The sequence below is a fragment of the Strongylocentrotus purpuratus genome, unplaced genomic scaffold (genome assembly GCF_000002235.5).
Source record: "Strongylocentrotus purpuratus isolate Spur 01 unplaced genomic scaffold, Spur_5.0 spur5_scaffold_1, whole genome shotgun sequence".
Classification (NCBI taxonomy): Eukaryota; Metazoa; Echinodermata; class Echinoidea; order Camarodonta; family Strongylocentrotidae; genus Strongylocentrotus; species Strongylocentrotus purpuratus.
The window spans coordinates 9,396,245-9,459,470 of record NW_022145594.1 but is presented as its reverse complement, the minus strand read 5'-3'; the positions used below and the strand labels follow the sequence as shown (position 1 = coordinate 9,459,470).

The 63,226-nt window shown below is 36.5% G+C and overlaps 1 protein-coding gene across 1 annotated transcript; it reads left to right on the top strand.

Moving 5' to 3' along the window:
• Positions 1–3,996: 3,996 nt before the first annotated feature.
• On the top strand, positions 3,997–31,061 carry LOC105441902 (transcription termination factor 4, mitochondrial-like). The gene is made up of 3 exons (XM_011673527.2): positions 3,997–4,353; positions 22,323–23,203; positions 30,667–31,061. Exons 2-3 carry the CDS (start codon positions 23,116–23,118, stop codon positions 30,906–30,908), a joined length of 330 nt encoding a protein of 109 aa, XP_011671829.1. The 5' UTR covers positions 3,997–4,353; positions 22,323–23,115; the 3' UTR covers positions 30,909–31,061.
• The last annotated feature ends 32,165 nt before the right edge of the window (positions 31,062–63,226 follow it).

The window sequence follows — 63,226 nt, the reverse complement described above, 5'->3', positions numbered from 1 at the left end:
ATTGGAGGGGTGACAATGCAATGGACATCAGTGAGACACAACCAGACGCGGATCAAGGGGGGGGGGGCGGCGAACAATCTTGACTTCATTCGCATATCTTGTTTGAGGTCAGGCGGGGGGGGGGGGTTGGGGGTTAAACCTCCCTTCATTTTTTGTAATGTGTGTATTTTAAAGAACCCCCCCCCCCTCCCCTCTTTTTTTTTTTTTTTTAAATTTAAAAAAATTATGCAAATGGCTGACCTAAAAATGTTGACCTTGCCCCCACCCCCCCCCCCCAAACGGAGCAAAATGTCAAATTTACAAATTTCGAGACCAAAAAAAGGAAAAAAGTGTCCTCTTACCTCCCCCCCCCCCCTCTCGCATGATAAGTGCCCCTATTTAAAAAAGAGCCCCTTTCTCTTCTCATAAATGCCCCTTTTCATCTTTGAAAATAGTTCCTTTTCGTTCTCATAAGTGCCAATTTTCATCTATTGTAAATGACCCTATTCAATTCTGAGAGATATTCGTTTAATTTTGACAAGTGCCCCTTTCCCTCCTGATAAATGTTTTTTTCCCATTTATAAGTGCTCCTTCCCCTTCCCATAATTACCCCTTTTTATCTTTAAAAAATGCCCCGTTCATTTTACCATGTGCCTCTTTTTCTTTTTAATAAGAGCCACTTCCCCCTTCTCATAAAAGCCCCCTTTCACCTCTGATCGATGTCCCTTTTCTTTCAACAAATGTACATTTTTCTATATCACTAGTGCCCCTTTTTCATTCTCATAAGTGTCTCTTTTCATGTATGGTCACTGCCCCTTTTCAGATGGGATAAGTGCCCCTTTTCATATCTGATAATTACCATTTTAACAATGATAGGTGCCCCTTTTCCATTCTAATAAGTAACCTGTCCCTATTTAATAAATGTCCCTTTTCATTTCTTATAAATGCCCCTATCAAAATATGATGGGTGCCTCTTTTTTCGTCGACAAATGCCGATTTCCCATTCTCATAAAATTCCTATTCAATCCGTCGACAAATGCACATTTCTTTTATCTCTGGTGCATGCCTCTTTTTTTAGGTGTAAGAAGTGCCTCATTTTTACCTCTGATAATTACCCTTTGTACTTTGACACGTGCTCCTTTTCTTTTCTAATAAGTGTCTTAAAGGCCCACTGCACTACTTGTAGCTACTTGCGCCCTCTATATAACAAACAATGCATAATCGGTGACCATTGGTCCCCCATGATCCTGTTTTTCTTATGTTAACTGAGAGCTGAGTTGATGAGATAACCACCTGTCCAGTGACCTTGCAGGGCGATATAAACCCTCCTGTAAACTAGTACAGATAAGCTTTAACCCTTTCGATCAGTGTCCCCTTTTCCTCTCATCATTAAACGTGCCCCTAATTTCAAGCGACTAAGAGCAATTTGCCACAAAGCTCGCTCGCTACGCTCGCTCGTAGTTATGATGTTATAATTATGTAACTTATCAAAGGTCTTTTCAGTCTTCCGTTATGAGAATGTGCTTATGACCCCATCAGGATTTGGTCTTTCCTCTGTATAAGATGTAATTTTTCGCACTGCGACCTCACAAATCTTTAACAAATTTCTCGCTCGCTTTGCTCGCTCGCAAATGAATTTTCAGATCATCACACCCAACTGCAAATTATGATGCTTAAGCGATATCTTATATGTGTATAAAGAGAAACAAAATTTAATGTTGAAATCATCCCTGATAATGTAATCACAATATCGGGGTATATACCAATGTTTAAAAAAATTGTATATTTCGCTTTGAGATTTCCCTTAGAAGGTGCTCTTTATTTTCCAGAAAGTGCCCTATTTTGTTGGTGCCCCCCCCCCCACCCACACTTTGCAAGTCGCTTCACCGACTCTGGAGAATTTATATATCATGAGACAAGAAGATAGTAGGCTGTTCAAAATAATATTATTCTATGGAGCTTATATCAGTATAGCGTATACGCAGGATTTTTTCAAGGGGGTTTAAAATTCGAAAATCGCGCCGAAAATTTCGCAACAACTCAGCCAGCCGCTGAATAAGCGGGTGGAGGGGGGGGGGGGGGGGGGGGGGGGGGGGGGGGGGGGGGGGGGAGCAATTTTTTTTTTAAACTGGAAAAAAGTGAGGGGGAGGGGGGGGTATATTCCGATAGTAAACAAAAACATCCCTGCGTACGCGCCTGGATACAATACATCATTTTCAACAATTAGGCACCAAATCAGGAGGAAAAATACAACTTTTGAAAGGATTTAAGACCAAAGAAGCTCATGCAAATGGCCTAGCTGACCCACATTCATTCTATAAGCCCATTCCACTGTGTTTTAATTCCTCTAAACTACGTCCTTCTCTACTGATACGCGGGGTTTTCTTCTACAATACTTATATTTCCAGGAATATACAAGCACTGCTTTTTAATAGGTTCCTCACATTTCACTTGATCTATTATATGAATTGAGAATCATTGAGACGTACGTGCCCATTTATACTACATGTATTGTATAATTCTTTGTATGTATGTCTATATTTTGTGTAAAATGTGGACCAATAAAAACTTGAACTTGAACTTGGTTCAAGGCGATTTTGACAACACTTTTTAAAGACCCTGCATGGTGCTGCAGTCACCCGTGACAGAAATATTATGAATATGGTATCATTTGACAGAAAATAAGTTACTCTTTATTATGAAATAGATTTACAGGTTATATTGGTTATACATTTTGATTAGTGACCAAAATTGGGACACGCTTTAAAAAAAAAAAACTTTTGGTATATATAGCTGCTCAAATAACATGCCCGTCAAATTAATGCTTGATGCTATCAAAGTATCAGTTCCGATTGGTCGATCTGCCATCTCCAATCAGTTCCTCATTGCAAGATGATGTTTGTAAAACCAGGGAGGTGAAAGAACTTGAGGAGGCGAAACTCTTGTAATTTATTCAAAAGCATTCATGAGTTCTAAAACGTAACAATGGAATGTGTAACAGAGTCCACTTGGCTTTGAAGTTCCATGCTCCGAACCGCGCTTCCACTGCGGGGACTTTCGGAAGCCAGGGACGTTTTACATTTATTACAAAATATTAAATTAACGGCAAAATTTCAGTGTACTTACTTACTTTCTACCCATTATGCCTCCTGGCACATAGGGCAGCAACAAAAGTCTTCCACTCTTTCCGATCCTGGGCCAGTCTTTGGATTGTATCCCATGTGTGGTTCAGGTCTTTAATCTCTCCTTCCACAGTTCTTCGCCAAGTGGTTTTAGGACGTCAAAATTTCAGTGTAAATAAAACAAATTATATGGGGATTGTGTTGGGAAACAGTTTTTCAAATTTAGTACTCCGTCCTTCCTATAATTTGTTTGCCACATTTGGTAAAAGAAAAATTACATCCTGACAAAAACTCAAAATTTTACGACAATGCGCTAATTTGTGCATGTTTTAATGTCCCGTAATTACACAAGTTTCATTGTGTCGCTTATTCTACTCTTTACACAATGGATGAGAAATCATTGAAAGGGACAGCGAACAGTTGCTGTGATACCATTCTCTAATGTAGGAATTCTATATCCTGAAATTACATGCTTTCTTTTAGCCTATCTCGCCACCTGGTCAACAGTAAAAACTGTTGCAGATTAGCGCATAACTTTTCGGCGGCTAAGCTAAGAGCACGGGGTCAAAGGAGAGCGGCTTGATTCCTGAGTCCTCTATCACATCCCTGGTAAAACTCTGCTTCCATTGCAGTTGCCCAAACCAATTGCTACCTTCTTTTCACAATTTTGATGAGGTGCAGAATTAATACCCAACCATGTACATGACGGGGGCTTTACTTGGTGAACTTTAAACTCGAGGAGAAGAAGAAGAAGCGATTGTATGTGTAAATACGATTTATAACACTCATCAAATTGGCAATTCCGTGCCATTCCTGCGTATAATTATGTGTTCAGTGAGTTCCACAGAACTATTTGAACTATTTGAGTTCTGTGGTTAGGTTCAACGCAAAAGCACTTTGCCCAATACTTCGAGTCTGCGCCTCCGCTTTTCTTGGAGTCATTGCTCTTTCTCCCTGCATGCTGGACACATGTACTTATGATAAGTAAACAGACGGACACGGTGATTGAGCAAGCACAGTCTGCACGTTATCTGAATGGCGACTGATTCTAGGTAGATTCTAGGTAGAAAGAGCGGACACTCAGAGAACGAGCCGCGGAGTCTTCCCGGGGGAAGTGGCGGGAATTTCAAACGACCATCTTTTGCCACGTGGACCTCAAGAGGCTGCCCTTCAACGTCAGGGACCGTCAGGGACCGTGAATTTTTCGAGTCGATCTGGATTCTGGTATCCTTTTAATTACTTGCACCTGGGGGTAAGACCTAGCCAAACCGGCGTTTTCCTTGCACTTTTCATTCCACATATTAACAGATAATAATTAACCAACAGAATTATATCATTGGCCTCTAGAGCTAAATGCTATTGCTAGGCTAGTTTACAATGGCGGAATCCTCGGGAGAGGAGGCATACGAAACTTTTGCCACGGCTATTTGTAGCCAAAGCACCCAGTCAGGATTGGGACCACTGTCTCCAATACTTAAGATAGATAACTCAAGGGGTAGGCATACTAAAAGTCCCGAGAAAAGAACGGGAAATGAAACAGTGATGGATATAGGAGGGGGAGGAGAAACAACGGATGATGAGGGCGGGAGTTGGCAGACTTTCATATCTCATAGAGGAAGAACGAGTAGGAATACTGAGAGAGATAGAAAGAGACCAAGAACAAGCGGCACCTTTGTGGAATCTCCTAAAGAAAAGGGGAAATACTGAGTACTAAAGAAATAGATCTAACTGTAATAGTTGAAGGAGTAAACAACAATATAGCACAAATTACTCCAACAAAAATGGCGAAATTTTTACATCAAGAAATAGGACAAGTCCAAGTAGAAAGAAAAAGGAAAAGTTCGAAAATTATATGTAAAGATGCCAAACACGTAGCCAAACTGAAAAACGTTATAGATTTTGCAGGAAAGACAGTAAAGTTACGCCATATAACCCAAACGAATACAAGAGAAAAGCAGTAATAAGAGTAGATCCTGAAGTTCAGGAAGAAGAGTTGTTGGAATGGTTAAAGAAGGATAAAGTAGTCCATGCAAAGAGATTCAAAAAGAGAATCAACGGTGAACTGAAAGACACTAGGTCAGTCTTACTGACATTTGAAAGAAAAGAAATACCAACAGAACTCATTTTTGCCTTTGAGAGGTACAAGGTTTACGAATACGTGCCACAAGTACCACGTTGTTTTAAATGCCAACGTTTCGGGCATGTTGCTGATGGCTGCCATTCTAAAGCACGATGTGTGCGGTGTGGAGGAGAACATGAATTCAAAGAATGTCAGAACAAAGAAACTCCTAAGTGTTGTCGATGCGAGCAAAACCACTCGGCGGCTTATCTAGGCTGCGTCAAGTACAAAGACGCTGTGAAGATACACGCTATTACGCAAAGCGAAAAAATCTCATATGCTACAGCAACCAAAAGATTTCACGAAACGAAGAATCCTGTTCAAACGCAGACTAAACAAGTAGTCTTTAGAGAGGCAGAAAGAATTAGCAAGCCTTCACAAAGAAACGAAAGAGCAAAACCTCAAAACAATGAGAAAGTCCCGTCAGGGCAGGCTGAACAAGCAGTCTCCAGCGAGACAGAACGAAATAGCAAGCCGGCGCAAAGAAATGAAAGAGTTAAATTCAATGAGGGAAACCAGAATACGGATCGAGGTCATCGAGAGAAGACAGAAGAGAAAGATTTTCAAATAACAGTTAACAGTGTCGACTTTTTAGCGTTCATTGTATTTGTGATTAATAATATGGAAAAGGAAACATCAAATTCGAACAGGATCCGATTAGTCGTAGAAGCAGCACATTGCTGCCTGGGTGTACAAACCATACATCCAGAAATGATTCATGAAAGGTTAAAATAATTACAGAGTATAGGCGTGGGCCTCCAACATCTTATGGCCAACGCCTTAGCCCTCTCTGGCACCTTTCTTTTCTTTCTTTCCCTTCTTTCCTTTCTTCTCTCTTTCCCTTCTTTCCTTTCTTCTCTCTTCTTTCTTTCTGTCTATCTCTCATCTATCTTTCTTTCATGCCTGATGACTATTGTACAAACCAATTACATTACAGAACAATTATTCAATTGTCACTTTCATGTGCATATATAATTTGCATTATGCTCCATCATGGGTAAAGTGTTTCAGTGGAATGCTCAATCTATGAACGCTCATGGCTTTGAATTTTACACCAAAATAATTAAAAGTGCTATAAGGCACTGGTTTTTTAAACTATGACCAAATACCTAAATGGCCCTTTGAGCGCCTGAAACTTTCCAAAGATAAAGAACTAGAAATCAGTAACAACTTTTTCTAGTAGCATGGACCTAGGTTAACGAAAAATTTTCATCGTTGCTTTATGCGCATGAGGTATCCCTGAACAGCAAATTGTTTACGGAATTTTGTAACAAAATTGACATACCATTTTGGTCGGAGCTGAAAAAAATATATAGCCACAAACAATATGTTTTTTTTCTATTGATGATTGATGAGCATGAGTGGATCTTAAAGAAACTTGACAGTAATCTGAATCAACTCCCCTATTTTAATGGAAAAGTGCAATTGAAAATGGCGTTTCGGACGTTACATTTTCCGTAAACAATGTAGACCCTCATTTAACCCACTAGAACACCAAATTAATGAGATTGTATATGGTTTGAGTAAGTTTATTAGTTGCTCCAACTGATTATTTTAAAAGAAAATACAATTTAATTATAGTAGCGCTTATGTTAGAAATATACTTAAAATTTGAAAAAGTCGTCTCATTTTCCGTAAACAGTTTTGTAACGTCCGAAACAATTTTCAAGTTGAAGTAGCAGAAAATATATGAACAGCAGGATATATTTATCATAACATTTTGTTAACTTCTCATGGCAGCTACCCATCAAAACAAAGAAATCTGCAATACATTACTACAATACTATTTTATAGTTAAAACCAATTTTCCGTTAACAGTTGTAACGTCCGAAACAAATGTAACGTCCGAAACAAAAAATACCAATAAAATGATAATAATCCATATTTTAAGGTATCTAGAGTGAATAAATCATTATGAAATAAGTTATTATAAGTCTTAACACAAGTCAAAACACAAATCAGGTCTTTCAAATCCAATAATTTTGTGTAAACTCAAGAAGGGTGTTTCGGACGTTACACTATATGATTGTTAACACATAGTTTGCAAATTTCAACTAATTTTCTATCATATGTGCAAGTTACGATTTCACAATGCACACTCCTGTTAAAAACACTATTTTGATAATTTCATTTAGATCTAAATATAAAAATATGAAGAAATATGATGCAAAAAAATCAAATTTTCCGTAAAATATCTAAATTTTCTGCAAAATTGACTTATAAAACATAAATATTGAAGCCACTCTTTGTGGTGCAAGGCATTCCTGGCTGCTTTAGTATATCCTTAATTGTAATTTATCAGAAACAATCTCAATAAAAGTGACTCATAAAAATTTTCCAGCCATTTTAACAGCACTTTCTGTTATGCTGTAGCACGTTTCGGATGTTACATTAAACTGTTAACAGACATTTTCATACTTTAACTAGTTCAAATGAGGGGCAAAGATAGATGTGAGAATAGCAAATTTTATTTGTTCAACCTCTCCTTTTGCTATTTACATTGCTGTGTCTTTGCAAATCATCACGTTTTCATTTTTACAGAGGTTGTTCCAAATTATGTCATATAACCAAAGATTGTATGGTCAATCTAAACTATCTGGTAGGTTACAAAAATCAAAATCACCCACTTACGCAATACCCAGTGTGCATGGTCATGACATGGATATGATACACGTATATGAAGTTGATAAAATCAAGCAAATTAAAATGTTTTTCTAAAAATGTATGGGAAATATGGATTTTCATTTAAAAATACCTTTTAAAAAGGGCACTCAGTACACGTAACTAATCTGTGTAAAAAGTACATACATGTATAAAAGAAAAGGGCATTACCAGTAATACCTTATTTAATGATCCTAAACATATACATGTAGTATCTTCCTCAAATGTATGCATACATACAAAATGTATAAGCTAGTGTAGGGATTTATTTTGAACTTCTGAAACTCCCCTTCTTATCCATGATTCATCCCTTTCATATTAATAGGTCATCCCTCATTCACATTCACCCTTTTCATCCACCATCCTTTCATCTGTCTATCTCTCTCTCTCATTGGTTTCAATGTTCACCTGATGCAGTCAAGCTTATGTAGTATAATTTACATATACTATGAATATTCAATATATACCCTTTGTTTATGTTTGAATATTCAGGAATACTTTGTGATGTTGATTTATATTTGTATGGGACTATATGAATATTTATTGATTTATTCTACTTTGCATGGAATGTATGTGGAATGCTACATAGAATGCTGTAATGCTTTTACACATTAAAACCTGGTCAGTTAGCTAGTAGTTATCAATCCTACAACATGTCTGCTTGGCTGCCTCTGTGTTAAGAGTGCTAGTAATTATCTGTTAGAACCGCAACCCTACACTAGTGTAAAATATAAATGGGCTGTCCGTTTTTTTTTTCCTCTACGAAATGTCAAAGTTGGGGGTGCGGCGCTGCGGCTTTATCACCGGCAAATACAGTACATGTTTAACGTACACTGTATATTGTTTGTCACCTGTAATATAGGCACAGCAAGAGTTAAGATCTATCAACCAACCATTCAACCAACCGACCAACCAATCAATCCATCCATTCATCAATCGGTCGTCAATTAAATAAATAAATGAATACTTATTTAAGAGCATTAAAACATATTGTCGTTTGAAACAGCCTCCTAATACAAATAGTGGTAAAGGATGATTGTTACTACAGTAGTATTATAACCTAAAACATACACAATTTTAAAATACATCAAAAATGTGTCATTCTCGAGATGTACATACATTAGGATTCACTTATTTCGTATTACCGTAAAAAATACCGTACATGACTGGGGGTACTTTTTTATAGTTTTATTTTTTTAAAGATTTGTCAATGTTTCAATGCTTACATACATGTATGTGTTAGTGATATTATTGAATGACACACTATATAGTTGAAGGCAAAGAACATTAGCAAGCTGATTAAACATCTATATTGTAGAGTTTGTAGAAATTGATGATCTCATTGAAATGTTAACATCGTGTAACATCCGAAACAAACCATAGTATACATTTCACACTGTTGTTCATAACATGCAATAAAGAGTACAGGTATGTTTCTAAGTGAATTTTTTAAGGAGTTTTGATGACTACAATTGCTATTAGCTTCATATTTCACTCTGTTAGATCACATAAGCATTTTTAACTACCGGTACACATTCTTGAAATGAATAATATACCTTACATAAATTGAGTGGTCGATGAAGACAAACTTGGTATACATGTATGTGCTAAACTAATTAAAACTGCACAATTTTTTTTCCATAAATGTTACAGAAGTATTTTTCTGCAAACAATTAATGTAACTGAGGTCAATAATACCTAAAGAAAAGCAATTAACTTGAATAAAGATATAATGTTAACAGTGTGTAACGTCCGAAACATCAGTGGTGTGCCATATGAAAATTATTAGGCAATGCACTGGTTCCCAATTTGTTTGCATGTATTTACCTTATATCATCAGTTGTTATATTAAAATAAGTTTGACCTAAGAAAAAAACATTTTACCTATTGAAATAAAAACTTGTTATTGTCAAAACCCTAATTTAGAGCTATTTTTCACTTTCAAGGGATACAAAATCTGTATTTTTCAAGATAGAAACTCAACAATTTGCATGAACAATCTCTGAAACATATTCTTAAAGACCCAACATATTTAAAGGTGTAATTAATAGCAAATGAGTTTTATATCACAGTTATTAGATATGCTATAGTTCACAATAAAATTGTAAAAACTCAAAGTATTCATATCTGGTGAATAAATAAGGAGATATATTAAGGTCCAGAATTTGCATTTCTCAAAAATATGATTAGTCCTGATCCTAGAAATACAAGTTTGAAGTGAGTAAACATAATTTCATTTTGGACCCATTTGTGGACACATTTGGTATAAGTTAAAAAAACCAGTGCCATAAGTGAAGAAGAAAAGCCAAGTATTATTTGCCTACAGGAAACCTGGTACGATGATTACAATATCATCAGTTTTCCAGATTATACGTTGATAACAAAGAATAGAAAAAACAGAAGAGGAGGCTTAGCATTTTATATACATAAGTCAGTTACTTTCCAAGTGATAAAAACACCAGATGATCAGGAATATCAAATTATAGATATATTTATGCATAATCACATCTTTTCACTTGTCAACTTTTATAACCCTTGCAAAAAAATTGCGGCACCAGCGCTCGACGAAATGATATTATATTGTAAGAATCAAGTGATAATATGTGGAGATTTTAATTCTCACAATCCAATATGGGGTAGTAAGGACATAGACGCGAACGGGAGGACAGTGGAAGAATGTATGCATAAACATGATATGGTGCTTTTAAACGAAGGTACCTCGACAAGGATAGACCCCCACACAGGTCGTTTCTCTTGCCTAGATTTAACATTTATGACCAAGGAATTAGCAAAACTCAGCGGTTGGTCTGTACAGAAACAAAATTTTGGAAGTGACCACTTTTTAATCAGCTTTGATCTTCCTTTTGTTTCAAAGAACCTCCCAAAAGAAGGAAAATTTGAAAAGAACGAAGATACAAGGTTATTTGCAAGAAGTTCTTTAAATAAAGTTGATTGGAAACTGTACAAAATGGAGATAAAGAACCAAATGAAGGACTGCAAAAAAGAATACCAGGAAGCAGACCTGCAAGGTAAGCTTGATATTCTTAACGGCATTATTCTCATCTCCATTGACAAATTAACCAAAAAGGTAAGTACCGAGTATAAAGCGAGGCAACCGGTACATTGGTGGACGAAGGAATGTACAGAATCGGTCAAAATTAGAAACGCTGCAAAAAATCGTTTCATGTATAAAACTCACCTATATGAGGATTTTCAGATATATATGGAGAAAAAAAGAATTACACAATCAGTTATCCGAAAAGCAAAAAGGGAATATTGGAGAGATTATTGTCGGAAGTTCAATCGGACAGCTGACATTGGTGCCGTGTGGAAGAAGATCAAAGACAAACAAAAAAGTACGAACCAATCAATACCGAATTTGATTATGGAAGCTGGAAAGGTAATTGGTAAAACAGCTACAGAAAAAGCAAATATGTTTTTGAACGTTTTTAACTCTCTAGATTTAGCTGTAGGGAAAGAAGAAATAGTCAAGAGAAAAGAAAGTGAAACAAAACTTTTAGAAATTATTAATAACATGCAAAACCACGAGGAAAATGTATTAAATGAAGATTTCCGCCTTAGTGAGCTTAATAGTGCTCTACTAGAATTAAAAAACACTGCTCCAGGGAAGGATGGCATTCATTCCAAGATGATAAGCAACCTTCCGGAAGAAATTATCAAGATGATCTTAGAACTATATAATGGAATATGGAATAGAGGTATATTGCCTAGACAATGGACTGAGGCTATTCAAATTCCGATATTAAAAAAAGGAAAAGATGCTTCAAACCCGTCGTCTTACCGCCCAATCTCTCTAACCCCAACACTGTGTAAACTAATGGAGAGACTTGTGAAAAACAGACTCTCATGGTATATCGAGAGAGAGGATGTTATTACTCCCATACAATCAGGTTTTATGAAGAATAGAAGTACAACTGACCATTTAATTAAGTTAGAAACAGATATTCAAAAAGGAATGGCAAATAAAGAACATACAGTTGTGATTTTTCTTGACCTAGAGAAGGCGTACGACAGAGTGTGGAGACAAGGCATAGTTTACGAATTATATAATCAAGGTTTCACAGGTAAGATTTTAAAATGGATTTATGCATTCATGTCTAACAGAGTGAATCGTGTTAGAGTGGGAAACTACATATCAGAACAAAAAAATTGTAATATAGGCATTCCCCAAGGGAGCGTGATAAGTCCCTTAATTTTTAATTTCATGATCAATGATCTTAGACGAATTCAGGATACTGTAGAAATAGCATTGTATGCTGATGACATTTGTATTTGGTTTTCGCACAGAAATATGACACATGTACAAAAAAAGTTACAGGCGGCTCTAGGCTTAATTGAAAAATGGTGTGATAGATGGGGTATGCATCTCTCATCCTCAAAATCGAGAGCCGTAGTATTCGGCAGAAAGGAAAAGAAAAATATTGATTTACAGATATATAGTCAAAGTATTCAATTAGAAAAAGAATACAAATTCCTTGGAGTATGGTTCGACTCGAGATTGACGTGGAGTAAACATATAAATGAAATTTCAATAAGATGCAAAAAAAGACTTAATCTTATGAGGTGTATTGCTGGTACAAAATGGGGCAATAACTCGGAAATACTTCACTATGATTATAAAGGCTTAATCCGCTCTGTGTTAGATTATGGAAGTGAAGCCTATGATGGCGCGAGTAATTCTCTTAAAAAGAAATTAGACACCATACAATTCCAGGCTCTTAAAATTATTACTGGAGGAATTCATCTAACTTCATTACAGGCTCTACAAGTTGAATGCGGGGAAATGCCATTGCAACTCAGGAGGAATATGTTTATTGATAAATATCATTATTATTTACATGCAGCTAAAATTAACCATCCTACCAAAAAAGTCTTATTACCGTGTTGGCAATACGAAAGTTACTCTTGGAAAATGGGCCAAGGTCCTTTCGTCAAAAGATTGAGGAACTTGGAAATAGGGAATATTGAAAAGCTCACTGAATGCATGACGGTTAAACCTTATTGGCACTATAAGATGCCAAGTATATCTACAGAAATAAAGGATTTTGTTTCTAAGAAGTTTTCTTCATCAATAGAATCAAAAAATTATGCTGTAGAGGTCATTAAGACAAAATGGAATTACTGTTTAAGAATCTATACAGACGCTTCAAAACATCAGGAAGGGTATACAGGAGCAGCTTACTATATCCCAAAACTAAGCCTAAGTAAATGCTTTAAAACATCCAATATATCCATCATGAGACCAGAACTGGTAGCTATATTAATGGCACTTGAATGGATAGATGAATATCATCCAATTGCAGTAGTGATTTTAACAGATTCAGCATCAGCTTTAGAAGCCATAAAGAATATGAAAGAATCCAGCATAATTGTTGAGATTTATGAAAAATTATTCGGGATAGATGTTAACCTTGAATGGGTACCAGCCCACTGCGGCCTACCAGGAAATGAAAGAGCTGATTTGTTGGCAAAACAAGCTTAAAAAAAACAACAACACTGATATAATAGTAAACAAAAACAAAAGTGAGTTCGTAAGTGAATCAGATATTTTTTATAAATCCATGTGGCAAAGCCTCTGGGATAAAGCAGAGAATGGAAGACACTTGTATAGCATCAATAAAAATGTAAATAATGTTTTTAAAATCAAAGGTTTGAACAGAAAGGACGAAAGATTAATCCATCAATTCAGGCTTGGTAAATGTAACCTGAATTACTATAAATATTTAATTAGAAAACACGACACTGGATTATGTGTAGAATGCCAAACGATAGAAACAATTGAGCACTTTTTATTATCATGTCCAAAATATGAAAGACAACGAAGGAGAATGTATAGAGCACTAAAAACTCAAAATCCAAATCTAGGTCAATTACTAGGAAATGAGGAATATATAGGAAAGGTGGTAGCTTTTTTAAAAGGCAGTGGAAGGTACAATGAACTGTGATGCTCAGCTATAAACATTAATTGCGTATTAATTAAGTATTAATCGAGTATTAGTTACGTTTTGCTATTATCTATTAGTATTAGTGACAGTGGTACTATCCTCGGTATAAATTGCTTTATTGTATAAATTGTACAAATTGCTTCATTATACGGAGAGAGGTCCTAACGTAATGAACTGATCGCAACTAATATTCAACCACTTCATCCTTTCTTTCCTAATGAATTCTTTAAAATAACAAGCCGAATAACAATACAAAAAATAACTACTAACAATTTACTGACATTGTTAATTGCACAACACAACGCCACTAGGCTATCGTCGATCCAACAGTAAAAGTATTAAGAGAGGACCAGTAACTACGCCCTCTCACATTGCCTGGCGGAAATCATCGAATGACGATGGAAACGCCATTATTCGCAACAACAACAACAACAACAACAACAGCAGTGACTACACAGCTGCATAGGCCTACACTTCATTTTATACGCAACCTTCACACTTAACGACCTAGAATCTATAGAAAGCCATTCATGTAACTTCGGCGGAATCAAAGTGCCCGAAGATCTCCGACCTGAGCGGAGGAAGCAGAACTACAAGAAAGAGAGAGAGACATGTTTGTTGAATAGAACTTAGAAGCGGCGAAATTGAAACGAGAAGAGAACAAATCAAACGTAGGCCTAGCAGAAACATGAAAAAAAGAATAAACACTTCTGCTGAACGTGAGTAAATTCTTACTTTAATAAAAAGTATTTCTACGGAATTATTACTTAAAATCAACAGAGTTGATTACAAATTACTATGCTTAAAGTAATAAAGAGAAGGTTGAGTTCTGGGAAGAGGTGAAAAATAATTTGTGAGCGTTATCATTCTCATTATGCAAGTGTGGAAGAACATCAGATAAGACATGTTCCCTGAAAAGCATGGCTCTTCAAATGCCTTTATATTCTAAATAGATCTATGTCATGTAACATCGTAAAACTTGGGGGGGGGGGTAGGATTTTTACGCCACATGTTCGTGTAGTCCCATACGCACATAGGAGCATCGCTATCCTGGCTGTGTAGTAAAAGCTGTGCTTTTGATTCTCAACATTTCAAACACCACTGTACAAAACTCGGCACTCAACCGATTTCACTAAAAATCGGTACTTTGGTGACAATTGATGACACCTAAATAGCAGTAAAATACATTTTTTCAACTAACTGATGTTAAAAAGAATAATTTAAAAATTAAAATTGTAGATTCTATTCTAAGTCATGAAGTCTAGTGTCAAACTTTGCTTTTTGCATCTACATGATTGTGTAGAGTCTATGCGATATTGTGTGGTGTGTATATTTGTGAATAGACTTCTAGGTCCCTGCCTTTACGCATTAGCATTAGCATTGACTCTCTATCCTTTGCTGGAGTGGTCCCATATATACTGTACATCTTTCTGTGTACAATGTTTGTAACTTTACCAAGACTTGGCCAAATTTCTTATCATTTTGATGATTCCAGAACCTTGCAATACATACAAATTCTTATATGCTAGATGATCAACCTTTTCTGGTCGACTACACACAGTTTCTTTCACAATGCAATCGCTTGACCAGAACTCAACTTCATCTTGACTTGGTAACATTGTTGAAGGTTGATGAAAAAAATTGCTTAATTTTTGTATAAAATATTACTGGCGCTAGTGTAGTTCCGTATCCATTTTTTAAGCAGTTTAATATCCATTTTTATCAAAGGAATTTTAGCCCAATTGTTTACTAATTTTTTTTTTAGCAGTTTAATATCCATTCTTAGCAAAGGAATTTTAGCCCAATTGTTTACTAATTTTAATCATAATCATATATTGCATTTTCCACCGGAATTTGGATCACATCCGACATCGGGAAACCTTCGTTTAGGGCTTCGATGTCGACGTAATTAAAAAGATCAAATTCTATAACACGAGATCATTTGGGCTTGAATCAGTCAAATGTATAGTTCAGTGACTTATTTTAAATTAACAAAGAAGAGTATCCATGTGCATTAGGTACAATCACCTATTTCATTAGAAAGTCCTTGATTGCTTAAAAAAACGTCTGTCCCATAATCTCACATATTATTTCGTCTGTCATCCCTCTTGACTCCCAATACACACAAATAACACAATAATACACTTCAATTATTGTGGAATAGCCTGACAACGACTGCCTGACAACGACTGCCTGACAACGACTACTGAGAGCCGGCCGTTTATTCAGTATGAATGTTTAACAAACATTTCTTGTCATTTCCTTCACTGGAAACCGGACCTATCATGATCCAGGATAAAAAACCAGAGATAAAACTCAACGAGCATAAAAACTCTGGAAAACCTTCACTATGAAGATGACAGACAAAGAAAGCGGACAAAATATACAGTTCCTCAGGTTGATAAAGGAACATCCCTTCACTGCTATTATGTAAAAAGGTGAATATGCATGTGACACCTGTTCTACACATTTTTACATACCTGAGGAACTGTATATTTTGTCCGCTCTCTTTGTCAGTCATGTTCATAGTGCTTATTCAAACACAGTCATGTAACACTACATGACACAACGCACTTTTATTGTAAATAAAAGTTGTCTCGTTGAAAGTTCAAGCTAGAATGATTCAATTACAAACTAATTCATGCCACGCCCTGGTCTCCGTGGCAGAATTAGCTCACACACCTGTACGAGCTGCCTATGCAAATTACATTCCATCGGGGCACAGCCCCGGAGCCAACATAAGTATGCATTCATTAACGATACAAACAACATTTGTCTGCTATACAATCGTACCGCAGACAAATAATAATCCTACCACATCGGCATCAAGGAGTTTGTAGTGACTTGACCTTAGGAGAAATTTGCATTTGTATATATTATTGTCTTGTCTTTATTGTGTGGCTTGAAGTCTAGCCTTTTATTCCATTGTCACTCATTTCTTTAGTGACACCTGTTACATTACTAGAGTTCCACACATACTTATTCTGGCAAGCACATTCCACACCCTATGGGTTGGGATGTGCAACCACCTAATGTACTGGTATAGCTTATATTTAACAGGCACATTACACTTGCTTGCCTTATTTGCCACACCTATTTTGATCACTTCTCCTGAGCTGTTCATATCTAGAGCACACATATTCTAGAGAGTCTTGAGTCGATCTACAGCAAAGCTAATTCAGCTTCATCTTAATTCTTGTCCTATTTCTTCGCTTGTTTCTCTACTCGGTTCTGAGGCCTTATTACTTTATAGAGATTATAAGTTTCTTCTTCCTTACTTAATTCGCAAAGAAGCGTCATTACTTAGTACATGGTCTTACATATTCTTTCTATGGGTGCTGTGCAATATTTGAACTACTACTTGTGATATAATATATGTTCCAAGTATCTGTACTCAACAGGTGTTTCTACGAGACAAGGTAGGAAAGAAATCTATTTGTATTTCTTTTATTTAGGTGATTAAATTCCCTAAACGTTAATATATCTTATCCTATACAAGATGACATTCAGCAGTAAGTTTGTATACCTTATCCTGAATTAAAATAACATTAAGGAGTAAGGCAATATATATCTACCTTATCCTGCTAGTACAACTACATGTACATTGACATGAAGGAGTAAGGTACTATACCTTTTCCTAGACCATATAACACAAAATGGAAATCCTCCATTTGACCAATAAGCCTTTACCGGTAGGTACAAAATCCACATTTTCTTCATGAATGAGAATTTTTTGGACATCAAATTTTGAGAAGAGAATGAAATTGTTAATGGTAGTTCTCATAATTTGAATTCATTTGTGTAAACAACTGCTGTTTGCTTTGTTCATGCATGCCTATTGTCACAAGATAAATGACAATTTTAAAATGCAAAATATTGTAAGTCCTTTAAGAATAGCATCTGAGATAAAACATGAATACATGTATTTATTTTGATCCAGGGTATGTGTATTGCGTAGTTAGCCTATTTGACCGGAGCGTGGTGTTTTTGTATTGAATCACATGCTTCATATTCGTAGCTTTTTATTGGTTCATCGGTTTGCCAGTGAACTACGCACATTTACGTGCATAATTTTAACCATGACCTGCACAGGGTATTCTGCACTGCACCTATGATTTTGATACTCAACACGGAGTCCATTCGCTATTCATAAGGACCGCTATTCATAAGGACCGCTATTCATAAGGACCGCTATTCATAAGGACCGCTATTCATAAGGACGGCTATTCATAAGGCCCGCTATTCATAAGGACCGCTAATCATAAGGTCCGCTATTCATAAGGACCGCTATTCATAATGTGGAACTTCCCATACCTGCAGGTCCGCTATTCATAATGGTTATAGATGGTCACTTTTTATAAAGGAATAAGGTTCGTTAATCAAAAGGACCGCTATTCATAATACGACAAGAGGGTCACTATTCATAATACGAAATGAGGTTCATTACTCATAAAAAGGAGTAGAGGGTCGCTATTCATATTAGGAAATGAGGGTCGCTCGCTATTCATAATATGACGAGAGGGTCGCTATTCATAATACGACAAGAGGGACGCTATTCATACGAAATGAGGGTTGCTATTCATAATAGGAGTAGAGGGTTGCTATTCATAAAACAAGAAGAGGGTGGCTATTCATAATAGGGGTAAAGGGTCGCTATTCATAATAGCAGTAGAGGGTCGCTATTCATAATACGAAATGAGGGTCGCTATTAATAATAGGAGAAGAGGGTCGCTATTCATAATACGAAATGAGGGTCGCTATTCATAATAGAAGAAGAGGGTCGCTATTCATAAAACGAAATGAGAGTCGCTATTCATATTTTGGAAAAAAGGGTCGCTATTCATAATAAGAAATGAGAGTTGCTATTCATATTTGGAGAAAAGGGTTGCTATTCATAATAGGAGTAGAGGGTCGCTATTCATAATACGAAATAAGGGTCGCTATTCATAAAACGAGCAGAGGGTCGCTATTCATAATAGGAGTAGAGGGTCGCTATTCATAATACGAATTGAGGGTCGCTATTCATAATAGGAGTAGAGGTTTGTTATTCATAATATGAAATGAGGGTCGCTAATCATAATATAGAGTTAGGGTCGCTATTCATAATACGGGATGAGGGTCGTTATTCATTAAATAAAATAGGCCTAAGCAATTTCCAAAATGCTCATAACAAAGGGAAATATTGGACGGAGGACACCCCCAAGGTGACACATGGCCCTGAATATTTGTCTTGTTTTTAAGTATATTTCACCTTTTATATATAGTATATAGAGACATCTCCCGCCCTTATGGTGATGAAAAAAAAAGGACACCATGAACACAAATAATCGTATTGTAATTTGACTTCCCATGTGTGACATTTTGCCCAACCACCCTCCCTCCGACTGATCTTATCCAGGCTATGCCAATGTGACATTAAAGATAAAGTTGACTTCTGATCATGTGATTGCATTGTGAAAAAACGATGTGGAATCTATCAGAAAAGGTTGCTCATCTAGCACTTTAGAATTGTGATTTGTTTGAGACTTTAGGGGATAGGGGGCTTGAACACGTTCGGACCTTGACGGTTTTCGCGTCATGTATAATACAAAGAGGTTATGCAATCCGAGTATGAATCAAACTTTTATTGTCTTTTTTTGTTGGGGTGAGGGTGTTGGTGATGGGTAAGGAGGTCTGATAAGGTCTTTTTAATGCAACACAATTAAAGTAAAAAATGCAGTGAGAAATTTGTCCTCGTTTTTATTTTGGGGTGGGATATCTACACATGTACTAGCGACCCTCATTTCATATTATGAATAGCGAACCTCTACTCCTATTATGAATAGCGAATCTCTTATCTACTCCTATGATGAATAGCGACCCTCATTTCGTATTATGAATAGCGAACCTTTACTCCTATTATGAACACTGAACAGCGACCCTCTATTCCTGTTATGAATAGCCACCTTCCTTTTGTATCATGAATAGCGACACTTATTTTGTATTATGAATAGCAAACCTCTACTACTTTTATGAATAGGAAATCTCTACTCCTATTATGAATAGCGACCCTCTACTCTTATTGTATCCCCCGGCAGTATGCCAGTGGGGTACTTTAGATTCAGCAGCGTTACGCCGCCGCGTCATATTATTTTATTCTTGTGTGCGCTCTAACTACATCATTCCCTCACGGATTTTTTTCAAATTTTGTATGGAGGTGTATCTTGGTATAATCTACACACCTATAACTTTTGGTGATGCTGCCCCCAGTGTTCCGAATTCTATAGGTTAAAAGGCCATATTTTTTTTGGATGGTTTGTGTGCGCTCTATAGGCCACATTTTTCAAGGGATTTTGTTCAAATTTTTAACAAAGATGTATCTTGGTATAATCTACAAGCATATAGATTTTGGTGATGCTGCCTCTAGTGTTCCATCTTTTACAGGGTCAAAGGTCATATTTTGATAGATGTCTTTGTGGCACTCTAGTTTGCGGTCTAACTACATCATTCCTTAACAAATTTCTTTCAAATTTTGTGTGAAGGTGTATCTTTGTATAATCTACTGACCTACAACTTTTGGTGATGCTGCCCCCAGTTTTCCGTCTTGTATAGGGTCAAGAGTTCATATTTTTAGGTGGGTGTCTAGTTTGCGGTCTGCAGATCATATTTCATAATGGATTTCTTTCAAATTTTGTATAGAGAATTAGAAATGTATCTTGTTACCAATCGACACTTTGGGTGAAGCTGCCCTCATTGTTCCATCTTTTATATGGTCAAAGGTCAAATATGTCTTTAATGCGCTCTAACTGCCACATTTCTTGATGGATTTCTTTGAAATGTTGTATGGAGGTGTGTCTTAGTACAATCATCTACACCTTTTTAGTGTTTGGTGATGCTGCCACCTGTGTTCCGTCTGTTATAGGGTCAAAGGTCATATTTTGGTGGCTGTCTTTTGTGCGCTCTAACTGCCACATTTCTTGACAGATTTCTTTCAAATTTTCTACAGAGATGCATTATACTCTAATCTACACACATATTGTTTTGGTGATGCTGCTCCTAGTCTTGACAATAGTCTGAGCCACTAGTAGCGATCTCTACGTCATCCTTTTGTTTCAGGGAGGGGAGAGAGGGGATCTTTATCCCTCCTTCGAACATAAGGATGACACAAAATCGCTGCGACTGCCGGGGGAGATACATTCGTATTGCGCGGCAATACAGATTGCGAATTTTCTAGTTATGAATAGCGACCCTCATTTTGTATCATGAATAGCGACCCTCATTTTGTATTATGAATAGCGAACCTCTTCTCGTATTATGAATAGCGACCCTATACTCCTGTTATGAAAAGCGAACCTATACTCTTATCATGAATAGTGACCCTTATGAATAATGAACCTTATGAATAGAGACCCTCATTCCTCATTATGAATAGTGACCCTCATTTCATGTTATGAATAGCGACCCTCATTTCATATCATGAACAGCGACCCTCTATTCCTATTATGAATAGCGACCCTCATTTTCGTATTATGAATAGCGACCCTCTACTCCTATTATGAATAGCAACCCTCATTCCGTTTTATGAATAGCGAACCTCTACTTCTATTAGGCCTAAAATAAAAACTTGTTGTATTGCCCTTTGGGTGCCAAAACATGGTTCGGTCGGTCGGAAAAGTTTTTTTTTTTTTAACTTTTTTTTTGTCGCTCTCTTTGGGCCGATATTTTCAGATTTGAATGTTTTTTTGTTTTTTTTCCCGCCCTCTTTTAGCTGATATTTCTCATTTTTTAATGCTTTAATATATGTACTTCAGCGTCATCATTCCATTGATATAAAAACACCTACCGTCAACTGAAATGATATCCATTTATTTTTTAAAGCATCTTAATTTAATTCAATGGATTATTTTATTGTTTTGAAAGCAGTAACTGTCTTTTCCGTCGCATTATTGAACAGCAACTTAGTCTAACTCCCGCCGTTGCATGCACACGATTTCTAGTGTCGGGGTGCAGTGGTGAAAATTTCGGGTACCCGGTCCCCGCCCGAAATTTTCAAGTCAAACCCGGGTTCGGCAAAACCCGTGATGACTCAGGCCTACTGGGCGCAGAAGGGATATTTTAGCATAGATTAGAGAAGTTTTTTCTTTAAATGTTTTAAGGGACCATTTAAGTAGATATCAGTCATGTGTAAATTTTAAGCAACACGTCATAATCCACACTGAGATTATTGATACTGTGTGCACTATGCAGCTATATTACATTGTTATAATATTATTATGTTAATACTTTAATTGTCATATAATGCAAATTTGTTTCACGTTGTTACTTTATATAAACATTCAAAACCCATTATACATTTGAATTTCACTATATATATATATCATAATACTTGACTATCCAGAATAATTTGTTTATTAGTCTCTCATCATGTGCAGAAGACTGGAGCCCAAATGAATTAGCCTAATGTCTATTTTTTGCATTTTTCTTTTATTAATTCAGGGAGAGCTAAAAGATTGTAAGACAACCATCATGGCCAGTAGCTATTTGACCTTGCGTGTCCTTTCAAGACAGATGCCTTTCTTTGGGAAGCTGCAGAGATGTGTCCTCTCTTCTTGGTCATCAAATTACCACACAGCTGTTTCTGCAAGTCACATTCATCATTCTACAGTAGGAAAAAGTAGGATGTTTGCCACATGTAGTACAAGTTATCCACTTTTTATGGACAGAAGAATTTTATCCATGTTCCACAAAGTTGGGAAACTAAAATGTATATATTGCACAACCAGCACCTTTTGCCTCACATTTCAGTAGCACCAGTGCAAGCTACAGTGACACTGAACCTGCAGTTATTACTTTGATAGAAACTGAAGATGACTTGGAAACATTTCTCAGCCAAGTTAGGTCTGTACTGAACTTAGCAGAACCTTCAAAAACATATGTAATATCCGTGCAGAATCTCAGACCCCTTGTTCAAAAGCTGGTCCATCTGGATTGTGATTGTAGAAGCATTCTTGCAATGCTAGTAGCTAATCCTGGTATCCTGTCTGTGAAGATGGACAAACTACTTAGTGACATCGACCACCTTCACTTGTTGGGATTGAACTGGAGACGGTTGATGAAGGCCCTTGATGGAAATGCATCTCTGTGGAAGGCATCACTTCAGCAGCTACAGAGCAGGGTCAAGAAGCTGAGGAAGCTAGGCTTTGTGGAAGGACAACTGCAGAAGTTGATTGCAGATTGGCCATAGATACTGACCATATGTAGTGCTCAGTTGAATGCAGTTAAGTTGCTGATGGAGAAGTGCAGATTTCCCATAGCAGAAGTCTTGACCATATTATCTGACAGTCCAGCAATCCTGAAAGAAGACCTGGAGAGTATCGGTATGTATATCAATATACAAATTCTCAGGTTTCATTGCAATGTAGTTGTATCCAAACCTATCTTATATGCATTACCAGCTTAGGCAAAGGCCCACTTATTTAATGAGACTACACATTGTCCTTCTCCTCCCCCTCTCTGTCAGCAAGAACATCTAACAAATGGCACAAACTGTCTGTTACTGAGCCCCAGACTTTTTAGCTGTTCTTCTATTTAAATACTCAAAGAATGATACTGGCAAGACTTGAGCATGCATGATTTGGTAATGGCATTTAAATGTCTTGGAGTGTACACAGTAGAGCAAGGTGTTTCATTGTTATGGAAATCCTCTTTACATGTACAGTATGTGATATTTGCTTTCTTTGCTTTCCTGTAAGCTCTTCTCTTTCTTTGCTTTCCTGTAAGCTCTTCTCTTTCTTCTGGACATTCTAACTATTTCCTTTGATAAATACATCTTTGATTGCTGCCTGCAACACAAGTGTGAAGTTCACATGTGTTATCAATGTGTTAGAAGCCCCCCCCCCCCCCCCCGGGCTATGCAGTTTCAAAATAGCCCGGGCTAAATAGGGTTAAACCATGTATGTATCTGGCAGAGCTAATGAACTGATTATATTTTGGGGTCAAAGATCACAGGGCTCATTATGTATGCAAAAATAGCTCGTGATCACGTTATCTCAAGAACCGATTGGTGGATTCCTGCCAAACTTACGTCATGTATATATATAGACAGAAATAACCGTCTGATATGGGTCATTTCTTTAATAAAACTGACATTTGTTGACATTCCCCATATACAGACGGTAGTACAGAGATCTCGTACCGTGGGGGTAATCTAGAGCCAGCGATAAACATCTTTTCGTTCACGACATTTTCTTCCCGATTTTCTTTATTTAGATCTAATTTTCTGATTTCTAAATCGGATGTAAATTAGGTTGGTGTCTATCTCCTAATTACAGTTATCAAAATTTGCTGACTAATTATTAAATGCGGAATTTAAGGACTTGCTTATACGAGTTGTCCCATTTTCGTCCAGAACTGTGAAACAGTACGTACGTTCATGCACTCGAACATAGAGCTATATGACCCGGCGGCCGATATATTTCCGGGTCAACCAAAACATAGCCAATGGCCAATCAAAGCACTCGTTTCATGGGTCAAGCCGGGCTGACTTGTACGTAGCTACGGTAGCTATTGGACGTTCAAAAAGAAAAAATGAATATTCATCAATTAAAACCAAGATGGCTGACAACGGAGTTAGTTGACTACGAGACTTTTTTGGATTAAGCATTAATTTAGGAGCAAGCTATCGAATCGGCTATATAGACTTATATGTTATTTCTATTTTTATGCCTCCGTTACGAAGTAGCCGGAGGCATTATGTTTTCGGGTTGTCTGTCCGTACGTACGTACGTCTGTACGTACGTACGTCCCGTTCTCGTGATCGCGTTATCTGAAGAACCGATTAATGGATTCCTGCCAAACTTTGGTCATGTATGTATCTTGCAGAGCCGATGAACTGATTAGATTTTGGGGTCACGAGGTCAAAGGTCACAGGGCTCATAATGTATGCAAAAACAGCTTGTGATCACGTTATCTCAAGAACCGATTGATGGATTCCTGCCAAACTTAGGTCATGTATGTTACTTGCAGAGCCGATGAACTGATAAGATTTTGGGGTCACGAGGTCAAAGGTCACAGCGCACATTATGCAAAAATAGCTTGTGATCGTATTATCATTAGAACAGATTGATGGATTCCTGCCAAACTTAGGTCATGTATGTTACTTGCAGAGCCAATGAACTGAGTAGATTCTTGGTTCATAAGATCAAAGGTCATGGGCTCATTATTTATGCAAAAATAGCTTGTGAATGCATTCTCATTAGAACTGACAGATGGATTACTATTTAACTCAGGACATCTTGCAGAACCAATGAACTGAGTAGATTTTAGGGTCATGAGGTCAAAGATGAGGTCAAAGGGTCATATATGTATATGAGAAATTGCTTGTAATCCCGATATTCTGAGAACCTGTTAATGGATTACAATTGAACTTGAATTTGAAAAATTTCTTCCGTTTCAGTTTGTAAAATTGCTCTATGACGGAGGCATCATTTTCGACTGCGCGCAGTCAAATTTCATCTAGTTTTAATATAGATCTAGACTCTAATTATTGCAATATTCCAGCATTTATGAGGATGAAAAGAGTGAAAATCGTGTTGCATATCTCATTCATCACGGTCCAACCGAACCGAACCATTTGTTCCGTACAGTCCCCATAGGACGAACTTCAGTCTCTATAATCGGAGGTCTAGTGGAGCCAGACGTAGTCTCAGTGGAACAATCAACGATTAGAGAGACCGAAGCTTTTGGTCTAGTATATATACATACCTGTAGTGCTGTAGCCGAACCGCCGAACCGAACGAAAGTTCGCCGAACATGGCACTTCCGAACCGAACCGAACCGAACGCAAAGGCCTGGTTCGGATGTTCGGCAGAAAAATGTAAACGTTTTTGCAAGGTAACAAACTTGTCATTTTGTACCTAAATTTCATGTCATGATTGCTCATTTTATATTTAATTTTTTCCCATTTTCTGCCTTTGTGATTTATGTTTATCGAGTGGTGGGCGCAACTTCACTGGCGCCATTTAAATCCCAAATCCTGACCACGCTATACGTCGCAATCGCAAGCCATAAACAAGAATAGATCTACATGTGCGTGATCAAAACATGTTCAGCTCAAGCCATTCAACAAACAAATAATATTTTAATTGTAACAATATCGGACAGATTTTGCAATATAAATAATGAAATAAATATATATTATAGCATGGTATTTATTTATTCAGGAAAAATAGGGATTTTATATTTTTCGTATTGAAAATAAAAACTTATTAAAAACAGTTATTGACGATGGCAGTTTTCATGACTCTAACATTAGACAACAACCGTCTCGAAAAATCTTTAAAAAATATCATTTAATATTAGATAGCTTAGACAGATACCGAGATGTGATTGGTCCAGAGCTCGTCACGTGATATCAATTGCGAGGATCCAAATTGTTATATTTTCCTGGCCGGTCACTTTTCGGTGTTATATTTTACCGGCTGGTGAAATGAATATATTTTTAATCAATGCATGTCGCCCTCTTGAGGACTGTATGTCACCGATTACACACATTACACCCTAACCGAGGGTTATTTTATTTTTTCAATATTTTTTCATGAATTTTTTTTTTCCCTTGAAATTATTTTGTCCACATTTTTGTTTTTTTCCCAAAAAATGCTTTTTTGGGTAATTTTTGTTTTCTTTCCCGAAAAATGCTTTTTAGGGTAAGAATTTTTTTTTTTTTGGATTTTTTTGGATTTTTTTTTTTTTTCCCCAAAATTGTTTTTGAATTTTTCTTTCTTTCTTGAACTACCTCGACGGATAATTTTTACGTAATTTTGAAAAAATAAAAAATAAAATTTCGGGCAAAAAAAAATATGGACCCCCCCCCCCCCCCCCCCCCCCAAAAAAAAGGCTCTCTAATATAACAGTTATTGACTGGCAGGGGGTATATAACATTCTTTGGACCTGAAGGGAGTATTTTCCCTCGTGAAAATATAACCACCTGGGAAATGTTACTCCCTTCAGTGGTCTAAATAATGTTATATTACACCCCCTGCCAGTCAATAACTGTATATTGACAAATTGAAAACATGATTCTTTTAAAATTGAAAATAAAACACGATTCAAGACGGAAATACGAATGTAAGTAGTACTTTTCTTCACAAATAATTACGTTTAGAGCAGTGTTTTAATGTGAAATTTGTGCTGGTCGGAAGCAGTGTGGAGAAGTTATAATTTATGAATTTCAATCTGGTTTTCGACATGATTATTCGACTGAAACATGTCTAATTCATTTGACTGATTATTTGAGGAGAGAAACTTCCCAAGGGCGCTTTGTTGGTATGGTGCTCCTTGATCTGCAAAAAGCTTTTGATACAGTTAATCATTGCGTCTTATTGAAGAAGTTACAACTAATGGGTTTTGCTAAGGCAAGTTTAGATTGGTTCAGATCCTACTTATCTAATCGGCACCAAGTAGTGGCCATTCATGATATTCGTTCCAAACTAATGCCTATAACATGCGGTGTTCCTCAGGGAAGCATTTTAGGCCCAATTCTATTTTCAAGTTATATAAATGATATGTGTATTTGTATAAAAGACTTCAAACTATTATTGTACGCAGATGACAGCGTACTACTCTATTCAAATCCTGATCCTAAATATATTGAGGAAAAGCTCAGTGAACAGCTGTCTACGTGTGTCGATTGGATGACTGATAATAAGCTTTCTTTACACTTGGGAAAAACAGAAAGCATTTTATTTTGTTCTAAAAGTAGTTCTAAAAAGTCATTTGAATTCAAAGTGACACACAATAATCAAGCAATCAAGAGAAAAGAGTCTGTGAAGTATTTAGGCATTGAGTTGGCTAGCGCAATTTCATTTTCATCTTTAGTAGAATCAGTTGTAAAAAAAGCAAATTCTCGTCTGAAATTTTTGTACAGATATCAAAGTTGTATGGATTTAAAAGCAAGACGTACACTCTGTTTTGCTCTTATTCAATGTTTATTTGACTATGCTAACCCTGCATGGTATAGTAACATAAACAAGTCAGATCAAAAGAAGTTGAAGATTATACAGAACAAAATGGTGAGATTTATCAACTGTTCTGGTCCAAGAACTCATGTTGGCTACAGCGAACTTTCTAAAGCTGGTTTTCTTGAAGTCGACCAAAGATCAAAACAACTCGCATTGCATCACGTGCATAAAATATATCATACTAGGTCGAATCATTATATTCGATCCAACTTCGATCTTGTTACTGACGTACATGATTATAATACAAGAAATAGACGATTCAACTTTAACTTACCAGAAAGAGTAGGTAGTATTGGAAATTCGTTTTATTACAATGCCATAAAACATTGGAATTCCCTTCCCAATGGTGTAAAAGAAATAGGAAACTATGATCATTTTAAGAGGAAATTAAAGGAATACCTAATACTTGACAGTCAGAGAAGAGAAGTGAATGACATGTTATATGATTGAAATTTTTATTCTTCTGTCGGTTCATACCTTTTCATGTTGTATATACTTATGTTTTCGTACGTTATAGAAATTCTACAAATTCATCATTATTTTCCTCTTCTTCCTTCTCCTCTTTTTCTTCTTCTCCTTCTTCTTTTTCTTCTTGTACTTAATATCATTTCTATCATCAGTTTAATGTTGTTATTATTATTATTATCTTTAATAAGTAGTTCTTTTAATTTTCTTATCTGTCTGTAAATATTACTATTTTAACTTATTAATTTTATACATGTCTGTAAGGGACCCCACTGGAAATAAGCTCTCGAGCTTTCGTGGGTTATCCTGTTCAAGCTGACTTATTTTTGATCTGTTATTATTGTATATTGTTGTATGTTGGAAGCTTGTCGAATAAAAATCAATCAATCAATTTGATGTATATGTTAAATTATTTTCAAGGTAAACCATACAACAGCTTTTTCATATGGCATGTTTTTAAATACGAGTTACTCTTGGATAACATCTCGGATGTTGTTTCGGGGGCTCTCGGGACATAGTATTTTTTTTGGAGAGTTTTTTGAGAGCTTTTGAAATAGCATCTGGGAACTAAGGAAAATCTTCGGGGATATTTTATATCACTGAAGATTTTCTCTTAATAGTTTAAGAAAATACTTAAAGTGAATGTAAAATTTTGTTATGATGTAATGATTTGTGTGTTGGTTATTTTTGTAAATGAATAAAGTACCTCTGACAAGAGGAAAAAAAAAAAAAAAAAAAATCAATCAATCAAGTTCTCCGTGCTGGTCGGGCCCGGCTGGCTGGCCGGCCCGCCCAGTGCCGACCGCCGTGGCTATAACGCTGCTTGCTATTATATTACCGAACCCCGAACCGAACCAAGTTCGGGTGAAAAATTGCCGAACTCTGCCGAATCGAACCGAACACGAACATAGCGTCTGACTTACAGCACTGCCGAATCGAACCGAACACGAACATAGCGTCTGACTTACAGACGCTATAGCGTCTGACTTACAGCACTACATACCTGCCAACCCTCCCGAATAATCCGGAATATACCGTTTTTCTGGATTTTTTGGACCCCAAAATGTGGAATATCCCGGATTTTTTTTTTTTTTTTTTTGTGTTGCTTAAGCCAAATTAAGCTTGCCGCGATGTGAGAGTTCACTTATTGCGTGTGTTGAAGGGCTGCATGATTGAGCAGCGAATTTGTATTCGCTTTTTTTGCACAGATTTACCGCGTATTGCCAGTTACACTGCCGCTTCATGTGCGAACGCCTGATTAAGGGTACAGAATTCTTCTTTTCGAAGACATACCGTGCTAAAAATTCTTAATTCCCATAATTTTCAAATGTTGGCAGGATAGCAGAGCTAATGAACTGATTAGATTTTGGGGTCATGAGTTCAAAGGTCACAGGGCTCATTATGTATGCAAAAATAGCTTGTGATCACGTTACCTCAAGAACCGATTGATGTATTCCAAACTTTAGTCATGTACTGTATGTATCTTGCAGAGCCAATGATCTGATTAGATTTTGCGGTCAAAGGTCACAGGGCTCATTATGTATGCAAAATAGCTTATGATCACATTATTATTAGAACCGATGGACAGATTACCATCATACTCAAAACATGTATTTATCTTGCAGAGCCAATGAACTGAGTAGATTTTGGGGTCATGAGGCCGAAGGTCAAAGGTCATGGGGCTCATTATGTATTCAAAAATAGCTTGTGAATGCCTTCCTATTAGAACTGAAGAATGGATTACTATCAAACTTGGGACATGTATGTATCTTGCAGAGTCATCGAACAGATTAGATTTTAGGGTCATAAGATCAAAGACCAAAGGGTTATACATGTATATAAAAAATAGCTTGTAATAATGATATTCTGTGAAGCTGTTAATGGCTTACAATCAAACTTGAATTTGAAAAATTGCTCTATGGCGGAGGCATCATTTTCGACTGCGCGCAGTCGAACAACCATCTAGTTTTTGTCTCGCCTGTGTAGCAAAAAAGTGAGACATAGGCACCGCTTTTCCGGTGACGGCGGCGTCAAAAAAAATTAATTAGGTAATTTTTTTGAATTTTTGATATAATTTTGAAAGCATAAGTCCTTAGTCAATCAATTTTTGTTATTTGTTCATGATTCTTAATCAATTATTCACTTCAAAGTGCTGATTTTATCAGAGGATTTTATCAGAGGATTTCATTTTTGGGGGCCAGCTAATGGACACCCTGCCTATAAATAATGTTCCAACTTCAATTTTTCATCATATCGAATTGCGTAATACAGTCGAGACCGCCAAGAGCGTTTCCCTTGTTTAATTGAACTACACATCAATCAATATTCATTTACAAATTACATTTATTTATCCCCAGAGCTTCGTTTCCAGTATAGCTACTTCAGGATGGGTATCCAGAACAACTCAGACATGACTCAAGCCAAGATCTTCAAATACTCCCTTGATCACCTACGATGCAGGCATCTTATCCTGGAGAGGCTTGGTCTGTATGCTGCACCCAACAACAGAGGGCACTTTGCTATGAAGAATCCTAGTTTGTCAAGGCTCATTGAAGGTTCACAGAGAAGGTGGCTAAGACCAGCGTGGAAGAGTATGTAACATTTACCAAGATGCTCCTAGAGGATATTAGGTCAGTAGCCTTGGATTATGTTTTAACAAATTAATATGAGAATAAATGAATCAATTTTTGTTATTTGTTCATGATTCTTACTCAATATTCACTTCAAAATGCTGATTATATTCAGAGGATTTCATTTTTGGGGCCTTCTGATAGGCCACCCTGCCTATAAATAATGTTCCAACTTCAATTTTTCATCATATCGAATTGCGTAATACAGGCGAGACCGCCGAGAGCGTTTCCCTTGTTTCAACCTACCGATGTTAGAAAGAATACTTGAAAATTCAAATTGTGCTGCCTCTCAGCAAGTTTTTACTCACTACATTACTAAACCGTCTCAAAAATACACAAAAATAATGGTTAAACGGAGTGAGAAATGCTCAAGAGCTTTAATATATTTTGATTTATCATATTCGAAAATTGCCATCAGGGGAGGATCAGGGGAGATCCATGCCAGCAGAAAACTACTAACATGGAACTGTGACAACAGGGCCAGATATACAGCATATACTTACCCCGCAAGTTTAACCCCATTTTCCCCCCAACTGATGATCTGGCCCTGCATGTGAACATGGTGTCACATCCAGTTCAAGTGCAGTCTCCTCCATATATACCTTACCTGTTGATAGAGAATTTTAGGACAGTTAGTACAACATATCCCCTCCTCACCAATATTTTTTGTGACTTATGCATAAACATGATGAGCTGATGAATAATCATTGCCTGAACAATTGATTTCCCACCATGCATCTTAATATATGCACAATCAGTGAAAGTTATAACAATCACTTTTCAATGTGTGAATAGATAAAAGACCTTTCAGCTGTTCTTCTATTTAAATACTCAAAGAATGATACTGGCAAGACTTTGGCATGCATGATTTGTTAATGGCATTTAAATGTCTTGGAGTGTACACAATAGAGCAAGGTGTTTCATTGTTATGGAAATCCTCTTTACATGTACAGTATGTGATTATTTGCTTTCTTTGCTTTCCTGTAAGCTCTTCTGTAAGCTCTTCTCTTTCTTTGCTTTCCTGTAAGCTCTTCTCTTTCTTCTGGACATTCTAACTATTTCCTTTGATAAATACATCTTTGATTGCTGCCTGCAACACAAGTGTGAAGTTCACATGTGTTATCAATGCTCTCTTCATCAATATATAGATTCCATGGAATACATTTAAAGGAATCTTTTAGTTTTTCATCACATTTGCAAATATCTTTCTTAAAAAGAAAGCCATGGACTTCTAAGAGGTATCATTATGTTGCGCTTGAGCTTCTCTATCTGTTCTTGACATCGGTTTATCTCTCTCATCATTATTTCTTGCGCAATCAAAAGAAAACGATTAAATCGCGTATATACTGTCATTTTGCGCTATAAAAGGAGCCATTTGAAGCATGTTTTACATTTGCAAATATCTTTCTTAAAAAGAAAGCCATGGACTTCTAAGAGGTATCATTATGTTGCGCTTGAGCTTCTCTATCTGTTCTTGACATCGGTTTATCTCTCTCATCATTATTTCTTGCGCAATCGAAAGAAAACGATTAAATCGCGTATATACTGTCATTTTGCGCTATAAAAGGAGCCATTTGAAGCATGTTTTACATTTGCAAATATCTTTCTTAAAAAGAAAGCCATGGACTTCTAAGAGGTATCATTATGTTGCGCTTGAGCTTCTCTATCTGTTCTTGACATCGGTTTATCTCTCTCATCATTATTTCTTGCGCAATCAAAAGAAAACGATTAAATCGCGTATATACTGTCATTTTGCGCTATAAAAGGAGCCATTTGAAGCATGTTTTACATTTGCAAATATCTTTCTTAAAAAGGATACCATGGACTTCTAAGAGGTATCATTATGTTGCGCTTGAGCTTCTCTATCTGTTCTTGACATCGGTTTATCTCTCTCATCATTATTTCTTGCGCAATCAAAAGAAAACGATTAAATCGCGTATATACTGTCATTTTGCGCTATAAAAGGAGCCATTTGAAGCATGTTTTACATTTGCAAATATCTTTCTTAAAAAGGATACCATGGACTTCTAAGAGGTATCATTATGTTGCGCTTGAGCTTCTCTATCTGTTCTTGACATCGGTTTATCTCTCTCATCATTATTTCTTGCGCAATCAAAAGAAAACGATTAAATCGCGTATATACTGTCATTTTGCGCTATAAAAGGAGCCATTTGAAGCATGTTTTACATTTGCAAATATCTTTCTTAAAAAGGATACCATGGACTTCTAAGAGGTATCATTATGTTGCGCTTGAGCTTCTCTATCTGTTCTTGACATCGGTTTATCTCTCTCATCATTATTTCTTGCGCAATCAAAAGAAAACGATTAAATCGCGTATATACTGTCATTTTGCGCTATAAAAGGAGCCATTTGAAGCATGTTTTACATTTGCAAATATCTTTCTTAAAAAGGATACCATGGACTTCTAAGAGGTATCATTATGTTGCGCTTGAGCTTCTCTATCTGTTCTTGACATCGGTTTATCTCTCTCATCATTATTTCTTGCGCAATCAAAAGAAAACGATTAAATCGCGTATATACTGTCATTTTGCGCTATAAAAGGAGCCATTTGAAGCATGTTTTACATTTGCAAATATCTTTCTTAAAAAGGATACCATGGACTTCTAAGAGGTATCATTATGTTGCGCTTGAGCTTCTCTATCTGTTCTTGACATCGGTTTATCTCTCTCATCATTATTTCTTGCGCAATCAAAAGAAAACGATTAAATCGCGTATATACTGTCATTTTGCGCTATAAAAGGAGCCATTTGAAGCATGTTTTACATTTGCAAATATCTTTCTTAAAAAGGATACCATGGACTTCTAAGAGGTATCATCATGTTGCGCTTGAGCTTCTCTATCTGTTCTTGACATCGGTTTATCTCTCTCATCATTATTTCTTGCGCAATCAAAAGAAAACGATTAAATCGCGTATATACTGTCATTTTGCGCTATAAAAGGAGCCATTTGAAGCATGTTTTACATTTGCAAATATCTTTCTTAAAAAGGATACCATGGACTTCTAAGAGGTATCATCATGTTGCGCTTGAGCTTCTCTATCTGTTCTTGACATCGGTTTATCTCTCTCATCATTATTTCTTGCGCAATCAAAAGAAAACGATTAAATCGCGTATATACTGTCATTTTGCGCTATAAAAGGAGCCATTTGAAGCATGTCTTACATTTGCAAATATCTTTCTTAAAAAGGATACCATGGACTTCTAAGAGGTATCATTATGTTGCGCTTGAGCTTCTCTATCTGTTCTTGACATCGGTTTATCTCTCTCATCATTATTTCTTGCGCAATCAAAAGAAAACGATTAAATCGCGTATATACTGTCATTTTGCGCTATAAAAGGAGCCATTTGAAGCATGTTTTACATTTGCAAATATCTTTCTTAAAAAGGATACCATGGACTTCTAAGAGGTATCATTATGTTGCGCTTGAGCTTCTCTATCTGTTCTTGACATCGGTTTATCTCTCTCATCATTATTTCTTGCGCAATCAAAAGAAAACGATTAAATCGCGTATATACTGTCATTTTGCGCTATAAAAGGAGCCATTTGAAGCATGTTTTACATTTGCAAATATCTTTCTTAAAAAGGATACCATGGACTTCTAAGAGGTATCATTATGTTGCGCTTGAGCTTCTCTATCTGTTCTTAATAATAATAATAATAATAATAGTACATTTATAAAGCGCAGAAACTATCCAACATTAGGTATATATTCTACTGCGCTACAAGAGCTCCTGATATGCTTAGATTTACGGTACAGTTAATTAAAAAGAAGTGTTTTCAGTTTTGACTTAAAGACGTTTACAGATGGTGATTTCCTGACTTCAAATGGCAAGTTATTCCAGAGTTTTGGGGCTGCACAAGCAAATGCTCGATCACCTAGCGTTATTTTTGTTTTGATAGATGGGATCTGTAGCAACAAAGTATCTCGGGAACTGCGCAAGTTGCGATTGTGTTGATTAGGTTTGAAATTCAACAGTTCTTTGATATAAGTGGGAGCTTGACCAAGAAGTGCTTTATATACAATCAGCAAGATTTTGAATGTTATTCTCTGGCGTACTGGTAACCAATGTAGATTTCTCAAAATTGGGGTGATCCGTGTGAATTTAGAACAACCACAGATCAGCCTTGCACAGGTGTTTTGAACCCGTTGCAATCTCACTATTTGAGAGTCAGGGATCCCATACAGTAGACCATTACAATAGTCCAGCTTATTGGTAATACATGCATGTACAATGTCTTTCGTAATGTCCTTATCTAAATATTTACGAATACGTCTGAGATTATAGATCATGTAGTATGCTGATTTACAGACATTTGTGATGTGCTCTCTCATATTCAAATTCGAATCGAACTGTACTCCAAGATTTCTTGCACTAACAGATGGTTCTATTACAGAGTCTCCAATTGATACACTGTTCAAGTTGATTTTGGATGTCTGTTTAGGTGTGCCAATGATCATTAATTCAGTTTTACCATCATTAAGCATGAGCCTATTTTGCAACATCCATCCACGTACATAGTCAACACATGTTTCTAGGAGTGAGACACATCGCTCTTTAGCATGTTCATCAGGTCTGAATGATACGTACAGCTGTGTGTCATCTGCATAGCAGTGGCATGATATCTCGGGGAAATTTGTTCGAACATTTGAAATGAGATTAGCAGTGTACAGAGTAAATAACAAAGGACCCAGCCGAGAACCTTGTGGAACTCCGAAAGGCACTGGCAAATCATCAGAGATCACATCGTCTATTTTGACCTTCTGATATCTATTCGCCAAATACGACTCTATCCATTCAAGAACACTACCATCTATACCAAAACAGGTCTTTAAAGTTTCTAATAAGCAAGAATGATCTATGGTGTCGAATGCACTACTTAGATCTAATAACAGTAAAAGAGAGACTTTCTGGGAATCCATAGCCATCAATAAATCACTCTTTATTCTTAGCAGTGCGGTTTCAGTACTATGGAATTGTCTATATGCAGACTGAGTACATGGCAAAAGTGAGTTGTTATTGAGGTGATCCATAATTTGCTGGGTAGCAGCACCCTCAACCAACTTCGATATATATTTCAGATTGCTGATAGGTCTTAAGTTCTTAAAATCTGCGTCAAGACCAGGTTTTTTCAATAAAGGTGTGATGAGGGCATTTTTCCATTGCATGGGAAAATGACCAGTCGAGAGAGAAAGATTAATCAATGATGTGAACACAGGAATTAATATGTCGATACATTGTAGAAGAAGTTTCGTGGGCATAGGATCTAAAGAGCATGACTTCTTACTGAGGTTAAGTATAAGTTTTTCAACTTGGTGCTCAGAAAGAGGTTTGAAATTGCTCAAAACATCGACATCATGGTAAGTTGCTAATGGAGAATAGGTCCTGGGTTCATTCATTGCATCTAATCTAGTTTCAATATTCTTGTGGATTTTAACGACTTTGTCACGAAAATAATCACCTAGGTCATTCACAAACTTATGTTTATCAGTACTACAAGGTATCAGGGGTTGTTTATTAGACATGTTCAATAGAGACTTGACAACATTGAATAACTTGTTTTGATTATCCTTATTTTCCATGATCAGATCTCTGTGATATTTTCCACGAGCTTTGTTCAAAAGTTTCAATGTTGCATTTCGAACAGACTTATAGTTGTCCCAATCACTATCGGCCCTGGTTTTCAACCAGCGCTTTTCAGCCTTTCTCTTTTTCCTTTTTTCTGTCCTGACACAGTCAGTATACCACGGTACTTGGGGACGTAACACTATCTGTTTAGTAACAACAGGGGCATGTTTCTCTAAGATATCACTAAGCGTAGTATCATACAACAAAGCTAGTTCAGTGAGGGTACTAGGTGTGTGCATACAGAGCTCGCTTTCAGCGATGTCTAACTTCAATCTATTCACATCAATAGCAGACAGCTTTCGAAATGATATCAGTTTAGAAGGCAATGGAGGTTTAGAAGAGTTTAGAAAACACATGACTGGAATGTGATCAGATAATATAGAACTATGTGGCCATGGTGACCCAAATACGATATCATCAGACTGACGACATATCATGAGGTCAAGGGTGTGACCGTGTACATGTGTAGAGAAATTAACCAATTGTTTACAACAGAGCGATTCGAGAAGATCTACAAAGAGTCTAGCATCTGCATTGGCAGTATCCACATGAATATTGAAATCTCCTATGATTAATAAAGGAGTGTTTGACAACAAATGACATTGAATGTAGTCATTAAATTCTGATACAAAAGATGTAACCGTCACTGGATGTGATTCAGAATAGGGCGGTCTATAGATATTAATTAGTTGCAAGCGAAATGATTTACATGAGATAGAATATTCTGCAAACTCAAAGGAGTCCTTTTCACCCGCAGCAACTTGATGGACGTTGATTGTCTCTTTATAAGCGAGACCGGTTCCACCACCACGACGGCCCATCCGTGGTTGGTGAACAAAACGATATCCAGTAGGGATGAGTTCATGCAGAACCGTTGCATCATTGTCCGTCAGCCAGGTTTCTGTCATGGCAATCAGGTCCGCGTTGCTATCGCATATGAAATCATGTATCAGAGCAGTCTTGTTACAGACAGACCGTACATTTACAGAGCAAAGTTGAAAGTTCGAAGATGGATTACCATGGCTCTTCCGTCTGATACTGTTCTTTCTTTGGCCACCCCGAGATCCTCTGCGCGTTCTCCTTCGATGAATTCCAAGTGACTGAATGATATCATTGACGTCCTGGGGAAGCTGAAACCTTGGATGTCTCCATTGCAAGAGTTCGGCTGGGGGATACTTAGTCGCATGTTGAAAATGATGATCAGTATGATGTCTCACTGATGACGAGAGTGTATCACCGTCTTCCCTATCCGGCCCTGGATTGGGATGAACATCTCCAGCATGCAGGAGTTCTAGTTGGAAGGAAGCTGTACAGTTTGGATGGTAGGAAATTCTTCTCTTTAGAAAGTGCTTTCTAGTGAGAAAGTGCTTTCTGGTGAGAGGACCATATTGAATGGGCTGTACAAAAGATTCTTCACTACATTGCACAAAGTAAATCACTGAGGCACCTAAACATAGTGCAACAAAGACACTAAGATGAATAGACCTCATTGTGTTTTGATCTGTAATCCCTACATTCAAGTTCAATAAAGCAGGCTATGTACAATAGCTAATGGTACTTACATAGAAATACACAGGAATACATGGCTACCAAACTACTGGAGATACAACCAAATCCAAAAACTGATACATCAGAATATGACATAAAAACAACACTTCATGAACTCCAACTTGTCTAGTAGTTTCCAGGTTACTAATACAAAAAGATGGTAACATAAAATTGTACAAATACATAAGAATAACAAGCAATCAGGAGCTCTTTTTGGAGAGCAAGCAAAGGACATGTGCAAATGCCTATGCGCTCATCCAGGTCAAAAAAGTAAGACATCGGTTTATCTCTCTCATCATTATTTCTTGCGCAATCAAAAGAAAACGATTAAATCGCGTATATACTGTCATTTTGCGCTATAAAAGGAGCCATTTGAAGCATGTTTTACATTTGCAAATATCTTTCTTAAAAAGGATACCATGGACTTCTAAGAGGTATCATTATGTTGCGCTTGAGCTTCTCTATCTGTTCTTGACATCGGTTTATCTCTCTCATCATTATTTCTTGCGCAATCAAAAGAAAACGATTAAATCGCGTATATACTGTCATTTTGCGCTATAAAAGGAGCCATTTGAAGCATGTTTTACATTTGCAAATATCTTTCTTAAAAAGGATACCATGGACTTCTAAGAGGTATCATTATGTTGCGCTTGAGCTTCTCTATCTGTTCTTGACATCGGTTTATCTCTCTCATCATTATTTCTTGCGCAATCAAAAGAAAACGATTAAATCGCGTATATACTGTCATTTTGCGCTATAAAAGGAGCCATTTGAAGCATGTTTTACATTTGCAAATATCTTTCTTAAAAAGGATACCATGGACTTCTAAGAGGTATCATTATGTTGCGCTTGAGCTTCTCTATCTGTTCTTGACATCGGTTTATCTCTCTCATCATTATTTCTTGCGCAATCAAAAGAAAACGATTAAATCGCGTATATACTGTCATTTTGCGCTATAAAAGGAGCCATTTGAAGCATGTTTTACATTTGCAAATATCTTTCTTAAAAAGGATACCATGGACTTCTAAGAGGTATCATTATGTTGCGCTTGAGCTTCTCTATCTGTTCTTGACATCGGTTTATCTCTCTCATCATTATTTCTTGCGCAATCAAAAGAAAACGATTAAATCGCGTATATACTGTCATTTTGCGCTATAAAAGGAGCCATTTGAAGCATGTTTTACATTTGCAAATATCTTTCTTAAAAAGGATACCATGGACTTCTAAGAGGTATCATCATGTTGCGCTTGAGCTTCTCTATCTGTTCTTGACATCGGTTTATCTCTCTCATCATTATTTCTTGCGCAATCAAAAGAAAACGATTAAATCGCGTATATACTGTCATTTTGCGCTATAAAAGGAGCCATTTGAAGCATGTTTTACATTTGCAAATATCTTTCTTAAAAAGGATACCATGGACTTCTAAGAGGTATCATCATGTTGCGCTTGAGCTTCTCTATCTGTTCTTGACATCGGTTTATCTCTCTCATCATTATTTCTTGCGCAATCAAAAGAAAACGATTAAATCGCGTATATACTGTCATTTTGCGCTATAAAAGGAGCCATTTGAAGCATGTCTTACATTTGCAAATATCTTTCTTAAAAAGGATACCATGGACTTCTAAGAGGTATCATTATGTTGCGCTTGAGCTTCTCTATCTGTTCTTGACATCGGTTTATCTCTCTCATCATTATTTCTTGCGCAATCAAAAGAAAACGATTAAATCGCGTATATACTGTCATTTTGCGCTATAAAAGGAGCCATTTGAAGCATGTTTTACATTTGCAAATATCTTTCTTAAAAAGGATACCATGGACTTCTAAGAGGTATCATTATGTTGCGCTTGAGCTTCTCTATCTGTTCTTAATAATAATAATAATAATAATAGTACATTTATAAAGCGCAGAAACTATCCAACATTAGGTATATATTCTACTGCGCTACAAGAGCTCCTGATATGCTTAGATTTACGGTACAGTTAATTAAAAAGAAGTGTTTTCAGTTTTGACTTAAAGACGTTTACAGATGGTGATTTCCTGACTTCAAATGGCAAGTTATTCCAGAGTTTTGGGGCTGCACAAGCAAATGCTCGATCACCTAGCGTTATTTTTGTTTTGATAGATGGGATCTGTAGCAACAAAGTATCTCGGGAACTGCGCAAGTTGCGATTGTGTTGATTAGGTTTGAAATTCAACAGTTCTTTGATATAAGTGGGAGCTTGACCAAGAAGTGCTTTATATACAATCAGCAAGATTTTGAATGTTATTCTCTGGCGTACTGGTAACCAATGTAGATTTCTCAAAATTGGGGTGATCCGTGTGAATTTAGAACAACCACAGATCAGCCTTGCACAGGTGTTTTGAACCCGTTGCAATCTCACTATTTGAGAGTCAGGGATCCCATACAGTAGACCATTACAATAGTCCAGCTTATTGGTAATACATGCATGTACAATGTCTTTCGTAATGTCCTTATCTAAATATTTACGAATACGTCTGAGATTATAGATCATGTAGTATGCTGATTTACAGACATTTGTGATGTGCTCTCTCATATTCAAATTCGAATCGAACTGTACTCCAAGATTTCTTGCACTAACAGATGGTTCTATTACAGAGTCTCCAATTGATACACTGTTCAAGTTGATTTTGGATGTCTGTTTAGGTGTGCCAATGATCATTAATTCAGTTTTACCATCATTAAGCATGAGCCTATTTTGCAACATCCATCCACGTACATAGTCAACACATGTTTCTAGGAGTGAGACACATCGCTCTTTAGCATGTTCATCAGGTCTGAATGATACGTACAGCTGTGTGTCATCTGCATAGCAGTGGCATGATATCTCGGGGAAATTTGTTCGAACATTTGAAATGAGATTAGCAGTGTACAGAGTAAATAACAAAGGACCCAGCCGAGAACCTTGTGGAACTCCGAAAGGCACTGGCAAATCATCAGAGATCACATCGTCTATTTTGACCTTCTGATATCTATTCGCCAAATACGACTCTATCCATTCAAGAACACTACCATCTATACCAAAACAGGTCTTTAAAGTTTCTAATAAGCAAGAATGATCTATGGTGTCGAATGCACTACTTAGATCTAATAACAGTAAAAGAGAGACTTTCTGGGAATCCATAGCCATCAATAAATCACTCTTTATTCTTAGCAGTGCGGTTTCAGTACTATGGAATTGTCTATATGCAGACTGAGTACATGGCAAAAGTGAGTTGTTATTGAGGTGATCCATAATTTGCTGGGTAGCAGCACCCTCAACCAACTTCGATATATATTTCAGATTGCTGATAGGTCTTAAGTTCTTAAAATCTGCGTCAAGACCAGGTTTTTTCAATAAAGGTGTGATGAGGGCATTTTTCCATTGCATGGGAAAATGACCAGTCGAGAGAGAAAGATTAATCAATGATGTGAACACAGGAATTAATATGTCGATACATTGTAGAAGAAGTTTCGTGGGCATAGGATCTAAAGAGCATGACTTCTTACTGAGGTTAAGTATAAGTTTTTCAACTTGGTGCTCAGAAAGAGGTTTGAAATTGCTCAAAACATCGACATCATGGTAAGTTGCTAATGGAGAATAGGTCCTGGGTTCATTCATTGCATCTAATCTAGTTTCAATATTCTTGTGGATTTTAACGACTTTGTCACGAAAATAATCACCTAGGTCATTCACAAACTTATGTTTATCAGTACTACAAGGTATCAGGGGTTGTTTATTAGACATGTTCAATAGAGACTTGACAACATTGAATAACTTGTTTTGATTATCCTTATTTTCCATGATCAGATCTCTGTGATATTTTCCACGAGCTTTGTTCAAAAGTTTCAATGTTGCATTTCGAACAGACTTATAGTTGTCCCAATCACTATCGGCCCTGGTTTTCAACCAGCGCTTTTCAGCCTTTCTCTTTTTCCTTTTTTCTGTCCTGACACAGTCAGTATACCACGGTACTTGGGGACGTAACACTATCTGTTTAGTAACAACAGGGGCATGTTTCTCTAAGATATCACTAAGCGTAGTATCATACAACAAAGCTAGTTCAGTGAGGGTACTAGGTGTGTGCATACAGAGCTCGCTTTCAGCGATGTCTAACTTCAATCTATTCACATCAATAGCAGACAGCTTTCGAAATGATATCAGTTTAGAAGGCAATGGAGGTTTAGAAGAGTTTAGAAAACACATGACTGGAATGTGATCAGATAATATAGAACTATGTGGCCATGGTGACCCAAATACGATATCATCAGACTGACGACATATCATGAGGTCAAGGGTGTGACCGTGTACATGTGTAGAGAAATTAACCAATTGTTTACAACAGAGCGATTCGAGAAGATCTACAAAGAGTCTAGCATCTGCATTGGCAGTATCCACATGAATATTGAAATCTCCTATGATTAATAAAGGAGTGTTTGACAACAAATGACATTGAATGTAGTCATTAAATTCTGATACAAAAGATGTAACCGTCACTGGATGTGATTCAGAATAGGGCGGTCTATAGATATTAATTAGTTGCAAGCGAAATGATTTACATGAGATAGAATATTCTGCAAACTCAAAGGAGTCCTTTTCACCCGCAGCAACTTGATGGACGTTGATTGTCTCTTTATAAGCGAGACCGGTTCCACCACCACGACGGCCCATCCGTGGTTGGTGAACAAAACGATATCCAGTAGGGATGAGTTCATGCAGAACCGTTGCATCATTGTCCGTCAGCCAGGTTTCTGTCATGGCAATCAGGTCCGCGTTGCTATCGCATATGAAATCATGTATCAGAGCAGTCTTGTTACAGACAGACCGTACATTTACAGAGCAAAGTTGAAAGTTCGAAGATGGATTACCATGGCTCTTCCGTCTGATACTGTTCTTTCTTTGGCCACCCCGAGATCCTCTGCGCGTTCTCCTTCGATGAATTCCAAGTGACTGAATGATATCATTGACGTCCTGGGGAAGCTGAAACCTTGGATGTCTCCATTGCAAGAGTTCGGCTGGGGGATACTTAGTCGCATGTTGAAAATGATGATCAGTATGATGTCTCACTGATGACGAGAGTGTATCACCGTCTTCCCTATCCGGCCCTGGATTGGGATGAACATCTCCAGCATGCAGGAGTTCTAGTTGGAAGGAAGCTGTACAGTTTGGATGGTAGGAAATTCTTCTCTTTAGAAAGTGCTTTCTAGTGAGAAAGTGCTTTCTGGTGAGAGGACCATATTGAATGGGCTGTACAAAAGATTCTTCACTACATTGCACAAAGTAAATCACTGAGGCACCTAAACATAGTGCAACAAAGACACTAAGATGAATAGACCTCATTGTGTTTTGATCTGTAATCCCTACATTCAAGTTCAATAAAGCAGGCTATGTACAATAGCTAATGGTACTTACATAGAAATACACAGGAATACATGGCTACCAAACTACTGGAGATACAACCAAATCCAAAAACTGATACATCAGAATATGACATAAAAACAACACTTCATGAACTCCAACTTGTCTAGTAGTTTCCAGGTTACTAATACAAAAAGATGGTAACATAAAATTGTACAAATACATAAGAATAACAAGCAATCAGGAGCTCTTTTTGGAGAGCAAGCAAAGGACATGTGCAAATGCCTATGCGCTCATCCAGGTCAAAAAAGTAAGACATCGGTTTATCTCTCTCATCATTATTTCTTGCGCAATCAAAAGAAAACGATTAAATCGCGTATATACTGTCATTTTGCGCTATAAAAGGAGCCATTTGAAGCATGTTTTACATTTGCAAATATCTTTCTTAAAAAGGATACCATGGACTTCTAAGAGGTATCATTATGTTGCGCTTGAGCTTCTCTATCTGTTCTTGACATCGGTTTATCTCTCTCATCATTATTTCTTGCGCAATCAAAAGAAAACGATTAAATCGCGTATATACTGTCATTTTGCGCTATAAAAGGAGCCATTTGAAGCATGTTTTACATTTGCAAATATCTTTCTTAAAAAGGATACCATGGACTTCTAAGAGGTATCATTATGTTGCGCTTGAGCTTCTCTATCTGTTCTTGACATCGGTTTATCTCTCTCATCATTATTTCTTGCGCAATCAAAAGAAAACGATTAAATCGCGTATATACTGTCATTTTGCGCTATAAAAGGAGCCATTTGAAGCATGTTTTACATTTGCAAATATCTTTCTTAAAAAGGATACCATGGACTTCTAAGAGGTATCATTATGTTGCGCTTGAGCTTCTCTATCTGTTCTTGACATCGGTTTATCTCTCTCATCATTATTTCTTGCGCAATCAAAAGAAAACGATTAAATCGCGTATATACTGTCATTTTGCGCTATAAAAGGAGCCATTTGAAGCATGTTTTACATTTGCAAATATCTTTCTTAAAAAGGATACCATGGACTTCTAAGAGGTATCATTATGTTGCGCTTGAGCTTCTCTATCTGTTCTTGACATCGGTTTATCTCTCTCATCATTATTTCTTGCGCAATCAAAAGAAAACGATTAAATCGCGTATATACTGTCATTTTGCGCTATAAAAGGAGCCATTTGAAGCATGTTTTACATTTGCAAATATCTTTCTTAAAAAGGATACCATGGACTTCTAAGAGGTATCATCATGTTGCGCTTGAGCTTCTCTATCTGTTCTTGACATCGGTTTATCTCTCTCATCATTATTTCTTGCGCAATCAAAAGAAAACGATTAAATCGCGTATATACTGTCATTTTGCGCTATAAAAGGAGCCATTTGAAGCATGTTTTACATTTGCAAATATCTTTCTTAAAAAGGATACCATGGACTTCTAAGAGGTATCATCATGTTGCGCTTGAGCTTCTCTATCTGTTCTTGACATCGGTTTATCTCTCTCATCATTATTTCTTGCGCAATCAAAAGAAAACGATTAAATCGCGTATATACTGTCATTTTGCGCTATAAAAGGAGCCATTTGAAGCATGTCTTACATTTGCAAATATCTTTCTTAAAAAGGATACCATGGACTTCTAAGAGGTATCATTATGTTGCGCTTGAGCTTCTCTATCTGTTCTTGACATCGGTTTATCTCTCTCATCATTATTTCTTGCGCAATCAAAAGAAAACGATTAAATCGCGTATATACTGTCATTTTGCGCTATAAAAGGAGCCATTTGAAGCATGTTTTACATTTGCAAATATCTTTCTTAAAAAGGATACCATGGACTTCTAAGAGGTATCATTATGTTGCGCTTGAGCTTCTCTATCTGTTCTTGACATCGGTTTATCTCTCTCATCATTATTTCTTGCGCAATCAAAAGAAAACGATTAAATCGCGTATATACTGTCATTTTGCGCTATAAAAGGAGCCATTTGAAGCATGTTTTACATTTGCAAATATCTTTCTTAAAAAGGATACCATGGACTTCTAAGAGGTATCATTATGTTGCGCTTGAGCTTCTCTATCTGTTCTTAATAATAATAATAATAATAATAGTACATTTATAAAGCGCAGAAACTATCCAACATTAGGTATATATTCTACTGCGCTACAAGAGCTCCTGATATGCTTAGATTTACGGTACAGTTAATTAAAAAGAAGTGTTTTCAGTTTTGACTTAAAGACGTTTACAGATGGTGATTTCCTGACTTCAAATGGCAAGTTATTCCAGAGTTTTGGGGCTGCACAAGCAAATGCTCGATCACCTAGCGTTATTTTTGTTTTGATAGATGGGATCTGTAGCAACAAAGTATCTCGGGAACTGCGCAAGTTGCGATTGTGTTGATTAGGTTTGAAATTCAACAGTTCTTTGATATAAGTGGGAGCTTGACCAAGAAGTGCTTTATATACAATCAGCAAGATTTTGAATGTTATTCTCTGGCGTACTGGTAACCAATGTAGATTTCTCAAAATTGGGGTGATCCGTGTGAATTTAGAACAACCACAGATCAGCCTTGCACAGGTGTTTTGAACCCGTTGCAATCTCACTATTTGAGAGTCAGGGATCCCATACAGTAGACCATTACAATAGTCCAGCTTATTGGTAATACATGCATGTACAATGTCTTTCGTAATGTCCTTATCTAAATATTTACGAATACGTCTGAGATTATAGATCATGTAGTATGCTGATTTACAGACATTTGTGATGTGCTCTCTCATATTCAAATTCGAATCGAACTGTACTCCAAGATTTCTTGCACTAACAGATGGTTCTATTACAGAGTCTCCAATTGATACACTGTTCAAGTTGATTTTGGATGTCTGTTTAGGTGTGCCAATGATCATTAATTCAGTTTTACCATCATTAAGCATGAGCCTATTTTGCAACATCCATCCACGTACATAGTCAACACATGTTTCTAGGAGTGAGACACATCGCTCTTTAGCATGTTCATCAGGTCTGAATGATACGTACAGCTGTGTGTCATCTGCATAGCAGTGGCATGATATCTCGGGGAAATTTGTTCGAACATTTGAAATGAGATTAGCAGTGTACAGAGTAAATAACAAAGGACCCAGCCGAGAACCTTGTGGAACTCCGAAAGGCACTGGCAAATCATCAGAGATCACATCGTCTATTTTGACCTTCTGATATCTATTCGCCAAATACGACTCTATCCATTCAAGAACACTACCATCTATACCAAAACAGGTCTTTAAAGTTTCTAATAAGCAAGAATGATCTATGGTGTCGAATGCACTACTTAGATCTAATAACAGTAAAAGAGAGACTTTCTGGGAATCCATAGCCATCAATAAATCACTCTTTATTCTTAGCAGTGCGGTTTCAGTACTATGGAATTGTCTATATGCAGACTGAGTACATGGCAAAAGTGAGTTGTTATTGAGGTGATCCATAATTTGCTGGGTAGCAGCACCCTCAACCAACTTCGATATATATTTCAGATTGCTGATAGGTCTTAAGTTCTTAAAATCTGCGTCAAGACCAGGTTTTTTCAATAAAGGTGTGATGAGGGCATTTTTCCATTGCATGGGAAAATGACCAGTCGAGAGAGAAAGATTAATCAATGATGTGAACACAGGAATTAATATGTCGATACATTGTAGAAGAAGTTTCGTGGGCATAGGATCTAAAGAGCATGACTTCTTACTGAGGTTAAGTATAAGTTTTTCAACTTGGTGCTCAGAAAGAGGTTTGAAATTGCTCAAAACATCGACATCATGGTAAGTTGCTAATGGAGAATAGGTCCTGGGTTCATTCATTGCATCTAATCTAGTTTCAATATTCTTGTGGATTTTAACGACTTTGTCACGAAAATAATCACCTAGGTCATTCACAAACTTATGTTTATCAGTACTACAAGGTATCAGGGGTTGTTTATTAGACATGTTCAATAGAGACTTGACAACATTGAATAACTTGTTTTGATTATCCTTATTTTCCATGATCAGATCTCTGTGATATTTTCCACGAGCTTTGTTCAAAAGTTTCAATGTTGCATTTCGAACAGACTTATAGTTGTCCCAATCACTATCGGCCCTGGTTTTCAACCAGCGCTTTTCAGCCTTTCTCTTTTTCCTTTTTTCTGTCCTGACACAGTCAGTATACCACGGTACTTGGGGACGTAACACTATCTGTTTAGTAACAACAGGGGCATGTTTCTCTAAGATATCACTAAGCGTAGTATCATACAACAAAGCTAGTTCAGTGAGGGTACTAGGTGTGTGCATACAGAGCTCGCTTTCAGCGATGTCTAACTTCAATCTATTCACATCAATAGCAGACAGCTTTCGAAATGATATCAGTTTAGAAGGCAATGGAGGTTTAGAAGAGTTTAGAAAACACATGACTGGAATGTGATCAGATAATATAGAACTATGTGGCCATGGTGACCCAAATACGATATCATCAGACTGACGACATATCATGAGGTCAAGGGTGTGACCGTGTACATGTGTAGAGAAATTAACCAATTGTTTACAACAGAGCGATTCGAGAAGATCTACAAAGAGTCTAGCATCTGCATTGGCAGTATCCACATGAATATTGAAATCTCCTATGATTAATAAAGGAGTGTTTGACAACAAATGACATTGAATGTAGTCATTAAATTCTGATACAAAAGATGTAACCGTCACTGGATGTGATTCAGAATAGGGCGGTCTATAGATATTAATTAGTTGCAAGCGAAATGATTTACATGAGATAGAATATTCTGCAAACTCAAAGGAGTCCTTTTCACCCGCAGCAACTTGATGGACGTTGATTGTCTCTTTATAAGCGAGACCGGTTCCACCACCACGACGGCCCATCCGTGGTTGGTGAACAAAACGATATCCAGTAGGGATGAGTTCATGCAGAACCGTTGCATCATTGTCCGTCAGCCAGGTTTCTGTCATGGCAATCAGGTCCGCGTTGCTATCGCATATGAAATCATGTATCAGAGCAGTCTTGTTACAGACAGACCGTACATTTACAGAGCAAAGTTGAAAGTTCGAAGATGGATTACCATGGCTCTTCCGTCTGATACTGTTCTTTCTTTGGCCACCCCGAGATCCTCTGCGCGTTCTCCTTCGATGAATTCCAAGTGACTGAATGATATCATTGACGTCCTGGGGAAGCTGAAACCTTGGATGTCTCCATTGCAAGAGTTCGGCTGGGGGATACTTAGTCGCATGTTGAAAATGATGATCAGTATGATGTCTCACTGATGACGAGAGTGTATCACCGTCTTCCCTATCCGGCCCTGGATTGGGATGAACATCTCCAGCATGCAGGAGTTCTAGTTGGAAGGAAGCTGTACAGTTTGGATGGTAGGAAATTCTTCTCTTTAGAAAGTGCTTTCTAGTGAGAAAGTGCTTTCTGGTGAGAGGACCATATTGAATGGGCTGTACAAAAGATTCTTCACTACATTGCACAAAGTAAATCACTGAGGCACCTAAACATAGTGCAACAAAGACACTAAGATGAATAGACCTCATTGTGTTTTGATCTGTAATCCCTACATTCAAGTTCAATAAAGCAGGCTATGTACAATAGCTAATGGTACTTACATAGAAATACACAGGAATACATGGCTACCAAACTACTGGAGATACAACCAAATCCAAAAACTGATACATCAGAATATGACATAAAAACAACACTTCATGAACTCCAACTTGTCTAGTAGTTTCCAGGTTACTAATACAAAAAGATGGTAACATAAAATTGTACAAATACATAAGAATAACAAGCAATCAGGAGCTCTTTTTGGAGAGCAAGCAAAGGACATGTGCAAATGCCTATGCGCTCATCCAGGTCAAAAAAGTAAGACATCGGTTTATCTCTCTCATCATTATTTCTTGCGCAATCAAAAGAAAACGATTAAATCGCGTATATACTGTCATTTTGCGCTATAAAAGGAGCCATTTGAAGCATGTTTTACATTTGCAAATATCTTTCTTAAAAAGGATACCATGGACTTCTAAGAGGTATCATTATGTTGCGCTTGAGCTTCTCTATCTGTTCTTGACATCGGTTTATCTCTCTCATCATTATTTCTTGCGCAATCAAAAGAAAACGATTAAATCGCGTATATACTGTCATTTTGCGCTATAAAAGGAGCCATTTGAAGCATGTTTTACATTTGCAAATATCTTTCTTAAAAAGGATACCATGGACTTCTAAGAGGTATCATTATGTTGCGCTTGAGCTTCTCTATCTGTTCTTGACATCGGTTTATCTCTCTCATCATTATTTCTTGCGCAATCAAAAGAAAACGATTAAATCGCGTATATACTGTCATTTTGCGCTATAAAAGGAGCCATTTGAAGCATGTTTTACATTTGCAAATATCTTTCTTAAAAAGGATACCATGGACTTCTAAGAGGTATCATTATGTTGCGCTTGAGCTTCTCTATCTGTTCTTGACATCGGTTTATCTCTCTCATCATTATTTCTTGCGCAATCAAAAGAAAACGATTAAATCGCGTATATACTGTCATTTTGCGCTATAAAAGGAGCCATTTGAAGCATGTTTTACATTTGCAAATATCTTTCTTAAAAAGGATACCATGGACTTCTAAGAGGTATCATCATGTTGCGCTTGAGCTTCTCTATCTGTTCTTGACATCGGTTTATCTCTCTCATCATTATTTCTTGCGCAATCAAAAGAAAACGATTAAATCGCGTATATACTGTCATTTTGCGCTATAAAAGGAGCCATTTGAAGCATGTTTTACATTTGCAAATATCTTTCTTAAAAAGGATACCATGGACTTCTAAGAGGTATCATTATGTTGCGCTTGAGCTTCTCTATCTGTTCTTGACATCGGTTTATCTCTCTCATCATTATTTCTTGCGCAATCAAAAGAAAACGATTAAATCGCGTATATACTGTCATTTTGCGCTATAAAAGGAGCCATTTGAAGCATGTTTTACATTTGCAAATATCTTTCTTAAAAAGGATACCATGGACTTCTAAGAGGTATCATTATGTTGCGCTTGAGCTTCTCTATCTGTTCTTGACATCGGTTTATCTCTCTCATCATTATTTCTTGCGCAATCAAAAGAAAACGATTAAATCGCGTATATACTGTCATTTTGCGCTATAAAAGGAGCCATTTGAAGCATGTTTTACATTTGCAAATATCTTTCTTAAAAAGGATACCATGGACTTCTAAGAGGTATCATTATGTTGCGCTTGAGCTTCTCTATCTGTTCTTGACATCGGTTTATCTCTCTCATCATTATTTCTTGCGCAATCAAAAGAAAACGATTAAATCGCGTATATACTGTCATTTTGCGCTATAAAAGGAGCCATTTGAAGCATGTTTTACATTTGCAAATATCTTTCTTAAAAAGGATACCATGGACTTCTAAGAGGTATCATTATGTTGCGCTTGAGCTTCTCTATCTGTTCTTGACATCGGTTTATCTCTCTCATCATTATTTCTTGCGCAATCAAAAGAAAACGATTAAATCGCGTATATACTGTCATTTTGCACTATAAAAGGAGCCATTTGAAGCATGTTTTACATTTGCAAATATCTTTCTTAAAAAGGATACCATGGACTTCTAAGAGGTATCATCATGTTGCGCTTGAGCTTCTCTATCTCTTCTTGACATCGGTTTATCTCTCTCATCATTATTTCTTGCGCAATCAAAAGAAAACGATTAAATCGCGTATATACTGTCATTTTGCGCTATAAAAGGAGCCATTTGAAGCATGTTTTACATTTGCAAATATCTTTCTTAAAAAGGATACCATGGACTTCTAAGAGGTATCATTATGTTGCGCTTGAGCTTCTCTATCTGTTCTTGACATCGGTTTATCTCTCTCATCATTATTTCTTGCGCAATCGAAAGAAAACGATTAAATCGCGTATATACTGTCATTTTGCGCTATAAAAGGAGCCATTTGAAGCATGTTTTACATTTGCAAATATCTTTCTTAAAAAGGATACCATGGACTTCTAAGAGGTATCATCATGTTGCGCTTGAGCTTCTCTATCTGTTCTTGACATCGGTTTATCTCTCTCATCATTATTTCTTGCGCAATCAAAAGAAAACGATTAAATCGCGTATATACTGTCATTTTGCGCTATAAAAGGAGCCATTTGAAGCATGTTTTACATTTGCAAATATCTTTCTTAAAAAGGATACCATGGACTTCTAAGAGGTATCATTAGGTTGCGCTTGAGCTTCTCTATCTGTTCTTGACATCGGTTTATCTCTCTCATCATTATTTCTTGCGCAATCAAAAGAAAACGATTAAATCGCGTATATACTGTCATTTTGCGCTATAAAAGGAGCCATTTGAAGCATGTTTTACATTTGCAAATATCTTTCTTAAAAAGGATACCATGGACTTCTAAGAGGTATCATCATGTTGCGCTTGAGCTTCTCTATCTGTTCTTGACATCGGTTTATCTCTCTCATCATTATTTCTTGCGCAATCAAAAGAAAACGATTAAATCGCGTATATACTGTCATTTTGCGCTATAAAAGAGCCATTTGAAGCATGTTTTACATTTGCAAATATCTTTCTTAAAAAGGATACCATGGACTTCTAAGAGGTATCATTATGTTGCGCTTGAGCTTCTCTATCTGTTCTTGACATCGGTTTATCTCTCTCATCATTATTTCTTGCGCAATCAAAAGAAAACGATTAAATCGCGTATATACTGTCATTTTGCGCTATAAAAGGAGCCATTTGAAGCATGTTTTACATTTGCAAATATCTTTCTTAAAAAGATACCATGGACTTCTAAGAGGTATCATTATGTTGCGCTTGAGCTTCTCTATCTGTTCTTGACATCGGTTTATCTCTCTCATCATTATTTCTTGCGCAATCAAAAGAAAACGATTAAATCGCGTATATACTGTCATTTTGCGCTATAAAAGGAGCCATTTGAAGCATGTTTTACATTTGCAAATATCTTTCTTAAAAAGAAAGCCATGGACTTCTAAGAGGTATCATTATGTTGCGCTTGAGCTTCTCTATCTGTTCTTGACATCGGTTTATCTCTCTCATCATTATTTCTTGCGCAATCAAAAGAAAACGATTAAATCGCGTATATACTGTCATTTTGCGCTATAAAAGGAGCCATTTGAAGCATGTTTTACATTTGCAAATATCTTTCTTAAAAAGAAAGCCATGGACTTCTAAGAGGTATCATTATGTTGCGCTTGAGCTTCTCTATCTGTTCTTGACATCGGTTTATCTCTCTCATCATTATTTCTTGCGCAATCAAAAGAAAACGATTAAATCGCGTATATACTGTCATTTTGCGCTATAAAAGGAGCCATTTGAAGCATGTTTTACATTTGCAAATATCTTTCTTAAAAAGGATACCATGGACTTCTAAGAGGTTTCATCATGTTGCGCTTGAGCTTCTCTATCTGTTCTTGACATCGGTTTATCTCTCTCATCATTATTTCTTGCGCAATCAAAAGAAAACGATTAAATCGCGTATATACTGTCATTTTGCGCTATAAAAGGAGCCATTTGAAGCATGTTTTACATTTGCAAATATCTTTCTTAAAAAGGATACCATGGACTTCTAAGAGGTATCATTATGTTGCGCTTGAGCTTCTCTATCTGTTCTTGACATCGGTTTATCTCTCTCATCATTATTTCTTGCGCAATCGAAAGAAAACGATTAAATCGCGTATATACTGTCATTTTGCGCTATAAAAGGAGCCATTTGAAGCATGTTTTACATTTGCAAATATCTTTCTTAAAAAGAAAGCCATGGACTTCTAAGAGGTATCATTATGTTGCGCTTGAGCTTCTCTATCTGTTCTTGACATCTGTTTATCTCTCTCATCATTATTTCTTGCGCAATCGAAAGAAAACGATTAAATCGCGTATATACTGTCATTTTGCGCTATAAAAGGAGCCATTTGAAGCATGTTTTACATTTGCAAATATCTTTCTTAAAAAGAAAGCCATGGACTTCTAAGAGGTATCATTATGTTGCGCTTGAGCTTCTCTATCTGTTCTTGACATCGGTTTATCTCTCTCATCATTATTTCTTGCGCAATCAAAAGAAAACGATTAAATCGCGTATATACTGTCATTTTGCGCTATAAAAGGAGCCATTTGAAGCATGTTTTACATTTGCAAATATCTTTCTTAAAAAGGATACCATGGACTTCTAAGAGGTATCATTATGTTGCGCTTGAGCTTCTCTATCTGTTCTTGACATCGGTTTATCTCTCTCATCATTATTTCTTGCGCAATCAAAAGAAAACGATTAAATCGCGTATATACTGTCATTTTGCGCTATAAAAGGAGCCATTTGAAGCATGTTTTACATTTGCAAATATCTTTCTTAAAAAGGATACCATGGACTTCTAAGAGGTATCATTATGTTGCGCTTGAGCTTCTCTATCTGTTCTTGACATCGGTTTATCTCTCTCATCATTATTTCTTGCGCAATCAAAAGAAAACGATTAAATCGCGTATATACTGTCATTTTGCGCTATAAAAGGAGCCATTTGAAGCATGTTTTACATTTGCAAATATCTTTCTTAAAAAGGATACCATGCACTTCTAAGAGGTATCATTATGTTGCGCTTGAGCTTCTCTATCTGTTCTTGACATCGGTTTATCTCTCTCATCATTATTTCTTGCGCAATCAAAAGAAAACGATTAAATCGCGTATATACTGTCATTTTGCGCTATAAAAGGAGCCATTTGAAGCATGTTTTACATTTGCAAATATCTTTCTTAAAAAGGATACCATGGACTTCTAAGAGGTATCATTATGTTGCGCTTGAGCTTCTCTATCTGTTCTTGACATCGGTTTATCTCTCTCATCATTATTTCTTGCGCAATCAAAAGAAAACGATTAAATCGCGTATATACTGTCATTTTGCGCTATAAAAGGAGCCATTTGAAGCATGTTTTACATTTGCAAATATCTTTCTTAAAAAGGATACCATGGACTTCTAAGAGGTATCATCATGTTGCGCTTGAGCTTCTCTATCTGTTCTTGACATCGGTTTATCTCTCTCATCATTATTTCTTGCGCAATCAAAAGAAAACGATTAAATCGCGTATATACTGTCATTTTGCGCTATAAAAGGAGCCATTTGAAGCATGTTTTACATTTGCAAATATCTTTCTTAAAAAGGATACCATGGACTTCTAAGAGGTATCATTATGTTGCGCTTGAGCTTCTCTATCTGTTCTTGACATCGGTTTATCTCTCTCATCATTATTTCTTGCGCAATCAAAAGAAAACGATTAAATCGCGTATATACTGTCATTTTGCGCTATAAAAGGAGCCATTTGAAGCATGTTTTACATTTGCAAATATCTTTCTTAAAAAGGATACCATGGACTTCTAAGAGGTATCATTATGTTGCGCTTGAGCTTCTCTATCTGTTCTTGACATCGGTTTATCTCTCTCATCATTATTTCTTGCGCAATCAAAAGAAAACGATTAAATCGCGTATATACTGTCATTTTGCGCTATAAAAGGAGCCATTTGAAGCATGTTTTACATTTGCAAATATCTTTCTTAAAAAGGATACCATGGACTTCTAAGAGGTATCATCATGTTGCGCTTGAGCTTCTCTATCTGTTCTTGACATCGGTTTATCTCTCTCATCATTATTTCTTGCGCAATCAAAAGAAAACGATTAAATCGCGTATATACTGTCATTTTGCGCTATAAAAGGAGCCATTTGAAGCATGTTTTACATTTGCAAATATCTTTCTTAAAAAGGATACCATGGACTTCTAAGAGGTATCATTATGTTGCGCTTGAGCTTCTCTATCTGTTCTTGACATCGGTTTATCTCTCTCATCATTATTTCTTGCGCAATCAAAGAAAACGATTAAATCGCGTATATACTGTCATTTTGCGCTATAAAAGGAGCCATTTGAAGCATGTTTTACATTTGCAAATATCTTTCTTAAAAAGGATACCATGGACTTCTAAGAGGTATCATTATGTTGCGCTTGAGCTTCTCTATCTGTTCTTGACATCGGTTTATCTCTCTCATCATTATTTCTTGCGCAATCAAAAGAAAACGATTAAATCGCGTATATACTGTCATTTTGCGCTATAAAAGGAGCCATTTGAAGCATGTTTTACATTTGCAAATATCTTTCTTAAAAAGGATACCATGGACTTCTAAGAGGTATCATTATGTTGCGCTTGAGCTTCTCTATCTGTTCTTGACATCGGTTTATCTCTCTCATCATTATTTCTTGCGCAATCAAAAGAAAACGATTAAATCGCGTATATACTGTCATTTTGCGCTATAAAAGGAGCCATTTGAAGCATGTTTTACATTTGCAAATATCTTTCTTAAAAAGGATACCATGGACTTCTAAGAGGTATCATCATGTTGCGCTTGAGCTTCTCTATCTGTTCTTGACATCGGTTTATCTCTCTCATCATTATTTCTTGCGCAATCAAAAGAAAACGATTAAATCGCGTATATACTGTCATTTTGCGCTATAAAAGGAGCCATTTGAAGCATGTTTTACATTTGCAAATATCTTTCTTAAAAAGGATACCATGGACTTCTAAGAGGTATCATCATGTTGCGCTTGAGCTTCTCTATCTGTTCTTGACATCGGTTTATCTCTCTCATCATTATTTCTTGCGCAATCAAAAGAAAACGATTAAATCGCGTATATACTGTCATTTTGCGCTATAAAAGGAGCCATTTGAAGCATGTTTTACATTTGCAAATATCTTTCTTAAAAAGGATACCATGGACTTCTAAGAGGTATCATCATGTTGCGCTTGAGCTTCTCTATCTGTTCTTGACATCGGTTTATCTCTCTCATCATTATTTCTTGCGCAATCAAAAGAAAACGATTAAATCGCGTATATACTGTCATTTTGCGCTATAAAAGGAGCCATTTGAAGCATGTTTTACATTTGCAAATATCTTTCTTAAAAAGGATACCATGGACTTCTAAGAGGTATCATTATGTTGCGCTTGAGCTTCTCTATCTGTTCTTGACATCGGTTTATCTCTCTCATCATTATTTCTTGCGCAATCGAAAGAAAACGATTAAATCGCGTATATACTGTCATTTTGCGCTATAAAAGGAGCCATTTGAAGCATGTTTTACATTTGCAAATATCTTTCTTAAAAAGGATACCATGGACTTCTAAGAGGTATCATTATGTTGCGCTTGAGCTTCTCTATCTGTTCTTGACATCGGTTTATCTCTCTCATCATTATTTCTTGCGCAATCAAAAGAAAACGATTAAATCGCGTATATACTGTCATTTTGCGCTATAAAAGGAGCCATTTGAAGCATGTTTTACATTTGCAAATATCTTTCTTAAAAAGGATACCATGGACTTCTAAGAGGTATCATTATGTTGCGCTTGAGCTTCTCTATCTGTTCTTGACATCGGTTTATCTCTCTCATCATTATTTCTTGCGCAATCAAAAGAAAACGATTAAATCGCGTATATACTGTCATTTTGCGCTATAAAAGGAGCCATTTGAAGCATGTTTTACATTTGCAAATATCTTTCTTAAAAAGGATACCATGGACTTCTAAGAGGTATCATCATGTTGCGCTTGAGCTTCTCTATCTGTTCTTGACATCGGTTTATCTCTCTCATCATTATTTCTTGCGCAATCAAAAGAAAACGATTAAATCGCGTATATACTGTCATTTTGCGCTATAAAAGGAGCCATTTGAAGCATGTTTTACATTTGCAAATATCTTTCTTAAAAAGGATACCATGGACTTCTAAGAGGTATCATCATGTTGCGCTTGAGCTTCTCTATCTGTTCTTGACATCGGTTTATCTCTCTCATCATTATTTCTTGCGCAATCAAAAGAAAACGATTAAATCGCGTATATACTGTCATTTTGCGCTATAAAAGGAGCCATTTGAAGCATGTTTTACATTTGCAAATATCTTTCTTAAAAAGGATACCATGGACTTCTAAGAGGTATCATCATGTTGCGCTTGAGCTTCTCTATCTGTTCTTGACATCGGTTTATCTCTCTCATCATTATTTCTTGCGCAATCAAAAGAAAACGATTAAATCGCGTATATACTGTCATTTTGCGCTATAAAAGGAGCCATTTGAAGCATGTTTTACATTTGCAAATATCTTTCTTAAAAAGGATACCATGGACTTCTAAGAGGTATCATCATGTTGCGCTTGAGCTTCTCTATCTGTTCTTGACATCGGTTTATCTCTCTCATCATTATTTCTTGCGCAATCAAAAGAAAACGATTAAATCGCGTATATACTGTCATTTTGCGCTATAAAAGGAGCCATTTGAAGCATGTTTTACATTTGCAAATATCTTTCTTAAAAAGGATACCATGGACTTCTAAGAGGTATCATCATGTTGCGCTTGAGCTTCTCTATCTGTTCTTGACATCGGTTTATCTCTCTCATCATTATTTCTTGCGCAATCAAAAGAAAACGATTAAATCGCGTATATACTGTCATTTTGCGCTATAAAAGGAGCCATTTGAAGCATGTTTTACATTTGCAAATATCTTTCTTAAAAAGGATACCATGGACTTCTAAGAGGTATCATCATGTTGCGCTTGAGCTTCTCTATCTGTTCTTGACATCGGTTTATCTCTCTCATCATTATTTCTTGCGCAATCAAAAGAAAACGATTAAATCGCGTATATACTGTCATTTTGCGCTATAAAAGGAGCCATTTGAAGCATGTTTTACATTTGCAAATATCTTTCTTAAAAAGGATACCATGGACTTCTAAGAGGTATCATTATGTTGCGCTTGAGCTTCTCTATCTGTTCTTGACATCGGTTTATCTCTCTCATCATTATTTCTTGCGCAATCGAAAGAAAACGATTAAATCGCGTATATACTGTCATTTTGCGCTATAAAAGGAGCCATTTGAAGCATGTTTTACATTTGCAAATATCTTTCTTAAAAAGGATACCATGGACTTCTAAGAGGTATCATTATGTTGCGCTTGAGCTTCTCTATCTGTTCTTGACATCGGTTTATCTCTCTCATCATTATTTCTTGCGCAATCAAAAGAAAACGATTAAATCGCGTATATACTGTCATTTTGCGCTATAAAAGGAGCCATTTGAAGCATGTTTTACATTTGCAAATATCTTTCTTAAAAAGGATACCATGGACTTCTAAGAGGTATCATTATGTTGCGCTTGAGCTTCTCTATCTGTTCTTGACATCGGTTTATCTCTCTCATCATTATTTCTTGCGCAATCAAAAGAAAACGATTAAATCGCGTATATACTGTCATTTTGCGCTATAAAAGGAGCCATTTGAAGCATGTTTTACATTTGCAAATATCTTTCTTAAAAGGATACCATGGACTTCTAAGAGGTATCATTATGTTGCGCTTGAGCTTCTCTATCTGTTCTTGACATCGGTTTATCTCTCTCATCATTATTTCTTGCGCAATCAAAAGAAAACGATTAAATCGCGTATATACTGTCATTTTGCGCTATAAAAGGAGCCATTTGAAGCATGTTTTACATTTGCAAATATCTTTCTTAAAAAGACCATGGACTTCTAAGAGGTATCATCATGTTGCGCTTGAGCTTCTCTATCTGTTCTTGACATCGGTTTATCTCTCTCATCATTATTTCTTGCGCAATCAAAAGAAAACGATTAAATCGCGTATATACTGTCATTTTGCGCTATAAAAGGAGCCATTTGAAGCATGTTTTACATTTGCAAATATCTTTCTTAAAAAGGATACCATGGACTTCTAAGAGGTATCATCATGTTGCGCTTGAGCTTCTCTATCTGTTCTTGACATCGGTTTATCTCTCTCATCATTATTTCTTGCGCAATCAAAAGAAAACGATTAAATCGCGTATATACTGTCATTTTGCGCTATAAAAGGAGCCATTTGAAGCATGTTTTACATTTGCAAATATCTTTCTTAAAAAGGATACCATGGACTTCTAAGAGGTATCATCATGTTGCGCTTGAGCTTCTCTATCTGTTCTTGACATCGGTTTATCTCTCTCATCATTATTTCTTGCGCAATAAAAGAAAACGATTAAATCGCGTATATACTGTCATTTTGCGCTATAAAAGGAGCCATTTGAAGCATGTTTTACATTTGCAAATATCTTTCTTAAAAGGATACCATGGACTTCTAAGAGGTATCATTATGTTGCGCTTGAGCTTCTCTATCTGTTCTTGACATCGGTTTATCTCTCTCATCATTATTTCTTGCGCAATCAAAAGAAAACGATTAAATCGCGTATATACTGTCATTTTGCGCTATAAAAGGAGCCATTTGAAGCATGTTTTACATTTGCAAATATCTTTCTTAAAAAGAAAGCCATGGACTTCTAAGAGGTATCATTATGTTGCGCTTGAGCTTCTCTATCTGTTCTTGACATCGGTTTATCTCTCTCATCATTATTTCTTGCGCAATCAAAAGAAAACGATTAAATCGCGTATATACTGTCATTTTGCGCTATAAAAGGAGCCATTTGAAGCATGTTTTACATTTGCAAATATCTTTCTTAAAAAGAAAGCCATGGACTTCTAAGAGGTATCATTATGTTGCGCTTGAGCTTCTCTATCTGTTCTTGACATCGGTTTATCTCTCTCATCATTATTTCTTGCGCAATCAAAAGAAAACGATTAAATCGCGTATATACTGTCATTTTGCGCTATAAAAGGAGCCATTTGAAGCATGTTTTACATTTGCAAATATCTTTCTTAAAAAGGATACCATGGACTTCTAAGAGGTATCATTATGTTGCGCTTGAGCTTCTCTATCTGTTCTTGACATCGGTTTATCTCTCTCATCATTATTTCTTGCGCAATCAAAAGAAAACGATTAAATCGCGTATATACTGTCATTTTGCGCTATAAAAGGAGCCATTTGAAGCATGTTTTACATTTGCAAATATCTTTCTTAAAAAGAAAGCCATGGACTTCTAAGAGGTATCATTATGTTGCGCTTGAGCTTCTCTATCTGTTCTTGACATCGGTTTATCTCTCTCATCATTATTTCTTGCGCAATCAAAAGAAAACGATTAAATCGCGTATATACTGTCATTTTGCGCTATAAAAGGAGCCATTTGAAGCATGTTTTACATTTGCAAATATCTTTCTTAAAAAGGATACCATGGACTTCTAAGAGGTATCATTATGTTGCGCTTGAGCTTCTCTATCTGTTCTTGACATCGGTTTATCTCTCTCATCATTATTTCTTGCGCAATCAAAAGAAAACGATTAAATCGCGTATATACTGTCATTTTGCGCTATAAAAGGAGCCATTTGAAGCATGTTTTACATTTGCAAATATCTTTCTTAAAAAGGATACCATGGACTTCTAAGAGGTATCATTATGTTGCGCTTGAGCTTCTCTATCTGTTCTTGACATCGGTTTATCTCTCTCATCATTATTTCTTGCGCAATCAAAAGAAAACGATTAAATCGCGTATATACTGTCATTTTGCGCTATAAAGGAGCCATTTGAAGCATGTTTTACATTTGCAAATATCTTTCTTAAAAAGGATACCATGGACTTCTAAGAGGTATCATTATGTTGCGCTTGAGCTTCTCTATCTGTTCTTGACATCGGTTTATCTCTCTCATCATTATTTCTTGCGCAATCAAAGAAACGATTAAATCGCGTATATACTGTCATTTTGCGCTATAAAAGGAGCCATTTGAAGCATGTTTTACATTTGCAAATATCTTTCTTAAAAAGGATACATGGACTTCTAAGAGGTATCATTATGTTGCGCTTGAGCTTCTCTATCTGTTCTTGACATCGGTTTATCTCTCTCATCATTATTTCTTGCGCAATCAAAAGAAAACGATTAAATCGCGTATATACTGTCATTTTGCGCTATAAAAGGAGCCATTTGAAGCATGTTTTACATTTGCAAATATCTTTCTTAAAAAGAAAGCCATGGACTTCTAAGAGGTATCATTATGTTGCGCTTGAGCTTCTCTATCTGTTCTTGACATCGGTTTATCTCTCTCATCATTATTTCTTGCGCAATCAAAAGAAAACGATTAAATCGCGTATATACTGTAATTTTGCGCTATAAAAGGAGCCATTTGAAGCATGTTTTACATTTGCAAATATCTTTCTCAAAAAGAAAGCCATGGACTTCTAAGAGGTATCATTATGTTGCGCTTGAGCTTCTCTATCTGTTCTTGACATCGGTTTATCTCTCTCATCATTATTTCTTGCGCAATCAAAAGAAAACGATTAAATCGCGTATATACTGTCATTTTGCGCTATAAAAGGAGCCATTTGAAGCATGTTTTACATTTGCAAATATCTTTCTTAAAAAGGATACCATGGACTTCTAAGAGGTATCATTATGTTGCGCTTGAGCTTCTCTATCTGTTCTTGACATCGGTTTATCTCTCTCATCATTATTTCTTGCGCAATCAAAAGAAAACGATTAAATCGCGTATATACTGTCATTTTGCGCTATAAAAGGAGCCATTTGAAGCATGTTTTACATTTGCAAATATCTTTCTTAAAAGGATACCATGGACTTCTGAGAGGTATCATCATGTTGCGCTTGAGCTTCTCTATCTGTTCTTGACATCGGTTTATCTCTCTCATCATTATTTCTTGCGCAATCAAAAGAAAACGATTAAATCGCGTATATACTGTCATTTTGCGCTATAAAAGGAGCCATTTGAAGCATGTTTTACATTTGCAAATATCTTTCTTAAAAAGGATACCATGGACTTCTAAGAGGTATCATTATGTTGCGCTTGAGCTTCTCTATCTGTTCTTGACATCGGTTTATCTCTCTCATCATTATTTCTTGCGCAATCAAAAGAAAACGATTAAATCGCGTATATACTGTCATTTTGCGCTATAAAAGGAGCCATTTGAAGCATGTTTTACATTTGCAAATATCTTTCTTAAAAAGGATACCATGGACTTCTAAGAGGTATCATTATGTTGCGCTTGAGCTTCTCTATCTGTTCTTGACATCGGTTTATCTCTCTCATCATTATTTCTTGCGCAATCAAAAGAAAACGATTAAATCGCGTATATACTGTCATTTTGCGCTATAAAAGGAGCCATTTGAAGCATGTTTTACATTTGCAAATATCTTTCTTAAAAAGGAAGCCATGGACTTCTAAGAGGTATCATTATGTTGCGCTTGAGCTTCTCTATCTGTTCTTGACATCGGTTTATCTCTCTCATCATTATTTCTTGCGCAATCAAAAGAAAACGATTAAATCGCGTATATACTGTCATTTTGCGCTATAAAAGGAGCCATTTGAAGCATGTTTTACATTTGCAAATATCTTTCTTAAAAAGGATACCATGGACTTCTAAGAGGTATCATTATGTTGCGCTTGAGCTTCTCTATCTGTTCTTGACATCGGTTTATCTCTCTCATCATTATTTCTTGCGCAATCAAAAGAAAACGATTAAATCGCGTATATACTGTCATTTTGCGCTATAAAAGGAGCATTTGAAGCATGTTTTACATTTGCAAATATCTTTCTTAAAAAGGATACCATGGACTTCTAAGAGGTATCATTATGTTGCGCTTGAGCTTCTCTATCTGTTCTTGACATCGGTTTATCTCTCTCATCATTATTTCTTGCGCAATCAAAAGAAACGATTAAATCGCGTATATACTGTCATTTTGCGCTATAAAAGGGCCATTTGAAGCATGTT

What these genes read in the sequence shown, in the direction of transcription:
- LOC105441902 (XM_011673527.2), top strand. Translation starts at nt 23,116, where the DNA reads ATGGAGAAGTGCAGATTTCCCATAGCAGAAGTCTTGACCATATTATCT. An exon ending in AGAAGACCTGGAGAGTATCG is followed by an intron (nt 23,204 to 30,666) that starts GTATGTATATCA and finishes ATTTATCCCCAG; the next exon opens with AGCTTCGTTTCCAGTATAGC.